The sequence below is a fragment of the Rana temporaria genome, chromosome 7 (assembly GCF_905171775.1).
Source record: "Rana temporaria chromosome 7, aRanTem1.1, whole genome shotgun sequence".
Taxonomy (NCBI): Eukaryota; Metazoa; Chordata; class Amphibia; order Anura; family Ranidae; genus Rana; species Rana temporaria.
In genome coordinates this window covers 19,731,574-19,801,488 of record NC_053495.1, presented here as the reverse complement: position 1 = coordinate 19,801,488, position 69,915 = coordinate 19,731,574, and the positions used below count along the sequence as shown (strand labels likewise).

At 47.4% G+C, this 69,915-nt stretch overlaps 1 protein-coding gene across 1 annotated transcript; it reads left to right on the top strand.

Moving 5' to 3' along the window:
• The first annotated feature begins 9,172 nt into the window (after window positions 1-9,172).
• On the top strand, window positions 9,173-53,264 carry LOC120945138 (tubulin monoglycylase TTLL3-like). Its single transcript, XM_040359022.1, has 16 exons — window positions 9,173-9,350; window positions 14,157-14,273; window positions 19,527-19,602; window positions 21,200-21,307; window positions 23,904-23,995; window positions 24,993-25,170; window positions 29,562-29,623; window positions 31,223-31,351; window positions 32,538-32,652; window positions 34,193-34,321; window positions 36,801-36,987; window positions 40,438-40,586; window positions 43,824-44,067; window positions 45,663-46,098; window positions 50,270-50,870; window positions 52,991-53,264. The coding sequence occupies exons 2-16, from the start codon at window positions 14,262-14,264 to the stop codon at window positions 53,176-53,178; spliced, it is 2,706 nt and encodes a 901-aa protein (XP_040214956.1). The 5' UTR covers window positions 9,173-9,350; window positions 14,157-14,261; the 3' UTR covers window positions 53,179-53,264.
• Window positions 53,265-69,915: the final 16,651 nt, after the last annotated feature.

Sequence of the window (69,915 nt, the reverse complement as noted above, 5' to 3'; positions counted from 1 at the left end):
CTCCCTCAGGGAGGTACACAAGCTCTATATTCCAATTTTCATCCCGACCTTGTCCAATGCATTTATTAGCCCTGCTGGTATCTGAAATCTGCTGCCTCTGAAATTGATCCCAGAGTAACTCCAGACTGGACTATGCAAACGCCCTCTACCTCGGTCTCACAAAGTACCAAATCGCTCGTCTACAAGTCGTTCAAAATACGGCCGCCAGACTAGTGACTGGGAAAAAACCCTGGGAATCAATCTCACCTTCACTGAGAGCCCTTCACTGGTTGCCAGTTAAAGACAGAATCACTTTTAAAGCACTCTGTCTAACGCATAGATGTATCTATGGGAATGCTCCCCATTATCTATGCGAAAAAATAAAAGCTCATAATCCCAATCGCGTTCTGCGATCCACCAACCAAAACCTCCTCCAAATCCCAAAAGCCAATTACAAGTCCAAAGGAGAAAGAAGATTCGCTGTCCAAGGTCCCAGACTATGGAACGCTTTACCAACCAGCATTCGGTTGGAGGAGAATCACTTGGCATTCAGGAGAAAGATCAAAACTCATCTCTTCTGATACCAAAAGAGACAGGAACAACAAGCGCCCAGAGGCGATTTAGTTTACATGTGCCGCGCTATAAAAGTTCTTCATTCATTCAATCATTCATTGTAATCCCGGCTATGAATTTTTGTAAATATTTTTAGCAATACAGAACACACTGTTGCTAAAGAGGTCGCCCATTTAAAAAAATGTAAGTCCTGCATGTGAGTGGAGGAGCCTCCTCTGTGAGACTTCCTAGCAATGGTTTCACTTACTTACTAAGAGCTTGGCTTTGGGGCTCAGTCCAGATGGCAGAGATGTTTTTTATTAGGGTTGTCCCGATACCACTTTTTTAGGACCGAGTACAAGTACCGATACTTTTTTTCAAGTAGTTGCCGATACCGATACTTTTTTTTAATGTCATGTGACCGTTTTCAAACCACAATACAGACCAAAGATATTTTCTTTAGAATTATGAAGAACTGGTACATCATGGTGTGGGGCTGTTTTTTAGCATACGGTACTGGAAAACTACATATCATTGAAGGAGTGATCACTGTCAGTGCAGCTCATCGGTGCCAGTGCCCAAAAGTGCAGCTAGCCAGTGCAGATCAGTGCCCATTAGTGCAGGGAGGCAGCTTATTAGTGCATCTCATCAGTGCCACCCAATCAATGCCAGTGCCACCTATCAGTGCCATCCATTTATGAGTGCCATTCAATCAATGCCAGTGCCACCTATCAGTGCCATCCAATGGTGCCATCCAATTTGTGTTCGATGTCACAAAAAAAAAAAAAAAGTATTCTATTTTGGTATCGGGAGTATTTGCGCGAGTACGAGTACTAGCGCAAATACTCGGTATCGGTCCCGATACCGATACTGGTATCGGTATCTGGACAACCCTATTTTTTATCACAGAAAAGACCTTGCATGGCTCTTCTCTGATAATGGCACCACCTGCTCACAGTCTGTTCTGCTTTAAAGCGGTGGTTCACCCTCCTTAACATCATTCTAGCATTACATTCGGCATCGTAGCGCGATCTACAGTATGCCGGTCTTACATTTTTTATCCCCGTACTCACTGTGCTATTGCACATTGAAGATTCCGACTCCCGCGGGGAATGGGCGTGCCTATGGAGAGGGAGGATGATTGACGGCCGGCTCTGGCACGTCACGCTCCCCGAAGACAGCCGGAGTAGGTCTCGGCTCTTCACGGCGCCTGCGCACAGGCTATGCGCAGGCGCCGTGAAGAGCCAAGCCTATTTCGGCTATTTCCGGAGAAGCGTGACGTGCCAGGGCCGGCCGTCAATCACCTTCTCTCACCATAGGAACGCCCATTCCCCGGAATCTTCAATGTGGAATAGCACAGTGAGTACGGGGATAAAAAATGTAAGACCGGCATACTGTAGCTCGCGCTACGATGCCGAATGTAATGCTAGAATAATTTTTTTTTTTTTTTTTTTTTTTTTTTTTAATATGGTGAACCCCTGCTTTAAAGTATAACTCATTGCAAAATGTTTTTTTTACATTTTGAGTAGATAGAGTGGAGAGGGATTAAATCCTTTTGTCAACTTTTATTGCTGTCTGTGTTCCTGTGTACAGTGTCGCACGACCGCACAATTGTCAGTTAAAGCGACGCAGTGCCGAATCGCAAAAAATGGCCTGGTAATTGGGCAGCCAAATCTTCTGGGGCTGAAGTGGTTAAAATGTCTGACAGCTAATTGAGGTTATTGATTATCATTTAGATAGAATGAGATTTTCCTATTTGATTAAATGTATCCCACATGCAGCTGAAGTGTCAACTTTCCTTGTAATTGTTTACCAGCACCTTTCATATATGGGCATCCACGCATACAAAGGCTTTCTATTGGACAATAATAGGTAGGAACGCATCCGTTTGACCATGCTCAACTTTTTTTTTTACAAGAAAAGTGAAGATTTGCATATCATTTTAGCTGCCCAGATTTCTGGATCCACTTACCCTGTTGACCTACTAATTTCATAGACAGTAACCACTGCCTATGCAGTTTTATTTTTGATCATGCTAGACTTGGGAAAGACTTATCTTAAAGGGGTTGTAAAGGTACAATTTTTTTTTTTTCTCCCTAAATAGCTTCCTTTACCTTAGTGCAGTCCTCCTTCACTTACCTCATCCTTCCATTTTGCTTTTAAATGTCCTTATTTCTTCTGAGAAATCCTCACTTCCTGTTCTTCTGTCTAACTCCACACAGTAATGTGAGGCTTTCTCCCTGGTGTGGAGTGTTGTGCTCGCCCCCTCCCTTGGACTACAGGAGAGTCGGGACACCCACTAACACAGCTCCTTTCTCTATCTGCAACGTAGAGAGCGTCCTGACTTTCCTGTAGTCCATGGGAGGGGACGAGCACGACACTCCATAAATGTCCGCTTGCTGCGATCGTATGCTTTTAGCTACTTCGTCGAATCTTCATGTCTCGCTATGTCGAATCTTTTCTCTCTATGTCGAATCTTTTCTCTCTATGTCGAATCTTTTCTCTCTATGTCGAATCTTTTCTCTCTATGTCGAATCTTTTCTCTCTATGTCGAATCTTTTCTCTCTATGTCGAATCTTTTCTCTCTATGTCGAATCTTTTCTCTCTATGTCGAATCTTTTCTCTCTATGTCGAATCTTTTCTCTCTATGTCGAATCTTTTCTCTCTATGTCGAATCTTTTCTCTCTATGTCGAATCTTTTCTCTCTATGTCGAATCTTTTCTCTCTATGTCGAATCTTTTCTCTCTATGTCGAATCTTTTCTCTCTATGTCGAATCTTTTCTCTCTATGTCGAATCTTTTCTCTCTATGTCGAATCTTTTCTCTCTATGTCGAATCTTTTCTCTCTATGTCGACTCTTTTCTCTCTATGTCGACTCTTTTCTCTCTATGTCGACTCTTTTCTCTCTATGTCGACTCTTTTCTCTCTATGTCGACTCTTTTCTCTCTATGTCGACTCTTTTCTATGTCGACTCTTTTCTATGTCGACTCTTTTCTATGTCGACTCTTTTCTATGTCGCCTCTTTTCTATGTCGACTCTTTTCTATGTCTACTCTTTTCTATGTCGACTCTTTTCTATGTCGACTCTTTTCTATGTCGACTCTTTTCTATGTCGACTCTTTTCTATGTCGACTCTTTTCTATGTCGACTCTTTTCTATGTCGACTCTTTTCTATGTCGACTCTTTTCTATGTCGACTCTTTTCTATGTCGACTCTTTTCTATGTCGACTCTTTTCTATGTCGACTCTTTTCTATGTCGACTCTTTTCTATGTCGACTCTTTTCTATGTCGACTCTTTTCTATGTCGACTCTTTTCTATGTCGACTCTTTTCTATGTCGACTCTTTTCTATGTCGACTCTTTTCTATGTCGACTCTTTTCTATGTCGACTCTTTTCTATGTCGACTCTTTTCTATGTCGACTCTTTTCTATGTCGACTCTTTTCTATGTCGACTCTTTTCTATGTCGACTCTTTTCTATGTCGACTCTTTTCTATGTCGACTCTTTTCTATGTCGACTCTTTTCTATGTCGACTCTTTTCTATGTCGACTCTTTTCTATGTCGACTCTTTTCTATGTCGACTCTTTTCTATGTCGACTCTTTTCTATGTCGACTCTTTTCTATGTCGACTCTTTTCTATGTCGACTCTTTTCTATGTCGACTCTTTTCTATGTCGACTCTTTTCTATGTCGACTCTTTTCTATGTCGACTCTTTTCTATGTCGACTCTTTTCTATGTCGACTCTTTTCTATGTCGACTCTTTTCTATGTCGACTCTTTTCTATGTCGACTCTTTTCTATGTCGACTCTTTTCTATGTCGACTCTTTTCTATGTCGACTCTTTTCTATGTCGACTCTTTTCTATGTCGACTCTTTTCTATGTCGACTCTTTTCTATGTCGACTCTTTTCTATGTCGACTCTTTTCTATGTCGACTCTTTTCTATGTCGACTCTTTTCTATGTCGACTCTTTTCTATGTCGACTCTTTTCTATGTCGACTCTTTTCTATGTCGACTCTTTTCTATGTCGACTCTTTTCTATGTCGACTCTTTTCTATGTCGACTCTTTTCTATGTCGACTCTTTTCTATGTCGACTCTTTTCTATGTCGACTCTTTTCTATGTCGACTCTTTTCTCTGGTCGACTCTTTTCTCTGGTCGACTCTTGTCTCTGGTCGACTCTTGTCTCTGGTCGACTCTTGTCTCTGGTCGACTCTTGTCTCTGGTCGACTCTTGTCTCTGGTCGACTCTTGTCTCTGGTCGACTCTTGTCTCTGGTCGACTCTTGTCTCTGGTCGACTCTTGTCTCTGGTCGACTCTTGTCTCTGGTCGACTCTTGTCTCTGGTCGACTCTTGTCTCTGGTCGACTCTTGTCTCTGGTCGACTCTTGTCTCTGGTCGACTCTTGTCTCTGGTCGACTCTTGTCTCTGGTCGACTCTTGTCTCTGGTCGACTCTTGTCTCTGGTCGACTCTTGTCTCTGGTCGACTCTTGTCTCTGGTCGACTCTTGTCTCTGGTCGACTCTTGTCTCTGGTCGACTCTTGTCTCTGGTCGACTCTTGTCTCTGGTCGACTCTTGTCTCTGGTCGACTCTTGTCTCTGGTCGACTCTTGTCTCTGGTCGACTCTTGTCTCTGGTCGACTCTTGTCTCTGGTCGACTCTTGTCTCTGGTCGACTCTTGTCTCTGGTCGACTCTTGTCTCTGGTCGACTCTTGTCTCTGGTCGACTCTTGTCTCTGGTCGACTCTTGTCTCTGGTCGACTCTTGTCTCTGGTCGACTCTTGTCTCTGGTCGACTCTTGTCTCTGGTCGACTCTTGTCTCTGGTCGACTCTTGTCTCTGGTCGACTCTTGTCTCTGGTCGACTCTTGTCTCTGGTCGACTCTTGTCTCTGGTCGACTCTTGTCTCTGGTCGACTCTTGTCTCTGGTCGACTCTTGTCTCTGGTCGACTCTTGTCTCTGGTCGACTCTTGTCTCTGGTCGACTCTTGTCTCTGGTCGACTCTTGTCTCTGGTCGACTCTTGTCTCTGGTCGACTCTTGTCTCTGGTCGACTCTTGTCTCTGGTCGACTCTTGTCTCTGGTCGACTCTTGTCTCTGGTCGACTCTTGTCTCTGGTCGACTCTTGTCTCTGGTCGACTCTTGTCTCTCTATGGTCGACTCTTGTCTCTCTATGGTCGACTCTTGTCTCTCTATGGTCGACTCTTGTCTCTCTATGGTCGACTCTTGTCTCTCTATGGTCGACTCTTGTCTCTCTATGGTCGACTCTTGTCTCTCTATGGTCGACTCTTGTCTCTCTATGGTCGACTCTTGTCTCTCTATGGTCGACTCTTGTCTCTCTATGGTCGACTCTTGTCTCTCTATGGTCGACTCTTGTCTCTCTATGGTCGACTCTTGTCTCTCTATGGTCGACTCTTGTCTCTCTATGGTCGACTCTTGTCTCTCTATGGTCGACTCTTGTCTCTCTATGGTCGACTCTCTTTTCTTGTCTTCCGCAACGAAAATAAAGCATTTGTTTATGTCCGATCTTTCGGTTTTCATTTTCTGTGCTTTCGTTATCGTTTGTTAAAACGAAAATACCTGTAATTCGGACAAAAACTAATGCACATGTCTAATGTACAGGTACGTCGTTTTGCGCAGACAGGCCACCTTGCTGCATTAAATGTGCGGAAGGGGGTCCGGAAGTGGTTAAAGGGATACAATAATTCTCCTTTACCACAAAAAAGTGCACAAAGCAAGGTCATAAAGACATGGATGAGCGAGTTTGGGGTTGAGAAACTTGATTGGCCTGTACAGGGTCCTGACCTCAACCCGACAGAACACCTTTGGGATGAAATAGAGCGGAAACTGCGTGCCAGGCCTTCTCGTCCAACATCAGTGCCTGACCTCACTTATGCGCTTTTGGGAGAATGGTCAGACACACTCCTAAACCTTGTGGACGGCCTTCACAGAAGAGTTTTAGTGATTATAGCTGCAAAGGAAGGGCCAACTCAATATTGAACCAAATGGCCCGTGCACACAGTCCGAATATCATATGAAAACTATAGTCCGAGGAAGAATTGTATGATAATCGGATTGTTAGTACAGAGCTTTCGAGAGCCAATCACAATTCATCCAATATTTTTTGATCTGACAAGCACAAACATTTTGCTCGTATGATAGCAGATCATACGATTTTCGCTCAGTATAGTTGTCGTCTCAAAATGCAATGCAAATACATTACAACACATGACATCACTTCCGTTTTAATTTTTTCTGTCGTACGAGAATTTTCGTAACTTTAGTAACCTATTCAATTTCTACTTGTGACTATTAAGCAAAAAAAGTTGGACGGTCTGTCGTCCGATTTTCGGATCGTGTGTACGGGCCATAAGACTGGGATGCCATTAACCACTACAGATTCGCGCTATCGTCAAAAGACGACCTGAAGTGTCGGGAGGACGTCCTATTGTTTACATTACCCGCGCGCGCCACTGGGGGGCGCGCAGCGGGTAAACACTGTGCCGTCGCATCGCTGGGAGGTTGATGCGTGTGCCTGGCGGCCGCGATGTCCGCCGGGTAAACACAGAGCTCCACGTGCTATTTGGGAGAGAGGAGACCGATGCTGTGTCTCTTGTACATAGGGACACAGCATCGGTCACCTCCCCCAGTCACCCCCCTCCCCCCACACAGAACACACCCAGGGAATACATTTAACCCCTTCCTCACCCCCTAGTGTTAACCCCTTCCCTGCCAGTCACATTTATACAGTAATTGGTGAATTTTTAAAGCACTGATCGCTGTATAAATGTGAATGGTCCCAAAATTGTGTTAAAAGTGTCCGATATGTCCGCCGCAATATCGCAGGCCCGGCAAAAAAAAAAACGCAGATCTCCGCCATTACTAGTAAAAAATAAATCATAAATCTATCCCCTATTTTGTAGGCGCTATAACTTTTGCGCAAACCAATCAATAAACGCTTATTGCAATTTTTTTTAACAAAAATATGTAGAAGAATATGTATCAGCTTAAACTGAGGGAAAAATATTGTTTTTTAAATAAAAAATTGGGATATTATAACAAAAAGCAAAAAATATTGTGTTTTTTTTCCCAAATTTTCTGTCTTTTTCTGTTTATAGCGCAAAAAAATAAAAATCGCAGAGATGATCAAATACCACCAAAAGAAAGCTCTATTTGTGGGGAAAAAATGATAAAAATATAATTTGGGTACAGTGTTATATGACCGCGCAATTGTCATTCAAAATGCTTCAGCGCTGAAAATTAGATATGTGCATTCCCGTTCGTACGAATGTGATTTTCGTACGAAAATGTTCATTTTTGTACCCGCAGAATAATGTGTACATACGAAAAAATTAAAGCACCAAAATACGAAAACGACGGGATTACGAATGAGCCGCATAACGAACAACCGCAAATACGAACGAACGATCCAACGAAAATACGACAAAACGAAAACAGCAAAAGAACGAAAATGATATTTTGTTTGAATCCTTGTTCTGTTCGTATTTCGATTTTCAGTCGTATGTTCATATGACATCTAACAAAAGATTTTCATTCTGTATTTTGTTTGAATCCTTTTTCTGTTTGTATGTTCATATGACATCTTATAACAAAAGATTTGTATTCTGTATTCTGAATTCCTTTTTTCTGTTCGTAATTTGGTTTCAAAATACAGAATGCAAATCTTTTGTTATAAGATGTAATTTTCGTTTTTTTTAATGGACAGTGAGTGTAGTTAGTTAGTGAAGCAGCTTCTCTTTTGTGCTGAGTACAGTAAAGCCAAATAAACTTTTCTGTGGATTTTCGTCTGAAGGGAGATCAGTTGGCCAGACTTTTGAACCTGGAACCCAAAAATGGTTTTCTGATGGAGTTTAAAAACGTTTGGTAAAACGATCGTTTTTATGTTTGTTGTTAAAAAAGTCTGACCAAGTGTATGGGGCTTAACAATAGTTAATATGGATGAGCCGCGTGTTGAAAGTGCCGCCAATCCCCCGATATATTTACGAAAGTACAAAACGACGAAAATTCACGAAAATTATTGTCTAACAAGTAACGAACATGAATTAAACAGAATAACAAACCATCCCGCATGTACGAAAAAAAAAAACGGTAACCAAAATACGAAATGGTCGGAATACGAAAAAATCGCGTCGTACGAAAAACAAACGGGAACGAACAGAAAAACGGGCGTCTTATGAAAAACGAACGGAAACGAACCTACGGAACGATACAAAACAGAAAAAAAACGAAAAAAAAATTCTGTGCACATGTCTACTGAAAATTGGTCTGGGCACGAAAGGGGGTTTAAGTGCCCAGTAATGAAGTGGTTAAAATTCATGTGCGAGTAAAGGCAGGTGTCCCAATACTTTTGGTAGTACCACTAGTACTTGATCCCGTGTTTCCGTACATGGCGTAGATGGCATTTCGCTTCGGTCCTTTTGACTTTTTATTCATCAATAATACAGGGCTTCTCTCTAATCACATTTAAACGCTTGTTGCGGTGGCGCGGTGCTGTACACCGGGGGGGGGTTATAATGAGTTTACAGGTCGTTATGACACACAAGCTGTCAGTCAGGCCTGTACAGATGGATTAGAGGGGAAGCCATCATGTGCTGCAGGAATAGGATTGTGTTGCCCTGTTGCCCTGGAGACGGCTGCCTGGTGACGGCAAACAGAAGGGGCGGGTCTTCCCTGGGAGCCTGGCTGTGATGGACAGGGAGTCTGAGACGTGGGCAGTGCAGGGGCTCATACACCTGTGTACCTGGGACAAGCCGCCATCAGAGGGACAGTCCACCGAGCACGGTCCCTGTCCATCCCTGATGGCCCATGCTGGGTAAGAACTCATAATACACTATGACTTTCCTGTACACGCTGGGGGTTATTTCCGAAAGGCAAATCCACTTTGCACTACAACTGCAAACTACGTGCAAAGTGCACTTGGGAGTGCAGTCGCTGTAAATCTGAGGGGACGATCTGAAACGAGGGGAAGCTCTGCTGATTTTATTATCCAGTCATGTGCAAGCTAAAATGCTGTTTTTTATTTTCCTTCCCCCTCGGATCTACAGCGACTGCACTTCCATGTGCACTTGTAGTGCAAAGTGGATTTGCCGTTAGTAAATAACCCCCATTGTCACCTAGAGCACATAGAGGATTCAGTGACATGTGTTGCAAATAATGGGGCAGATCCACAAAGATATTACGCCGGCGTATCTATTGATACGCCGGCGTAATTTGAAATTTCCCGCGTCGTATCTTTATTTTGAATCCTCAAAACAAGATACGACGGCATCTGGATAGATCCGACAGGCGTACGTCTTAGTACGCCGTCGGATCTAAGCTGCAATTTTTCGGTCGGCCGCTAGGTGGCGTTTCCGTCGAATTCCGCGCTGATTATGCAAATTAGCTATTTACGGCGATCCACGAACGTACGTCCGGCCGGCGCATTTTTTTTGCGTTCGGCTTTTTCCGGCGTATAGTTAAAGCTGCTATTCTGTGGCGTACTCAATGTTAAGTATGGCCGTCGTTCCCGCGTATAATTTTGAAATGTTTACGTCAGTCGTTCGCGAATAGGAATTTGCGTAGAATGACGTCACCGTCGTAAGCATTGGCTTGTTCCGGTTAAATTTCGAGCATGCGCACTGGGATACCCCCAGGGACGGCGCATGCGCAGTTAAAAAAAAAACGTTGTTTACGTCGGGTCAGGACGTATTTACATAAAACACGCCCCCATTACATCCATTCGCAAGAGATACACTACGCCGCCGTAACTTACGGCGCAAATTCTTTGTGGATTCCAAAAAAATAAAAGATAAGTTACGGCGGCGTAGCGTATCTTAGATACGCTGCACCCGGCGCAAAGCTACGTGGATCTGCCCCGATATATATATTCATAAGGGTTGCCAACCTCCCACAGCGTTTGTTACTGACAAAATATGGAGAATTTACTGGCAGAGCACATTTTTTTACTGACAAAAGATGGAAAATGTACTGGCAGAGCACATTCTTTTACTGACAAAAAATGGAAAATTTACTGGCAGAGCACTTTCTTTTACTGACAACCAGAAAAAATGACAGAACTCCTATTGAAAACCAACACAGTGAATATTTGAACAGTATAAACATGATATGGAAACGCTGACAATTGCCATAAGAAAGTCATTTGCCTTATTACACTTAAAAAGTCAACAGAGCATGAAATGATCAGCCCCTGATATTTACTGACAGTTGTATAAAATAACCGATTTTTAACAAACTGTCAGTAAATTTACTGGCGGTTGACAACCCTGATATACATGTATCATGTGCGATTATCTCAATTATACCTGTAAATATGTACTGATCTCAGGAAATATCCTTGCCAACGCTGGGAGCCTCCAATATACAATTCTTACCTTAACCACTTCAGCCCCGGACTATTTGGCTGCCCAATGACCGGGCCATTTTTTCTGATTCGGCACTGAGTCGATTTAACGGACAATTGCACGGTCGTGCGACGTTGTACCCAAACAAAATTAATGTCCTTATTCCCCACAAATAGAGCTTTATTTTGGTGGTATTTGATCACCTCTGCGGTTTTTATTTTTTGCGCTATAAACGAAAAAAGAGCGACAATTTAAAAATAAAAAAATTACGGCGGGCGGAATACCCAATTGTTCTGACAGGACGTCATATGACGTCCTGCCATTTAAAGCCGCTAGGGGGCGCGCGCGCACACGCGTCACGTTACTGGGAACACAATGCGCGTTCGTGGCGGCCGCGATGGCCGCCGGGCACCCGCGATTGCCCAGTAACTGAGCAGGACGGTGGATCTCTGTGTGTAAACACAGAGATCCACGTTCTGTCAGGGAGAGAGGAGACCGATCTGTGTCCCTTGTACATAGGGACACAGATCGGTCACCTCCCCCAGTCACCCCCCTCCCCCTACAGTTAGAACACTCACTAGGCTACACATTTAACCCCTTCCCTGCCAGTCACATTTATACAGTAATCAATGCATATTTATAGCACTGTTCACTGTATAAATGTGAATGGTCCCAAAAATGTGTCAAAAGTGTCCGATGTGTCCGCTATAATGTCGCAGTCCAGAAAAAAAACGCAGATCGCCGCCATTCCTAGTAGAAAAAAATAATAATAATTATGTCCCCTATTTTGTAGGCAATATAACTTTTGCGCAAACCAGTCACTATACGCTTATTGCGATTTTTTTTTATTTGTTTACCAAAAATACGTAGAAGAATACGTATCGGCCTAAACTGAGATAAAAAAAAATTAAAAAATAAAAATGGGATATTTATTATAGCAAAAAGTAAAAAATATTGTATTTTTTTTTTCAAAATTGACGCTCTTTTTTTGTTTATAGCCCAAAAAATAAAAACCGCACAGGCGATCAAATACCACCAAAAGAAAGCTCTATTTGTGGGAAAAAAAGGACGTCAATTTTGTTTGGGAGCCACGTCGCACGACCGCGTAATTGTCAGTTAAAGCGACGCAGTGCCGGTGTATTGTCACAGTTTGCTGCCTATCCTAGAATGCTCCGGAAGTCACGTGGCAGCCAACTGCGCATGCGCGATGCGTTCCAAACGCAAATGCGATGCGTTCCAATGGATTCACGGCAGTGCACACCAGTGAAACCTCGGTCGGCATCCAGGCTCTTTCCTTAACATCCCCGTGCATTGGAGGATGTTAAAAAAAGAGCCAGGAGGCCGAGCGAACGGAGCGATGACATTATTAAAGATGCTCCGACTGTCCACTTTCCTCTAAATCCACGTCGCCCTGAATGCCGGGTTCGCTGGTGTGTACTGTCGAAAATCCATTGGAACGCATCGCACTTGCGTTTGGAACGCATCGCGCATGCGCAGTTTCCCGCCACGTGACTTCCGCAGCATTCTAGGATAGGCAGCAAACTGTGACACTACACTGGAAGCTAAAATTTCGTCTGGGCAGGAAGGGGGTGTATGTGCCCAGTAGGCAAGTTGTTAAATGGACTGTAGTGTGTTTCTGCAAAACTGAAAATGCACAAAAAAATGCATAGGTGTGAACCAGACCTTGCAACTTACCTGCAAGGTGTGAACAAAGAGCGAAATTAATATTTTTTTGCTGTTTAATTATTATTGTGCTAAAGCCAAACTTTTGGGATAAGGAATCAGGTCTTTCAATATCATCAATATTATATAATTATCAATATAATATTATATAACACTTCCCTCTTTTGTATTATTATTATATTATTATTATTATATTCTTCTTTCATAATTGTTTCAGTAATATTAAATTATTATTATTTGCATTTATTCATTTTTGCAACTTAAAGTGTAACTAAAGGCAAAACTTCTTTCTTTTTTTTTTTGTTTTGGATAGAGTGGAGAGGTATTAGAACGTTTGTTTGTTTTTATTGCTGTCTGTGCCCCCGTTAGCCCACGTTCACAATGGGCTGATTTGAAATGTCAAATTGCATGTCAAATCAGAGCCTATTGCTGACAATGGCACCTTCCCACTTTGCGGTGTCACACTGATTCCCAAAAGTGTTTTTTGCACTACTTTTGGCGACTTGGGGGGCGATGTCAATAGACATCTGTGCATGAACCCGCACAGATGTCTGTCAAATCGGCCCCCAAAGTCGGACTGAATTGCCGGTGATTTGTCGGTATGGTTCCCCTATCCAGATGGTACCTGTAAGGACTGCGCAGGCGCAATCCTTGCCGACAGAAATCTCTGAACCTCGGCCGGCATTCAGGCTCATTCCTTAACATCCCAGTGGATTGGAGGATGTTAAAAAAAGAGCCAGGAGGCCGAGCGAGCAAAGCGAGCCGTCCGAGCGAAGCGAGGACGTGAGGCCGACTGGCCACTTTCCTCAAATTCCACATCGCACTGAATGCCGGCCGAGGTTCGGAGATTTCCGTCAGCAAGGATTGCGCCTGCGCAGTCCTTACAGGAACCATCTGGATAGCTGGAACCATATTGGCAGATCACCGGTTTGAAATAACTGAACTCGCACGATTTGTTAATATTTAGGAGTATTATAGATTAATTTAGTGGGCTACTGTGGAATTATTTGTCTCTCTCTCTTCTTTACATAAAATAATAATAACCTATAGCATCACTTTAAAGCGGAGGTCCACACAAAAATGGAACCTCCGCTTTTCTGAACACATTTGCCACCTTTCAGGAGGGAGGGGGGTGCAGATACCTGTCTACAACAGGTATTTGCACCCACTTCTGGTCAAGCGCCCCTATCCCGCCCCCCCCCCCCTACGCTGTCTTCTGGGAAACACACAGGTCTCAGAAGACAGCCAGGACCAGTTAGGACGCACAGTAGGGAACCGGGAAGTGAAGCCGCAACACTTCACTTCTTCCTGGTTCCCTCACCCAGGATGGCGGCGGCAGCATCTGAGGACCGTGGAACGGGCCGGCCTTGGCTGCCAACATCGCGGGCACCCTGGACAGGTAAGTGTCCATTAATTAAAAGTCAGCAGCCGGCCTTCTGATAGCTCTAAAAAAAGAAAAGCAGAAGCAGTGTGAAAAACCTGCTGAACCTGGCTGTGATATAATGCAAAAAGCTCAGATTATAGCAAGCCAGGGGGATTACTCCCTTTCGTAGTTGCAGTGTGTTTCCTGAAGTTGCTTTGTCCTCATTACACAGATGGTTTCTGTATCAATCGTCTTCCCCGCAGCGAGCGACAACGATGGACCTGTCACTCTGAAGACACCACACAATCGACAATAACTCGAGCAGCCAACCCTCACTATGGTAACCCAGGTGAATGCTCTTTTATGTTCATGTTTGATGTGGGAACAATGGGGCTCCGCTCTGCACTCATTACTGAGCCTTAAGGTATCCCTCCAGCTACAAGCCCAGCATGCCCTGCCGGCTGCGACGCTACATTGTTGTACAGGCCGCTATGTCAGTAAATCACTGGGGTTCCTGTTGCTTTATTGGAATGATTTTTGCTTTTAGGGCTCACACCTGAGCGTAGCGTGCATTTTTTTTTTTGTGCGTTTTGGAGTTTTTCTGCTCTTCACGCATAGAGCAATCTATTTACTTAAATTGGCCGCCCAACTCTTTATAAATGCCCAAAAAAAGCCTCCTGGCATGGTGGCCATCTGTAAGCCCGGGGGCCCCATAGTCTTCTATTGCCCGGGGCCCCATGAGTTGTCAGTCTGCCCCTGACCAGTACTTTGCCCATACTAGTCTTTTATTATATACCTGGTAGAGGTAGAACTGATGCCCTCCTGTCCTGTTTTTCCCCAGAAAGTGATAACAGTGTTAGACAGGACATGGACTGGCACGGGTTCATGGAGTGGCCTGGGTGGTGCCTGTAGAAAGTTCTGGCCAACTGAAGAGTTGGATCTTGCAGTGAGGCAGAAGCTGAGGAGCAGGAAACCCTTGCCAGATGTCCTCACAGGACTTACGAGAGCAAGCAACAGGAACGTGGATAGGGGAGCAGGGTACAGCAACAGTCAGGCACTGAAGGGACAGATTCAGGAGACAAAGAGCAAAAACAGAAGCCAGGTCAAGGTCAGTCTCAAATGAGAAGGAACAAGCCAGAACAGTAAACGGGATGCAGAATCAAGTAACAAGCCAAGGGTCAGGAACTGGCAGGGCCGTTTTTAATGTTGATTGGACCCTGGGCAATGCAATTTTACTCTCACATTATACAGGACCTCCTCCCCCATACTACCCCCATCATTATACAGGACCCCCTCCCCCATACTACCCCCATCATTATACAGGACCCCCTCCCCCATACTACCCCCATCATTATACAGGACCCCCTACCCCATACTACCCCCATCATTACACAGGACCCCCACCCCCATACTACCCCCATCATTACACATGACCCCCTCCCCCATACTACCCCCATCATTATACAGGACCCCCTACCCCATACTACCCCCATCATTACACAGGACCCCCTCCTCCATAAACCCCCATTATTACACAGGACCCCCACCCCCATACTATCCCCATCATTACACAGGACCCTTCACCCATACTACCCCCATCATTACACAGGACCCCCCCCCCCCATACTATCCCCATCATTACACAGGACCCTTCACCCATACTACCCCCATTATTACACAGGACCCCCACCCCCATATTATCCCCATCATTACACAGGACCCTTCACCCATACTACCCCCATCATTACACAGGCCCCCCCCCCATACTATCCCCATCATTACACAGGACCCTTCACCCATACTACCCCCATTATTACACAGGACCCCCACCCCCATACTATCCCAATCATTACACAGGACCCTTCACCCATACTACCCCCATAATTACACAGGACCCCCTCCCCATACTACCCCCATGATTACACAGGACCCCCTCCCCCATACTACCCCCATCATTACATAGGACCCCCTCTCCATCATTACATAGGACCCTTTCCCAATAATACCCCCAACATTACACAGGACCCCCTCCCCACACTTACCCCATCATTACACAGGACCCCCTCCCCATACTACCCCCATCATTACACAGGACCCCCTCCCCCATACTACCCCCATCATTACACAGGACCCCCTCTCCATCATTACATATGACCCTTCCCCAATAATACCCCCATTACATAGGATCCCCTCCCCATACTACACCCTCATGATTACACAGGACCCCCTCCCCCATACTACCCCCATCATTACACAGGACAACCTCCCCATACTACCCCCATGATTACACAGGACCCCCTCCCCCATACTACCCCCATCATTACACAGGACCCCCTCTCACAGGACCCTTCACCCATACTACCCCCATAATTACACAGGACCCCCTCCCCATACTACCCCCATGATTACACAGGACCCCCTCCCCCATACTACCCCCATCATTACATAGGACCCCCCTCTCCATCATTACATAGGACCCTTCCCCAATAATACCCCCAACATTACACAGGATCCCCTTCCCATACTACCCCCATCATTACACAGGACCCCCTCCCCATACTACCCCCATCATTACACAGGACCCCCTCCCCCTTACTACCCCTATCATTACACAGGAGCCCCTCTCCATCATTACATAGGACCCTTCCCCAATAATACCCCCAACATTACACAGGATCCCCTCCCCATACTACACCCTCATGATTACACAGGACCCCCTCCCCATACCACCCCATCATTACACAGGACCCCCTCCCCATACTACCCCCATCATTACACAGGACCCCCTCCCCATACTACCCCCATCATTACACAAGACCCCCTCTTCATACTACCCCCATGATTACACAGGCCCCCTCCCCCATACTACCCCCATCATTACACAGGACTCCTTCTCAATCATTACATAGGACCCTTCCCCAATAATACCCCCAACATTACATAGGATCCCCTCCCCATACTACACCCTCATGATTACACAGGATCCCCTACCCCATACTACCCCTGTAATTTCACAGGACCCCCTCCCCCATACTACCCCCATCATTACACAGGACCCTCTCCCTCCACTGACCCCTGTATTGTCCCCCCCCCCCCAATGATCTCACCAGTCCAGAGGATATCAGGCGAACACCAGGCACACTTTTTCCACATTTTGTTATGTTACAGACTTATTACAAAATGAATTAAATTCATTATTTTCCTCAAAATTCTATAAACAATACCCCTTAATGACGTGGAAGAAGTTTGAAATCTTTGCTAATTTATTAAAAAGAAAAAATCCCATGTACATCCCAAATCCCAAATCCCATGTTCATAGGTATTCACAGCCTTTGCCACTCAAAATTTAGCTCAGGTGCATCCTGTTTCCACTGATCATCATTGAGATGTTTCTACAACTTGATTGGAGTCCACCTGTGGTAAATTCAGTTGATTGGACATGATTTGGAAAGGCACACACACCTGTCTATAGAAGGTCCCACAGTTAACAGTGCATGTCAGAGCACAAACCAAGCCATGAAGTCCAAGGAATTATTTGTAGACCTCCGAGACAGGATTGTATGGAGGCACAGATCTGGGGAAGGGTACAAAAGAAGTCTCAATAAGCACAGTCAGTGACCTCCATCACCCATTAATGGAAGAAGTTTGGAACCACCAGGATTCTTCCTAGAGTGGGCCACCTGGACAAGACCATCCCTACAGTGAAGCATGGTGGTGGCAGCATCATGCTGTGGGGATGTTTTTCAACAGCAGGAACTGGGAGACTAGTCAGGATCGAGAGAAAAATGAATGTAGCAATGTACAGAGAGGGACCTTAGTCAGGGAGGTGACCAAGAACTGATGATCACTCTGACAGAGCTCCAGCATTTTTCTGTGGAGAGAGGAGAACCTTCCAGAAGAACAACCATCTCTGCAGCACTCCACCAATGAGGCCTGTATGGTAGCGTGGCAGACGGAAGCCACTCCTCAGTAAAAGGCACATGACAGCCGCCTGGAGTTTGCCAAAAGGCACCTGAAGGACTCTCAGAACCTTAAAGAAACAAAATTCTCTGATCTGATGAAACACAAATGTAACACTTTGGCCTGAAGTGCCAGCATCCTGTCTGGAGGAAACCAGGCACTGCTCATCACCTGGCCAATACCATCCCTACAGTGAAGCATGGTGGTGGCAGCATCATGCTGTGGGGATGTTTTTCAGCAGCAGGAACTGGGAGACTAGTCAGGATCGAGGAAAAAATGAATGTAGCAATGTACAGAGACATCCTTGATGAAAACCTGCCCCAGAGCGCTCTGGACCTCAGACTGGGTCGAACCCTAAGCACATAGCTGAGATAACAAAGGAGTGGCTACGGGACAACTCTGTGAATGTCTTCGTGTGGCCCAGCCAGAGCCCAGACATGAACCCGATTGAACATCTCTGGAGAGATCTGGAAATGGCTGTGCACCGACCCTCCCCATCCAACCTGATGGAGATTGAGAGGTCCTGCAAAGAAGAATGGGAGAAACTGCCCAAAAATAGGTGTGCAGAGCCTGTGGCGTCATACTCAAAAAGACTTGAGGCTGTAATTGGTGCCAAAGGAGCTTCACCAAAGTACTGAGCAAAGGATGTCTTACTTACTGGCCCGGATTCAGTAAGATTTGCGCATAAATTACGGAGGCACAGGGCAACGATTTTGCCCCGCGCCCCCGCAAATTTGCGCCGCTGCCCTCGATTCACGGAGCAGTAGCTCCGTAAATTGCGAGGGCGCGCCGGAAAAATTGCCCGGCGTAAGCGCGCGTAATTTAAATGATCCCGCAGGGGGCGGGAATCATTTAAATTAGGCGCGTTCCCGCGCCGATCGTAAAGCGCATGCGCCGCCGGGAAACTTTCCCGACGTGCATTGCGGCAAATGATGTCGCAAGGACGTCATTTGCTTCAAAGTGAACGTGAATGGCGTCCAGCGCCATTCACGAATCACTTACGCAAACGACGTGAAATTCAAATTTCACGACGCGGGAACGGCGGGTATACTTTAGCATTGGCTGCCCCTACTATTAGAAGGGGCAGCCTTACGCTAAAGACGCCGTACGGAAACTCCGTAACTTGCGTACGCAGGGCCCGCGCAACATTGTGAATCGGTGTTAGTATGCAAATTGCATACTAACACCGATTCACAATGGGAGCGCCCCCTAGCGGTCATCGCAAGAATGCAGCCTAAAATCTGCGTGGCATAAGAGCCTTATGCCACGCAGATTTTAGGCTGCAGTCGGCGTTACGATGTTCCTGAATCAGGAGCATTCGTAACGCCGGAGCAAGTCAGCAATTGCGCTGCGTAACTATGGTTACGCAGGCGCAATTGCTCTCTGAATCCGGGCCACTGTGATTTTTTTTTTTCATTTTTTATTTTTAATAAATTGGCAAAGATTTCAAACAAACTTCTTTCACGTTGTCATTATGGGGAATTGTTTGTAGAATTTTGAGGAAAATAATATATTTTCTTCATTTTGGAATAAGGCTGTAACATAACAAAATGTGGAAAAAGTGAAGTGCTGTGAATACACAGATGCACTGTAGATTTTCTTTAACTTGCCTTTAACACATTGTTTCCGGTGTAACCCACAGCTTGTCTCTCAATGTCCTGCTGACACACAGAAGCTGGATGGAGGACAGGGGACAACTGGAAGTGTCGATGAGTCAGGTATGGAGAGTCATGACATTGTGTCTTACCTTATGATATGTTGTACAGGAGGCTTCACTAACAACAAGGTACAGAAATCCAACAATCTTCCAATGTGAAAACCTGAGTGCTTTCACACTAATGCCACATACACACGATCGGTCAAACCAATGAGAATGGTCTGATATTTTTTACAATTTAATTATTTTTTTTTTACAATTTTTTATTATAATTTTTTTTTTAATACGTTTTTTCAATTTTTTTTTAAGAGCCCCATTAAGGGGCTTTGGTGAAATATCACGGGTCAAAACAGGGGGCCATCTATTTTTTTATTTTATTTTTGTATTTTTTCCAATTTAATTTATTTTTTTATTATTATTTACAATTTTATTTTCTTAATTCGTTATTCCAAAAAAATTAGGGAGCCCCATTAGGGGGCTTTGGTGAAATATCACGAGACTAAACAGGGGGGAATGATCTGCAGCATTATAAACAAGGAAATATTACCGCGCTAAAAATATACAACAATATATGTGAGCTGCAACAAAAATTGTGATATACACACAAAAGTACATAGGGAAAAAGAAATAAGTTGCGCTAGTAAAAGTGAAAATAAAATTGTGTTGATCAAAATCTATAAACCAAGCACTGAGAGTCCAGAAATTCAAAAAAGTCCTCAAATAACTTGAATTAGTGGTAATGAAACAAAAAGATGCAGTGAACTCAAAATTAATGTGAAACCACCACCGATAAGAAAAAACACCATATGAGATGCGCGCTTACCAGAAGGCAAGCAAATTAAGCTTGCGGCTGAACCCCAGCCATGGTCTTTAAACTGGAGTAATCACCGTCATTACAGGATGAGAGTCCTCCCGATATCAGATACCAAACAATTGAAGCTTGTGGCTGAACCCCAGCCAGGGCCTTTAAACTGGAACGGTCTCCAACACCAGAGGGTTCTCCCGGTTTCCAGAATGATAATGAACCACCGGGAAAAAATGATAGGCTCACAATAGTGAAGTACCGTAAAAAGTAGCAGTTTAATAAAAAAAATTTAAACACTTACAGAGATAACTTTTTAAAATCACAAAGAAAGAGAGCCGGCCGGCTTCCACGAACGCCCGTCCTCATGGACCGTAACGCCACACGTCAGAACGTCTCCTTGCCCGACGTACGTTTCGTCAAATAATGACGTCGTCTGGAGAATTTTTTTTTCACAAGAAATCGTCTGGAGAATTTGCTTGCCTTCTGGTAAGCGCGCATCTCATATGGTGTTTTTTTTTTTTTCGGTGGTGGTTTCACATTAATTTTGAGTTCAAGTTATTTGAGGACTTTTTTGAATTTCTGGACTCTCAGTGCTTGGTTTATAGATTTTGATCAACACAATTTTATTATGATCTGCAGCATACAAGGTGATTAGGGTGTGCCCATGCACACCTGGCACACCCTGTGCGCACGCCTATGGGTTCCACCCACTCTAGAAGTTGTAGAGATGACTTTCTGAATGTCACTGCTGGTTGTATGACTACTTGGCCATAATATTTTGGGCTTGTAAATAAAAATGAACATTGAATAGGCAGCCAGGGCACATAAAAAAAAAATATGATATATTTTACAGGCACCTTTTTGAAGCTTCAAAATCATCATGAAGGCCATCGAGCTACATCACCTACTGGGAACCTCAAAAAGAAGCCGCGGTCTGCTGTGGAAAAGCACAAGCAGGATGGTAGGAAAACAATCAAAGAATCACCATTGATGGGGCTTTGTGGATGGGGGGCCTAATGCATAATAGTTTAAGCAGGAAAAATAATTTATGTTAGCAGCCAGTCAGGATCTCTCTTCTTATGTTTCCAGCAAAGGGGAGTTGGCACCGCTATTCCAATCCATGTGTGTTTGTCTGTGCCTCTGTACTGAGTGGGTCTAATGGGTGTGGTTTCATAATTAACTGTCAGGTGTGCAGCTGCAGGGCACTAATGAGGGAATCTGCTGGGCCTGCGTCCCTTTAGACGGGCTCCCATTGAAAGTATCTCTCCAAAAATGAAATTTTTGTTGCAGGGGATGCCTGAAATCTGACCTTTATCTTAGATCCTGATTTGGGACTGTAAAGTCGTTCCCCATGATTTCCAATGACAACCATTTATATTAGCACGACTTCAAGTCGTGCCGACTTCAAAGTAGTTCCTGCACTACTTTGGTTCAACTTTGATCCTACTTCAGCCCATTGAATATCACTGAAGTCGGATAAAAGTCGGATCGCCTATTAACGGATCCGACTTTGGCATGCGACTTGTGCCCTGATGATCTTGAAGGAAAACTCCACGCCAAGTAAAAAAAAAAACGGCATAGGTTCTGTGATACATTTGCCTATATGTCTCAGTTTACTACTCCCTGCTAGCCAGGTTATTGATGTGCTAATGTCCCCTCACTATTTCTAAAGGTTAATTGATCTATTGTGTTGTGTGAAGGAGAGCTGGGTTTAAGTGGCTTGTGTTAATTATTCTGATTGCTTCATTGTGGTAATTATCTCTCTATATGCGGGGTCGAGCGGTCTGGTTGATGTATTCAGTACAGCTAGTGCTCAGCGTCATTGATGTCATTGTCTAAAGAAAATGTGTTTCAGCATCGGCCCCGTCGTGTCTACCTAGTCATCTGTATGGAAGCCCAGTGTGAGGGGGGCGGAGATTTGTCATTGTAACAGTTTTGGAAATGACATATAAGCTGTGTGTTATAACATTAAAGTCTGTGTTGTTCAAGCAGTAAGCTGGTCTCATGTGTGGCTTTCTGGGCGATTCCAGGGATATCCCTCCTCGTGGAATATTGGGGTGATTTTCGTTATGGGAAGAAGGGAACGTTGACGGGGATATCATACCGATACCGTCACAGGTTCCCCCCCAAAATCCATACCAGACCCTAATCTGAGCATGCAGCCTGGCCGTTCAGGAAAGGGGATGGGGACAAGCGAGCGCCCCCCTCCTGAACTGTACCAGGCTGCATGCCCTTAACATGGCGGGGTGGGTGCTCTGGGGCAGGGGGGCCCTGTGCCCCCCACCCCAAAGCACCTTGTCCCCATGTTGATGAGGACAAGGGCCTCTTCCCGACAACCCTGGCCATTGGTTGTCGGGGTCTGCAGGCGGGGGCTTATCGGAATATGGGAGCCCCCTTTAATTAGAGGGCCCCTAGATCCCAGCCCCCCACCCTATATGAATGAGTATAAGGTACATTGTACCCCTACCCATTCACCTGAAAAAAAGGGTCAAAAATAAAACACAGTACATTAATTATAGTAATTTATTTGGCAGCTCCGGGGGTCTTTTCCGATTTCTTTTCCCTCTGTGGCTCTTGTGCCTCCTCCGCTGATGTCTTCTCCCCTCTTCGGGTTCTTCTCCCTCTGTTGGCTGTCTTCTGCCGGGTCTCCTCCGCTATCTTCTGCTCTTTTGTCCGCACTTTTGCACACTCGTGCCCAGTCTTCTCCATTGTCTTCTTCTCTCTGCTCTTCTTCCGATGTTGACTCTACGCTTTCTCCCCCTCTAATGCTGTGTGCACGGTGTGCAATGACTTATATTGGCATGGGTCACCGGGTTACCTTGCCCCTATGACGTCACCGCCCATCATGCACCCGGTGGTGACATCATAAGGGGTGGGGTCACCCCTAACAATGTTATCCACTTTCCAAACTATCTTCTGTAATCTATAGCACCCGCCTCCATATGTAAGAAAGATGAATAGAGTGGGCAGTGCTGGGACAGGATCATCCAGTGCCCAGGGCAAAAGATGCCAAATTGCACCCCCCCCCTTCATTATTTGTGAGCTTAAGAGGATGAGTGGAAGACAGAGCACAGCCCGTACCTCCTCCCGGCTCTCTCCTCTTCTTGCTGCTTCCAGCACTGGGCTGACAGAAGTAGTGATGCTGCTGTTACTACTCCGGTTTTAGCCTTATAGTAAAATAAACTTGCAGCACCCCCATCCCTACAATATACGCTGCACCAAGGGCAGTCGTCCCTTTTGCCCATCCCTTGTCCCTCCCTAAAAGGGGGAGATGTTTGTAGTCCAAATCAGAGGAGCAGCCTAGGGTGACAACACCTCCTCCATAGATACAGTACAGTAAGTGAGCGTTGTCACTCGAGGACAGGCAGTGTGTGATTGGCAGGATTGCCAGGTGAAGAATAGAAAATGAATGCAGCCACAACCAAGGTCTGGTATTCTGCAATGGATAAAAAAATAATATTCTTGGGCTTAGATACAATATTATCATGCAGACAGGGCAGGTGTGATCGAATATATTAACATCTTAATCTAATCATTATGTACACATTCTATGGCAGCTGAAGGGCGGATGAGAAAAATTATGAATGCTACCATGATCAACCCAGAGAGACTGAAGCTAGCCAAGCTTCTAGTGGAGAAAGCAATTAAGGTCAGTAAAACTAGTTCAGCATACAAGTGTAGCAACATAATTATTAATCCCCTGTTCTAATTATTTAATTATGAAAAAGGGTTTATTATGTATGAGACCTGAGACAAGGGGCCAAGCTGAAAGCCCAAATGACAGCTAAAAAAGAAAAGGCTATGGGGTGTATTTATATATAAAAAAAAGAATGCAGACCTATTTGTCCTGTGAGCATGTAAAGTACATTCCTTCTGTTTGAATTGGTGTAAAAATGATTGTGATTGGGCTATTTTTTCTCCAGGTTAAGTGTTATTCTTCATACAGAATAGAGTGACTAAGGAATATACTGCATTAAGGCCACTAGATGGAGCTGAGTGTTTACTTCCTATGATCATCAACCCCATCTAGTGGCCAGAATGCAGTATTTTCCTGACTCACATTTTTCTGTATAAAGAATAACATTCGACTTAAAGCGGAGGTTCACCCAAATAAAATTTTTCTCAGAACAACTTCTTTAGACTTCTAACATGTACAGTTTTTTTTTCTTACGCTGTACATACCTTATAATCTATCTTTTCATTCCGGCTCCCGGGTACTTCTCCCCGCGGGAGTAGGCATTTCCAAGCTGAGGAGGCATGTCATCTGGGAGGTCGCCCAGATGATTGATGTCTTTTCAACAAAAGCTCCCCCCGGCGGATAAGGCCCCGCCCCCCGTATTGCGTAGGCGCGTCCGTGTCACAGCGTTTCCGAAAGAAGCTGAACATGCAGATCTGCTAGTCGGCTCTATACGGCGCCTGCGTCGGCGCCCTGATCACTGGGGGAGAAAAGACTGAGAAAATACTTATTTCTGCCTGCAGCAGACTGATGACATCATCTCAGCCTTGGCAATGTCACTGAATGGAGGATGGATTTTTGATGGAAGGTGGAGCTTTTCTGAAAAGTGATCCTGACTATGTGGATAGGTCAAAAATTGTATTCATAACTACTTATTAATGCCGTTTTCTCCCCCACCTCCGACACCCAGCAAAAAAAGATATTCAGCATCCACGGTCCATACCCTGTCATACGCAGCTGTCTGCGCAACCGCGGATGGGTGGAGAAGAAACTGCCCGAGGTGACCAAAGCAGCGAGGAAAAAAGAGAAATCTGCAGATGAGGAGACAGAGGAGGATGACGGCGATGGGAGCGGCCATGATGATGACGGTAATAAAAATGGCAGAACATGGGCTCCATATAGACATGAATGGGACGTTTCCATGCCAGGGTTGTGTGCTTTCCTGTTCCTTGTTGAAAATGCAACTAAAACTATTTCTTGGAAATATAATGAAAAGGTAAAAAATATATCCCAGCATGTCACAAAAGTATGCTATTATTAAAAGCGGACTCATTACAATAACAACTTCTTTATGATTCCAAGTGAAAAAACATCCAACCGCCACGCAGCAGCTCAGTCCTCGTCTTTAGTAGTATGCCACTTCAGCTTGGCTTCATCCAGGCCATGCTTCCAAACGCGTTTCGTCCTACCCACAGGAGCTCCATTACTAAGCCCTGTGGGAAGGGTGAAACACATTGGGGGTGTGGCCTGGATGGAGTCGGGTTGAAGCCATTTTCTACTAAAGACATGGGCTGAGCTGGTGTGTGGCAGTTGGAAGTTTTTTCACTTGGAGTTCTATAAAGGCAGGACGAGCCCTCTCTTCTGCCTTCACCCACAGTAGGAGTCATTAAGACTATTGGATGCATGTCTGAAGTGGCACCCTACGTTTTACATAGTCGCAACTTCTTTATGATGCTTAACTAGTCCTTATAAAGAGGGTCAGGGGCGTTGCTAGGTCTACAAAAGATCTGGGGTCTGAGCCCATAGCAGCGGTCCCCAACCTTTTTTGCACTTGGCACCAGCCACCAGATATAGATTGTCACTTGCCACGTCGCCTGCCACCATTTACGTATTGTCACTTGCCACGTCGCCTGCCACTAGATGCAGATTTTCACTTGCCACGTCACCTGCCACCAGATGCAGATGATCACTTGCCACGTCGCCTGCCACCAGATGAAGATGATCACTTGCCACGTCACCTGCCACCAGATACGTATTGTCACTTGCTACTTCACCGGCCACCATTTGCAGATTCACTTGTCACGTTGCCTGCCTCCAGATGCGGATTGTCACTTGCCACGTCGCCTGCCACCAGATACGTTTTGTCACTTGCTAAGTCGCCTGCCACCATTTGTAGATTCACTTGCCTGCCACCAGATGCGGATTTTCACTTGCCACGTCACCTGCCACCAGATGCGGATTGTCACTTGCCCTGTCGTCTGCCACCAGATGCAGATTGTCACTTGCCACGTCGCCTGCCACCAGATGCAGATGATCACTTGCCACGTCACCTGCCACCAGATACGTATTGTCACTTGCTACTTCACCTGCCACCATTTGCAGATTCACTTGTCACGTTGCCTGCCTCCAGATGCGGATTGCCACTTGCTACGTCGCCTGCCACCAGATACGTTTTGTCACTTGCTACGTCGCCTGCCACCATTTGTAGATTCACTTGCCATATTGCCTGCCACCAGATGCAGATTTTCACTTGCCACGTCACCTGCCACCAGATGCAGATTGTCACTTTCCCTGTCATCTGCCACCAGATGTGGATTGTCACTTGCCACGTCGCCTGCCGCCAGATGCGGACGATTGCTTGCCACGTCGCCTGCCACTATTTCTGGATTGGCACTTGCCATGCCAGCCAGTGCCACCAAATGTGCATTGTCGCTGCATTGGTGGCAGCACTGGTCCATTTAGCACAGAGGCAGGTGCAGTGGTCGGTTCTGAGTGAAGGCAGGAGAGTGGTGATGCGGGGTGGGCAGTGAGAGATGATTTCATCTTGCTGCTCCCCGTCGCACCTCCAACATTGAAGAGGCCCTGCTGTGAGGGCGGAAGAGAAGTGATGCAGGGCGGGTGGCAGGGGTGCATTTAGGTTTTGTGCCGCCCTAGGCCTGGTAAAACTCGTGCACCCCCTACTTTATATATGATGCACCCCTTCCTTTTTAAGACCCGCCCTGTCATTTTCATGGGAGGACAGAGGGACAGGATGGGATGAGGACAGGGTGGGATGAGGACAGGGGGACAGGATGGGATGAGGACAAGGGGGACAGGATGGGATGAGGACAGGGGGACAGGATGGGATGAGGACAGGGGGGACAGGATGGGACGAGGACAGGGGGGACAGGATGGGATGAGGACAGGGGGGACAGGATGGAATGAGGACAGGGGGGACAGGATGGGATGAGGACAGGGGGGACAGGATGGGATGAGCACAGGGGGGACAGGATGGGATGAGCACAGGGGGACAGGATGGGATGAGCACAGGGGGACAGGATGGGAAGAGGACAGAGTGGGATGAGGACAGAGGGACAGGGTGGGATGAGCACAGAGGGACAGGATGGGATGGGGACAGAAGGACGGGGACAGGATGGGATGAGGACAGGGGGACAGAATGGGATGAGGACAGGGGGACAGGATGGGATGAACACAGGGGGACAGGATGGGATGAGCACAGGGGGACAGGATGGGATGAGCACAGGGGGACAGGATGGGATTTTGCCGCCCCCCGCAAAGTGCCGCCCTAGGCCTGGGCCTTGTCGGCCTAGGCCATAATACATCACTGGCGGGTGGAGAGAAATTATGTCTCCGCTCGCTTCTTCCATCCGCCTGCCCGGCTCTTTCATGCAGCCCGCCCACCCGCCGCACCCGCGGCCTGGCTGCAGAGATGCCACAGCCCAGGACTAGTCCGCGGCCCGGTGGTTAGAGACCCCTGCGGTAAGAGACTCGGGGCTATGGGCCCCAGATTCGGGGCTGTAACCCCAGAAGCCACCCCCTAGCGACGCCACTGCAGCGGGTATAGAAAAGAATATTGCAAAGTCTAGATGTGCAACATTAGTAGAGACGTATCCCAACAGACTAAAGGCTGTAATTAAAGCAAAAACTGGTTCAACAAAAGACTGACATGGGGGAGATTCCATGTCCAATTCAGTGATTTTTTTTTTTTTTTAATGTTGGTTATATCTTTCACTTGGATGTTATAATTTGCACTAGTAAATACAGCTGGATAAGACAAAAACTGTGTCTGCTTTCATGTCAGGCTGCAAAGCAACAAAATGTGATTGATTTAAGGGGGGGGGGGGGGCTCTTTTATCCCTTTATTTTCATCTGATAATCCTACGAATAACACACTTCCTGCCCCTTCATGGCTACACTCACCTCTTCAGTGCATCTATGCAGGGGGCCCCAGGCTGGACTTTAGGGGCCAGATTCACAAAAGAGATACAACGGCATATCTCCTGATACGCCGTTGTATCTCTGAGATACGATTGTCGTATCTATGCGACTGATTCATAGAATCAGGTTACGCATAGATAGCCCTAAGATCCGACAGGTGTAAGTGACTTACACCGTCGGATCTTAGGCTGCAATTCTAGGCCGGCCGCTAGGTGGCGATTCCATTGCGGTCGGCGTAGAATATGCAAATGACTAGTTACGCCGATTCACGAACGTCCGCTTTGCCCGTCGATCTAAATTTACGTAGTTTCCGTAGAGATGCGTCACGTAAAACTAAGCATGCCCTCTAGGTGGTCTAAGCAATGTTAAGTATGGCCGTCGTTCCCGCGTCAAAATTTTAAATTTCACGTTGTTTGAGTAAGTCGTCCGTGAATGGCGCTGGATGCCATTTACGTTAACGTCGAAACCAATGACGTCCTTGCGACGTCATTTAGCGCAATGCACGTCGGGTAATTTGACGGACGGATCATGCGCAGTACGCTCGGCGCGGGAACGCGCCTAATTTAAATGGTGCCCGCCCCATTTGAATTAGGCGGGCTTGCGCCGAGCGGATTTACGTTACACCGCCGCAAGTTTACAGGTAAGTGCTTTGTGAATCAGGCACTTACGCTGTAAACCTGCAGCGGTGTAACGTAAATGGGATACGTTACGCCGCCGCTGCGCAACGTATTTGTCTGTGAATCTGGCCCTAGGTCTGCGCTTGTGCATCTCCGCTACATGGGATCAGTAGTTTACATAACATCTGTAAACATTTGCCATCTGTTCAGCTCTCAGGAAGTGACAAGGACACTGCATTTCTGGCAGGATCAACAGGTGTTTTCTGTACTTGCTGAAAATGTTCTTAGCCTTAAAAAAAGAAAACAAAAAAAAAAGATAAAAAAAGATATTACATTTTTGTTTCTGGGTTTATTAACCCTTTAAGTTAGCAATAGTCGCACATTTTTTTGCATTACACCTGTAAGGGGGCCAATGGTCCCCAGGGCCCCTTACAGGCCCAGCCGGCCCCCCTCCCAAATTGCATTACACGTGTAATGTCCCCAGAGCCCCTCGTCCCCCCCCCCCGTTTATTATCTTGCGTCAGGAGAGAAGAGATTACACTTGGTTCTCTGCTCCAGGGGGGCCTGCCTAAGGCTGTGTAAGGGGCCCCAAAATTTGTGATGGCTGCCCTGGTTACTTCTACACCCTGACCAAGAATCTCAACTAGCATTTGATTGGATTCTGGTAAATGTAAAGAAGAAATTATGTTTTATTTCTTAATCAGATGACGATGGTGAAGAGGAGGATGAAAAAGATGATGATCCTGATGGCACCTATGACCTGATGGTAACTATTTTTTTTTGTTTGTAACAGCAAAATGTGAAAGATTTTAAGGGATATGAATACTTTTTCAAGGAACTGTATATTTACTAAAATAATTGCATTTCCATGTTCTGTGTACTTTAGGATACCAGACATAGTGGGGTAGATTCAGAAAGCAATTGCGTCTGCGTAACCATAGTTACGCAGCGCAATTGCTTAGTTGCGCCGGCGTATCGAGTGCTCCTGATTCAGAAAGCTCGATACGCCGACTGCAGCCTAAGATATGACTGGCATAAGGCTCTTATGCCATCGTATCTTAGGCTGCATTCTTACGCTGGCCGCTAGGTGGCGTTCCCGTAGTGTTCAGCGTATAGTATGCAAATTGCATACAAACGCCTATTCACAACCCTACGCGAGCCCTGCGTAAGCAGTTTACGTCGTTTCCGTTCGTCGGGTTCCGCGTAAGGCTGCTCCTGCTATTAGCAGGGGCAGCCAATGGTACGTATACCCGTCGTTCCGGCGTTGCGAATTTAAAATTTAACGTCGTTTGCGTAAGTGAATAGTGAATGGCGCTGGACGCCATTTACGTTCACTTTGAAGCAAATGACGTCCTTGCGACGTCATTTGCCGCAATGCACGTCGGGAAAGTTTCCCGACAAGGCATGCGCACTACGTTCGGCGCGGGAACGAGCCTAATTTAAATGATCCACGCCCCCTACGGGATCATTTAAATTACGCCCCCTTACGCCAGGCTGTTTTAAGGAGTGCCCGCGCAAATTACGTAGCTACTGCTTCATGAATGAAGTGGTAGCGCAGATAATTTGCGTAGGCGCAGGGTAAAAACGGTACGCTGCGCCTCCGTAAGAAGTGCGCAGCGGTACCTGAATCTACCCCCGTGTGTGCAGGGTCCTGGGTTTAGTAACACTCAGTGGCGGCCCGTAAAGCAGGGGTGCCACCCCCCTATCCATGTGTCCGGCCCCCATAATCTACATGCGGGGTGCCGGACGCATGAATTCCAATGGTTTTTTATTTTTTATTTGAAGCACGTGATTAGAATCAGAGGCTCTAATAGGCTTTAAAAAAAGGTGGGCTCAGAGCACTGTGCCCTGAGCCCATCCAGTTGTGTGACAATAGCGAATTAATATTCGCTATTGTCACACTGATTCTTCTCCTGGCCAATCCGGAAGTGGGTTCTGAGAACCGTTTCCTGATTGGCCGAAGGGAGAATCCATCCTATTGGCTGAGAAGGGAGGAGACGCATAGTCACCGTAATGCCGAGTAGACGCAGGGGAAGCCTGACCGACCAACCCACCAGCCTCCACTGGAAGACAGAGGGAGGACACGGAGGCCAGGACACGTAGAAAACGGTGGCGGGAAGCCGCCCCCGGTGGGCACCCTTCAACATGTCAGTCCGGGGGCAGCACAGGGCAATTGAGCAGGCGATGGGGGGGAATGGTGTTCAGGTCTGTCTGCCCCCCCCCCCCCCCCGACCGATGGAGCACCAGCCGCCACTGGTAACACTTTAATTTGAAGACTTCCCACATGCTCTGTTTCATTTTAAGTTTATTTTAAATTCTTCTTAAAAAATATTAACTTCCAGTATCCATTGTATGTCCTGCTCAGTCAAGGCTTGTTCGCAACGAGACCCCCAATTTTATCTGGACAACTAGACGTGATGCCGTGGACTGCCGCTTCCTGAAAAAGGACCAAATGATGAATCACTACGCCAAAGCTGGTTCCTTCACCACCAAGGTGGGTCCCTCCGCTTTGTGTCTTAATGAATATATTATCCTGATAAAGACCGGCCTTATGTTACAAAATTTTTTCAAAGGGGGGCGCTTCGGCAGCGGCGATATACAGTCGCATTTTACCCTTTCTTCGACCGCTAGCGGGGGTTAAAAGCGCCCCCCCCCCCCACGTTAAAATGTAAAAACACCCCACTGTGTCCCCTGCATCTTTCAATATATCTTTGTCACTACTGTGTACCCCCTCTCCACAACTGCACCTCTGGACCCCTTTACATTACACAGCACCTCACAGCTCTGGACCCCTTTACATTACACAGCACCCCACAGCTGTGGACCCCTTTACATTACACAGCACCTCACAGCTCTGGACCCCTTTACATTACACAGCACCTCACAGCTCTGGACCCCTTTACATTACACAGCACCCCACAGCTCTGGACCCCTTTACATTACACAGCACCCCACAGCTCTGGACCCCTTTACATTACACAGCACCCCACAGCTCTGGACCCCTTTACAATACACAGCACCCCACAGCTCTGGACCCCTTTACATTACACAGCACCCCACAGCTCTGGACCCCTTTACATTACACAGCACCCCACAACTCTGGACCCCTTTACATTACACAGCACCCCACAGCTCTGGACCCATTTACATTACACAGCACCTCACAGCTTTGGACCCCTTTACATTACACAGCACCCTGCATCACTGGCCCCCTTTACATTACACAGCACCCTGCATCACTGGCCCCCTTTACATTACACAGCACCCTGCATCTCTGGACCCCTTTACATTACACAGCACCCTGCATCTCTAGACCCCTTTACATTACACAGCACCCTGCCAGATGCCCATGGAGGTAGAAAAGAAGGACACCTTTATAATGTTGGCAAGGTCCGGCGGCTGCCGGCCCTTTAGCCGAGGATCCCCGCTGCGCATGCGCCGCTACAATCAGCGGCGCATTGTGAGGGGAATATCTCCTAAACCGTACAGGTTTAGGAGATATTCTTTATACCTACAGGTTAGCCTTATTATAGGCTTACCTGTAGGTAAAAGTGGTAGTAAAGACTTTACTACCACTTTAAGCGGTTAACAAGCTCAGGCAGCCAGCCATAATACTGTGCAGGGCAGGCATCTGAATGTATCATTGACTTATTAACTAAGACCAAATGTTTCATTTGCAGGTGGGGTTGTGTGTTAATCTTAGGAACCTGCACTGGTTTGATGAAGCCGACCCTGATTCTTTTTTCCCTCGTTGCTACAGACTGGGGGCCGAAGATGAGAAGAGGTCTTTCATTGGTAAGGCTTTTTAGCACCTCTAAAACTTTGTTTACACCGGCAATACAAGGGGGTACCCAAAGTCCATACTCTGTGGCCCAGATTCTCAACCGAGATACAACGGCGTATCTCTGCGTTGAGCCGTCGTATCTATGCGACTGATTCTTAGAATCAGTTACGCATAGAGATCCATTAGATCCGACAGGCGTAAGTCTCTTACGCCGTCGGATCTTAAGTGCATTTTTTTTTTGGCCCGCTAGGTGGCCCTTCCGTCGAAATCCGCATCGAGTATGCAAATTAGCTAGATACGCGAATTCCCGAACGTACGCGTGGCCGATGCAGTAAAGTTACAACGTTTACGTTAGGCTTTTCCCGGCGTAAAGTTACCCCTGGGTCTATGAGGCGCAGCCAATGTTAAGTATGGCCAATGTTAAGTTACGTTGTTTGCGTAGGTCGTCCGTGAATGGGGCTGGACGTCATTTACGTTCAGGTCGAAACCAATGACGTACTTGCGACGTCATTTGGAGCAATGCACACTGGGATATTTTACGGATGGCGCATGCGCAATTCGTTCGGCGCGGGGACGCGCTTCATTTAAATGATACACGCCCCCTACCCGCCAAATTTGAATTCCGCCGGGTGGTTTACACTACGCCGCCGCAACTTAACAGGCAAGTGCTTTGTGAATAAAGCACTTGCCTGAAAAACTTGCGGAGGCGTAACGTAAATGAGATACGTTACGCCCGAGGGCCCTATGCCACTAGGGGGCCCCATCAGGGTTGCCAGCCTCAGTAAAACCAGGGACAGTATGTAAAAATCGGTGTTTTTAAAAAAATCCCAAGATTATAGCTGCCCCGCCTCTCCAGTACCTTTTCAGTGAGTGTATGTGTATTCTGTGTATATGTATACTGTGTGTATATATTGTGTGTATACTGTGTATGTATACTGTATGTGTGTGTGTATACTGTGTGTATATTGTGTGTGTATATATTGTGTGTCTGTGTGTGTATACAGTGTATGTATACTGTATGTGTGTGTGTGTATACTGTGTGGCCCCATAATCTATTGCCTGGGGGCCCCATAATCTCCTATTGCCCGGGGGTCCGATAATGTCCTATTTCCCGGGGGCCCCATAATCTCCTATTGCCCGGGGGCCCCATGAGTTGTCAGTCCGCCCCTGTGTATGTGCATGTGTATATATACTGACCGTGTCAGCAGAGCAATGGACGGTGTCAGTAGGGCAGTAGGCGGTGTCAGTAGTTTACATTTTTTATATTTTTTATTATTATTTCTTACAATTTTACCATTTTCTTTCTACAATTTCATTAAGAGCCCTGCTTAGGGCTTTAGTGAAATATCAGGGGTCTAAACAGGGGGAATCTGTGCCACACTGGGTGATAAGGGTGTGCCCAGGCACATCTGGCATACCCTGTGTGCACGCCCATATTTATTAACTACCAGATTAAAAAAGAAAAATCATCAGATTACAACACATTCTTCCTAAACTTTCACTTTGCACAATATATTTATTGCCTATTTCTGTGGGAATTTTAACCTTTAGAAGATTTTTGGCTGACGGCTGCTCGGGGTATTCTAAAGAGAGTGTCGGGAAGAAGCAGCATTCCGGCTACAGATCCAGAGATTATCACGTTGGTCCCAGAGAATGCAACTAATCCAAAGAATGAACAAGGTAAAGACAGATCCTGTCAAGTGGGCATTGGACTGATTTAAAGGGTACACAGTCAGCTGGACTTGTTCTGTAATGTTGAACATGTTTTGCATCTATTACAAGCCACTTCTTCAGTTCTAACAGGTGTGAGAAAGATAACCCAGCATCCACATCCACAGACTTGAGCCCCGTACACACGATCGGACCTTTGTCCGACCAAAATCACATCGGAATTCCGAGGGAATTCCATCGGAGTAAAAGAGAACATGTTCTCTATCTAAACTCCGACGGAATTCCTCAGAATTTCCGATGGAAATAATTCGATGGGGCCATACACACGGTCGGAATTTCCGATGGAAAAAGTCTGTCTGACCTTTTCCATTGGAAATTCCGATTGTGTGTACAGGGCATTACGCACTAATCCAGCTACCATGAAATGTGTAGATGTTGATTGTCTAAGAACAGGATAGGAGGTGAAAAGATGGGATACGTAACTAGAACTTGGTGGTTCCACAACTTTGACATCTCTGATCCTGTTCTTGGAACTCAATATCTACACATATGTAGGTATAAATGTTGGGGTATCTCCCTGATAACAATTGGAACTGAAGAAGTGCCTTGTAGAAGCTACAAAATGTCTTCAACATTCCAAAACAAGTTCCGTTGAATATGACTTACTACGTACTACTAGCTGTAGTTCCCTGGCTGTGCCTGGTTCTGATACCTTTGAGTCACTGACCTACTGTAAAGTAATGTCTGTATGCCTTATCTCTACACATGGAGGTCAGCTATTCAGAAAGCATTAAAACTAGAGGTGCACCGAATGGGTTTTTTGGTGCTGAAACTGAAAATTAAAAATACACTAGGCCGAAAACCGAAACCGATGTCGGTTTTAAAAAAATATTTGTATACAGGAGAAGGTCAGAGACTGTGGACGTGGTAAGGAGATGGTCAGAGACTGGGGACGTGGTACAGGAGATGGTCAGAGACTGGGGACGTGGTAAGGAGATGGTCAGAGACTGGGGACGTGGTACAGGAGATGGTCAGAGACTGGGGACGTGGTACAGGAGATGGTCAGAGACTGGGGATGTGGTACAGGAGATGGTCAGAAACTGCGGACGTGGTACAGGAGATGGTCAGAGACTGGGGGACATGGTACAGGAGATAGTCAGAGACTGGGGACGTGGTACAGGAGATTGTCAGAGACTGGGGACGTGGTACAGGAGATGGTCAGAGACTGGGGACGTGGTACAGGAGATGGTCAGAGACTGTGGACGTGGTACAGGAGATGGTCAGAGACTGGGGACGTGGTAAGGAGATGGTCAGAGACTGGGGACATGGTACAGGAGATGGTCAGAGACTGCGGACGTGGTACAGGAGATGGTCAGAGACTGGGGACGTGGTAAGGAGATGGTCAGAGACTGGGGACGTGGTAAGGAGATGGTCAGAGACTGGGGACGTGGTACAGGAGATGGTCAGAGACTGCGGACGTGGTACAGGAGATGGTCAGAGACTGGGGGACATGGTACAGGAGATAGTCAGAGACTGCGGACATGGTACAGGAGATGGTCAGAGACTGGGGACGTGGTAAGGAGATGGTCAGAGACTGGGGACGTGGTAAGGAGATGGTCAGAGACTGGGGACGTGGTACAGGAGATGGTCAGAGACTGGGGACGTGGTACAGGAGATGGTCAGAGACTGCAGACATGATACAAGAGATCAATGCAGCCTCACCAGTGCCCGTCAGATGCAGCCAGCCTGTGTCCCCAGTGCAGCCAGCCTGTGTCCCCAGTGCAGCCTATCTGTGTCCCCAGTGCAGTCTGCCTGTGTCCCCAGTGCAACCAGCCTGTGCTGGGGCAGAGAGGGAAGAGAGAGAAGAGCCGCCGCCTGGTTGATTAGAGCGCCGGTAACATAACAGCTTCCATTTCAATAGCTTTGTGTTCCCCGCCACACGCCGTCACATAAAGCCCCTCCCTCTTGTCTGAGGAACTTTGATAGACAGATCACCCGTCCCAGGATTGGACGGGTGATCTGTCTATCAAAGTGCCCGGAAAAAGAGGAGGGGCTGTATGCAGCGGGGAACACACAGCTATTGAAATTAAAGCGGTTATGTTCCCGGCGCTCCAATCAACCAGGCGGCGGCTCTCCTCTCTCTTCTGTGCGATACAATGACATCCCTGTAATGGGTGGCACCAGCCCACCCAGGCCCCCGCCCAATTTTCGGCTCCATTATCGGCCTTTTTTCTCTTTCGGTAAAGTGCTTGAAAGAGATCTTTCCCATGTTCCTGCTGCTACACAGAGTGATAATACTAATGCGCATGGGGTTATTAGGGTGTGCCTGGGCACACTTGGCACACCCTGTGCGCACGCCTATGGCAGCCAATGAGGTTTCATCTCTTGTAGTGTGGATAAGAAAATGAAAGGAGGACCTTGATTGGTTACTATAGTTCACACCACTGCCCAACCCCTACTTGTATTCTTGTTTTCTTCCTGTCTGCAGATGCCAAAAGAACAAATAAACACGGAGGGCATGTGCCAGCCCAGGTGATCACTACCGCCATCCAGGCCTGTGAGACCTACCTGAACAGCCTGAAACATGATGACATTGACATGGAAACATACTCAGCTTCCGTCATGAAAGACGCAGCGTGGGAAGCATTTCTGCGTCATTATTATCAGGTCATCCAGTAAGTGAACACACAAAGAATCATTTGTGATGCCATTTTTATATTATCGGACATTTGAGGTGAACTTAAAGCTCCAAGCAGGTATAAAAAACATTGTTTAATTCTGCTAGGAATTCATTAATACAGTAGATTATTAATTATTTCTCTTTAGATGCAACTAGTGTAACAACTTAAATATGACCTGGTATCAGTGCCAGGTCATCTAGAGCCAAGGGCTAACATGCCAAATTGCGCCCCCTCCAAAAAAAAATAATAATCGAGCACTTATTTGCAGGGGTGCATTTAGGTTTTGTGCCGCCCTAGGCCTGGTAAAACTTGCGCACCCCCTACTTTATATATGATGCACCCCTTCCTTTTTAAGACCCGCCCTGTCATTTTCATGGGAGGACAGAGGGACAGGATGGGATGAGGACAGGATGGGATGAGGACAGGGGGACAGGATGGGATGAGCACAGGGGGACAGGATGGGATGAGCACAGGGGGACAGGATGGGATGAGGACAAGGGGGATAGGATGGGATGAGGACAGGGGGGACAGGATGGGATGAGGACAGGATGGGATGAGGACAGGGGGGACAGGATGGGATGAGCACAGGGGGACAGGATGGGATGAGGACAAGGGGGATAGGATGGGATGAGGACAGGGGGGACAGGATGGGATGAGGACAGGATGGGATGAGGACAGGGGGGACAGGATGGGATGAGGACAGGGGGGACATGATGGGATGAGGACAGGGGGGACACGATGGGATGAGGACAGGGGGGACAGGATGGGATAAGGACAGGGGTGACAGGATGGGATGAGCACAGGGGGGACAGGATGGGATGAGCACAGGGGGGACAGGATGGGATGAGGACAGGGGGACAGTATGGGATGAGGACAGAGTGGGATGAGGACAGAGGGGCAGGATGGGATGAGGACAGAGGGACGGGATGAGGACAGAGGGACAGGAGTACAGGATGGGATGAGGACAGGATGGGCTGAGGACAGGGGGACAGGATGGGATGAGGACAGGGGGACAGGATGGGATGAGGACAGGGGGACAGGATGGGATGAACACAGGGGGACAGGATGGGATGAGCACAGGGGGACAGGATGGGATGAGCACAGGGGGACGGGATGGGATTTTGCCGCCCCCCGCAAAGTGCCGCCCTAGGCCTGGGCCTTGTCGGCCTAGGCCAAAATACATCACTGCCTTATTTGCATGCTTACCCCTTAAGCATAAACCCCCCCTTCCTCCCAATACAAATATGCCTCCTGCTGAAATCCCCTTTCTAACACAAATCTTTAATCCCCCCCCCCCCCCCAGCTCAAATCTTCTCATTCCCTCACTCCCCATATGCCCCTAGCACAAATCCATCCCACCCCTCCTAAAATCCCCCCAAATTTCCCCTTCTAGCACAAATACCCCCCCCAAATTCCCCCTCCTGGCACAAATATTCCCCCCCCCCCATTCCCCCTCCCAACAAAAATTACCACTCCTAGCACACCTTCCCAAATTACCCCTCCCAACACAAACCCCTTCCCCCCAACCTCCTAGTGGTGCCCCCCCCACATGATACCACTAACCCCAGGGCAACCGTCCCTCCTGCCCCCCCCCCCCTTGTCCCAGCCCTGCCTGGTATCAGCCTCTTGCAGTCCCTGTATAGCAAAGTTCACACTTAAAGAGGTAGGGGTAGCTCTAGGGACCATTCAGGTGTACTACACGGAAATTTACTTTTAAAGAACAAGATGAGAAGAGAGATCAGTCTGTTGCTATACTTATCAGTGGCGGCTGGTGGTAATTTCTTTTGTGGGGGCGGAAAACAGTGCATCCATATACACCCCCCAGTCCGGTTGGTTGGGTTGGAGCACTTACCTCATCTATGGCAGGCAGCGCTTTACCCAGGCGGCAGGCATCGCGGGCGGCGGGCATTACGGGCAGCTTCCTCTTCCACACCTTGGTGGGCTCGTAGCGCAGTGCTCTGCGCCCCGAGCCCATCCTAATTTGAAGCCTATTAGAGCCTCTGGCTCTAATCAGGTGCTTAAAAAAAAACACCCCCCCCCCATTAAAATCTAAGCTTCCAACATCCTGCATGGGGGCCGGAAACATTTATAGGGGGGTGGTGCCTGTGCTCCCTTAATAGATGGGCCGCCCCTGATACTTATACTATCCAATCAGTGGTCTAGGGGTAGAAAGAGGACACTACTGTATTTCTGAACTGTAAGTAGTGTTATCCACCTGGCTGTGAGGTATGATGGGGCTGTGTAAATCTTAGGACTAGATGGAAAGATATAATAAAAAGCATCAGAGAGGAAGAACAGGTTGAGGTGTTTCTTGATTGAATAAAGTTATTTAGAAGACAACGTTTTTCAGTATGTTGTCTTGCCTCATAGAGCAGGGGTGTCCAAACTTTTATCAAAGAGGGCCGGATTTGATGAAGTGAACATGCGTGAGGGCCGACCATTTTGCCTGACATTCTTTGAACCATTAAAAATTTGGTCTAAGTGTGTTTGTCAGAGCACTGCTCAACAAGAATTCTATCGCTTTTGTGGCCCCGACGAATCCCCTAGCACTGCTCAGGACTAAGGATGAGCTTGAGAGTGTTATTTGGATATACCGTATTTATTGGTGTATAACACACACCTTCACTTTAAGAGGGAAGTTTCAGGAAAAAAATTAAATTTTAAATAAAGAACTGTGAAGCAAAATAATCTGCAGCCTCCCCATTGCCATGAATGCAGCTCCCCACTGCCATGAATGCAGCCTCCCCATTGCCATGAATGCAGCCTCCCCATTGCCATGAATGCAGCCTCCCCATTGCCATCAGTGCAGCCTGATCCATGCTCATCTGCAGCCTCCCCATTGCCATGAATGCAGCCTCCCCATTGCCATGAATGCAGCCTGATCCATGCCCATCTGCAGCCTCGGAGGGGACAGGGAGGGGGCGGGACGAGCGCCAACAGATTACATACAGGAGAATCTCCTGTTTAATCAGCGGCCTCTTTAATACAAAGCCCCGCCTCCTATGATAGACAGAACTTCGTCCAATGGCAGCCCAGGAGACAGGACTTCCTAGTACAGATGCCGCTGAGTAAACAGAAGATTCTCCTGTATGTAATCTGACGGCGCTCGTTATGCCACCTCCCTGTCCCCTCTGAGGTGGCGCAGATAAATACAGTATATATCTTTAGTGGCCCGGGGGGCCGCAAAAGATATATATATCCAAATTATCAGGGGGGCCACGATGAACCGGAACAAGGGCCGCAATCGGCCCGCGGGCCGGACTTTGGACATGCCTGTCATAGAGTATGCTGGCATTATGCGGTAACAAGACTCAATGTTGGGTCGCAGCTGGAATGTGTGGCCTGGCGGGATGGTGGAGCGGAGTCATGGAACCAGAAATATCCACTGAAACATTAGAGTTGTATGTACTGGCTTTTAAATAATCGGTTCCTATCTTATTGCAGTGACGGGGCTGTGATAGATCAATCTTCCTCCTATGTGGACCAGTGTGATCATGTATTAAGACGATTGGCAGAAGTGAACCCACAGCTGGACATTGAAGGAGACAGAAACATCTGGATTGTTAAACCAGGTGCCAAATCCAGAGGAAGAGGTGAGAGAACAAGATTCACATGACGTCAAGTCCTTCCATACCTTGCCATACTGACCTACCCAATCCATTATGTCTGGAGCTTTGGTTTCCTCTGCCCCAATGCATTACAACAAAACAGTCAGCCCTCCTAAAACTAATACAGTGAAACCTTGGTTTGAGAGCGTTTTGAAAGACAAGCAACATTTTTTAATACATTTTGACTTGATATACAAGCGATGTCTTGATATAAGAGTAGCGTCATGTCACAACTGAGTATAAAAGAGAAGAGAGGCGCCTCTAAGTGTAGCAATATGGTTACATTTAATGAAGGTACAACATTTAGAAACTCACATGGTTGATGAATAAAACAGGTACATCCAAGTATGCAGGGATCCGGGGTAAAGCTGTCCACATAGACCGCCCTCCGCACCACCATTGATGTCGTCCCGTCCACGAGTGGTTCAAGCTTCGCTTTCAGATCGCTCTACTGCAGGGTAGTCTTTCCGGTCATGATTGCAGACTGACAGCGGTGAGGAAGACGGTCTATGTGGATCGCTTTACCCCAGATCCCTGCATAGATGTGCTTCTTTTAATCATCAACCATGTAAATTGCTAAATATATTTAGCCGGATTCAGGTTGAGCGGCGCTTCTTTGTTCCGGCGTAGCGCAGGTCATTTACGCTACGCCGCCGCAAGTTAGAGAGGCAAGTGCTGTATTCACAAAGCACTTGCGTCCTAAGTTACGGTGGCGTATCGTAAATGTGCCGGTGTAAGCTCGCCTAATTCAAATTGGGAAGAGCTGGGCGTGTTTTATGTTAATAAGGCATGACCCCGTGTAATTGACGTTTTGATCGTACGGCGCATGCGTCGTCTGTGGACGTATCCCAGTGCGTCGGATAGAATGCCTAAGATACGTCGAACACTGCCTACGACGTGAACGTAACCTACGCACAGCCCTATTCGCGTACGACTTACGCAAACTACGTAAAAAAGATACGTTTGTTCCGACGTCCATACTTTGCATGGGCTGTGCCACCTAGAGACCAGCTTTATCTTTACGCCGGCGTATGTCTTACGTAAACGGCGTAACTAAATGCGACGGGCGGACGTACGTTTGTGAATCGGCGTATCTTGCTCATTTGCATATCCGACGCGGAAAACAACGGAAGTGCCACCTAGCGGCCAGCGTAAATATGCACCCTAACATAGGAGACTTACGCCGCTCGTATCTTAGCCTAATTTAAGCGTATCTGGTTTCCAGAATACGCTTAAATATACGACGGCGCAGATTCGGAGTTACGACGGCGTATCTACTGATACGCCGGCGTAACTCTACGTGAATCTGGCTATTTACCTTCATTAAATGTAACCATAATGCTACACTTAGAGGCTCCTCTCTGTAGCTCCTGCTGGATTTTGCTTCTAATCCCCTTGTGGAGGCTTCTATTTGTGGATGGACATTTTATGGTCACACAACCTATCACATTGCTACAGTCTTTTTATATGGACTATAAACTGAAGGACTTATGAATAAATGGTTGTGGAACAAATCATTTGAGTTTCCATTATTTCTTATGGGAAAATTTGCTTTGATATACAAGTGCTTTGGATTACAAGCATGCTTCCAGAACGAATTATGCTCGCAATCCAAGGTTTTACTATATTTCAATTATGAACGGAAACTGGAGTCTCTGCCCCTCACCTCCTATTATATGGTGTCAACATTTTATGTCAACATGAATCAAACATTTATGAACCTACTTTGTAGATATAAAGGACACAGGAGCACCTGAAAGAAAACTGTGCCAACACAAGGAGCACATAAAGACTATTAGGTAGATTCACGTACGTCGGCTTAACTTTGTACGGGCGTAACGTATGTTATTTACGTTACGCCGCCGCAAGTTAGAGAGGCAAGTGCAGTATTCACAAAGCACTTGCTCCGTAAGTTGCGGCGGCGTAGCGTAAATTGGCCGGCGTAAGCCCGCCAAATTCAAATGTGGAAGAGGTGGGCGTGTTTTATGGAAATTATTCGTGATCTCACATAAATGACGCTTCGAACAAACGGCGCATGCCCTGTCCGTGGACGTATCCCAGTGCGCATGCTCCAAATCACGTCGCAAAAAGTCAATGCTTTCGACGTGAACGTAACTTACGCACAGCCCCATTCACGGACGAGTTACGACGTAAAACGTGAAAAATTTGACGGCTGTCCGACGTTCATACTTAACATTGGCTGCGCCATCTTTTTGGTGGTTTATCTTTACGCCTGAAAACGCCTTACGTAAACGGCCTATCTTTACTGCGACGGGCGAGCGTACGTGAATAGGCGTATCTTGCTGATTTACATATTCTAGGCGTAAATCAGCGTACACGTCTCTGGCGGCCAGCGTAAATAGACAGCTAAGATACGACGGCGTAGGAGACTTACGCCGGTCGTATCTTAGCAACATTTAAAGCGGGAGTTCACCCATTTAAAAAAAAAAAAAAAATCTCCCCTTAGCTTCCTGCTCGTTCGGTCTAGGGGAATCGGCTATTTATATTAAAATAGGTGCAGTACTTACCCGTTTTCGAGCTGTATCTTCTTCCGTCGCTTCCGGGTATGGGTCTTCGGGAGCGGGCGTTCCTTCTTGATTGACATTCTTCCGAGAGGCTTCCGACGGTCGCATCCATCGCGTCACTCGTAGCCGAAAGAAGCCGAACGTCGGTGCGGCTCTATACTGCGCCTGCGCACCGACGTTCGGCTTCTTTCGGAAAATCGTGACGCGATGGATGCGACCGTCGGAAGCCTCTCGGAAACCTGTCAATCAAGAAGGACCGCCCATTCCCGAAGCCCATACCCGGAAGCGACGGAGAGGATGCGTCTCGTAAACGGGTAAGTACTGCACATATTTTAAAATAAATTGCCGATTCCCCTAGTAATAACGAGCAGGAAGCGAAGGGGGAAAAGTGCCCTCTAAGGGTGAACCCCCGCTTTAAGTGTATCTCAGTTTAACATACGCTTAAATATACGACGGCGCGGATTCGGAGTTACGACGGCGTATCTACTGATACGCCGTCGTAACTGTACCTGAATCTGGCTATTCATGTAGATGTGGACCTGATGCCCCATCATTGCAAGGCAAAATATACATTTTGTACATCTGCACATACTGTACAACAAAATAGTTGTAGACATTCCATATGTGTTGAGCTCATCCAAGGCAGATGGATGTGGTTGGTGGAATCTAAACATGGTTGAACTTCCTTTTTCCCCAGGAATAATCTGTATGGATCGCCTGGAGGAAATCCTGAAGTTGGTGGATTGTGATCCCATGATCGTAAAGGATGGTAAATGGGTGGTGCAGAAATACATCGAGAGGCCGCTGCTCATCTTTGGCACAAAGTTTGACGTCCGCCAGTGGTTCCTGGTGACAGACTGGAATCCGCTGACCATATGGTTTTACCGAGAGTGTTATGTCCGCTTTTCAACCCAGCCATACTCCCTGGAGAATCTAGACGTGTAGGTTGAGTTGGGACTATATAGAAACTAGGGGTTTAATAAACACCTTTATTTTTAGATGTTAAACATGCAGGCCAGGCTACAAGGTTTGGTTTTCACAGATCCTATCCGCTAGGGCGCAGGGATATGCAATTAGGGCCATATACACGCTGTCATGTCACCTGATCCAACGCTGTGGAAAGGTGTTGTCAAGGTAACTCCATAAAAAGAAAAATGGCGAGGGGCCCCATTATCATGTATATTGTATATGATCAATGTATAATGTAGAGGTAATGAATACCTATTTTCAGCCTCACCAGCGCCAATCAATTCAGCCTCACCAGCACCCATCAATTCAGCCTCAGCAGGGTCCATCAATTCAGCCTCACCAGTGCCCATCAATTCAGCCTCACCAGCGCCCATCAATTCAGCCTCACCAGCGCCCATCAATTTAGCCTCACCAGCGCCCATCAATGAATGTTTGCTTGCTTCCATTCATTAGGGAGTTTGGACACAGACACAGCCCTCCACCGCCAGTGCGCCTCTGACACTATGTATAAATGGGACGACGGCTGCCTGCTGATGCTGAGACTTAGTTGTTTTTTGCAGAGAGAAGAGGGTAGGAACACCAGTGGCTGGGTGCTCCTAGGCAACAGTGCGCCCTAGTTTGCCTAGTGGTTGCACCGGCCCTGTAGGAGCTTGAAATGCCTAACAAAGTGCAAGTGGGAAGTCTGCTAAACCAGACTGCACTGGATGCTTTAAGTCTTTCTGACATTCATGTACACACTGTTAGCTGGATTCAGAGAGAGCGCCGCATCTTTAAGGCGGCGTAGCGTATCGTATTTACGCTGCGCCGCGTAAATACGATAGGCAAGTACTGTATTCACAAAGCACTTGCCTCCTAACTTACGGCGGCGTAGCGTAAATGTGGCCGGCGTAAGCGCGCCTAATTCAAATGAGGATGGGGGGGCGTGTTTTATGTAAATGATTGGTGACCTGTGACGTTTTTTTTACGAACGGCGCATGCGACGTTCGTGTACATTTCCCAGTGTGCATTGCTCCAAAGTACGCCGCAAGGACGTATTGGTTTAGACGTGAACGTAAATGACGTCCAGCCCCATTCACGGACGACTTACGCAAACTACGTCAATTTTTCACATTTCGACGGCCATACTTAACATTGACTAGTCCAGCTATTTGTTCGACTAACTTTACGCCGGAAAACGCCTTACGTAAACGGCGTATCTTTATTGCGACGGGCGCACGTACGTTCGTGAATCGGTGTATCTAGGCATTTACATATTATACACCGAACTCAACGGAAGCGCCACCTAGCGGCCAGAGGAAAAATTGCGCCCTAAGATACAACGGCGCAGGCCGTCGTATCTTAGATAGGTTTAAGTGTATCTCAGTTTGAGAATACACTTAAACTTACGACGGCGCAGATTCCGAGTTACGTCGGCGTATCTACTGATACGCCGGCGTAACTCTCTCCAGCTATGTATTTGATTTGACAACCCTACCTGGCCATCGAGAATTTCAGAAAAACGAAGTGCATACATTTTATTGAGGTGTAATAATGTATAGTACATAACAGTCTAATCTTCTTCCCCTAGCTCCATTCATTTATGCAACAACTCCATCCAGAAGAATTTTGAGAATTCCCGGCATCGTCACCCTCAGGTGCCTTTGGACAATATGTGGTCCAGTGACCAATTCCAGGCCCATCTTCAGAAGCTAGGAGAAAGACGTGCCTGGACCGACATCATTGTCCCAGGGATGAAAGCCATTATCATACACGCCATGCAGAGCGCTCAGGATGCTGTGGAGTTCAGGAAAAGCAGCTTTGAATTATACGGGGCAGACTTCATGTTTGGAGAGGACTTCAAGCCCTGGCTGATTGAGATCAATGCCAGTCCAACCATGGCACCTTCAACGACAGTGACCACCAGAATGTGTGCCAGCGTTCAAGAGGACACCATACGCATCATCATAGATAGGAAGAACGATCGCAACTGTGATGTTGGCGGCTTTGAGCTCATCTATAAACAGGTACAGATAATCCATGAACATAAGAAACCCTAAAAATGAAGGGCCAGATCCACGTAGCGCGGCGCATATATCCGCCGGGCGTAACGTATCTAAGATACACTACGCCGCCGTAACTTATTATTTTTTTTTTGAATCCTCAAAGAATTTGCGCTGTAAGTTACGGCGGCGTAGTGTATCTTTGGCGGCGTAAGGGCGGGGAATTCAAATGGATGTAATGGGGGCGTGTTTTATGTAAATACGTCATGACCCGACGTAAACAACGTTTTTTTTTTAACGGCGCATGCGCCGTCCGTGGAGGTATCCCAGTGCGCATGCTCGAAATGAAACCGTAACAAGCCAATGTTTAAGACGGTGACGTCATTCTACGCAAATCCCTATTCGCGAACTACTTAAGCAAACAACGTAAATAATTCAAAATGCGAGGCGGGAACGACAGCCATACTTAACATTGAGTACGCCTCATAATAGCAGGGGTAACTATACGGCGGAAAAACCTGAACGCAAACGACGTAAAAAAATGTGCCAGGACGTACGTTCATGGATTGCCGTAACAAGCAAATTTGCATATTCAACGCGGAATTCGACGGAAACGCCACCTAGCGGCCGCCGAAAAATTGCACCTAAGATCCGACGGCGTACTAAGACAAAACAAAGATACCACGCTCAAAATGTTAAATTACGTGGCGTATCAAGAGATACGCCGGCGTAATTCTTCTGTGGATCTGGCCCTAAATGTTGAAATTCCAACATTCAGAGGACCAAAGTTCTGTAACAAAATATATGGAGACATCCAATGTTGGTGTTCAGACCACTATTGTAATTACAGTTGAACCCCGGCTTACGAGCATAATCCGTTCCAGGAGAATGCTCGTAATCCAAAGAACTCGCATATCAAAGCGAGTTTCCCCATTGAAGTCAATGGAAATGAAAATAATTAGTTCTGCATTGACTTTAATGGGATGCAATACCGCATGCAGCCAGAGGTGGGGGCGCCAGAGAGCCTTAAAAATGTCGGCTGACCTCTCCAAATGTCGGAAAGGCTCGGAAACTGAGTATTTCAGTGTATTTCCAAGTCTTTCCGAGCATTGCCAGCTACGGCGCCCCCGCACCTCAGGCCAAATGCGGTACTGCAGGCCCTATTAGGTTGAATTTTGCTCGTCTTGCGAGACAACACCTGCAAACTCAGTCAGATTTTGGGGGGAGTGGGAGGGGAAGTTTGTGGGGAAGAACAGGGAGAAAGAAACCAACGTCCACGTGATATAAGCAGGAGTTGAGTAGGTATAGAACTCACCAAGTTATGAATGAAGTTGAGTCAATACCAGGGGCGGTAATGGGCAGAGCTTAACGGGGGAGAAACTCAGGATGGAACATAGCCCAGCCAAAACAGGAAATATGCCACACACTGAAGCAACAGCACTATCAAAAAGCACTATCAAGTGCAGAAGGAGATAACAGTGGGCTGCAAGCAGGTGCACCTGGACCTTACCTGTGACTCCACACTGCCCGACACACCGCCCCTGGACCAGGACCGTACCGCACATTCAGCACATGTCCAAAGAGACCGGCCGAGCTGGTTCCGGCTAACGTGAAAGTTCCTGCGCAGGCGCAATCTGATCTGCCCATATGGTTCCGGCTAACGAGAAAGTTCCTTTAAGCACTGCGCAGGCGCAAACTTGCCGACGGAAATCTCCGAACCTCGTCCGGCATCCAGGGCGACATGGATTTCGAGGAAAGTGGACAGTTGGCCTCACGTCCTCGCTTCACTCGGACGGCTCGCTCCGCCTCCTGGCTCTTTTTTAGACATCCTCCAATCCACGGGGATGTTAAAGAATGAGCCTGCATGTTGGGCGAGGTTCGGAGATTTCCGTCGGCAAGTTTGCGCCTGCGCAGTCCTTGAAGGAACTTTCACGTTAGGGGAACCTTAAGGACAAGTCACCGACCGGTGGCGTCCGACGTCACCGGGTCAGTTTCCCCGCACTGCGCAGGTGCGTCAGCCCGCATTACTGCGCAAGCATGCCGCAATCCAGTCTACGGGCAGAAGCGCCCAGATCAGGGGAAACACGCGTCCGCAGTGGTGGGGGGGAACAAAGCAGCCTGTAATTGGGTCAATCATCTGGGGCAGTAGATCTGTACAAGAAGGCAAAAATAACATAAACACAGTTATCGGTTTACAATGGAAAACAGAGATATAAGGATGATATAGAAGTTATAATGACAGGAGAAATACTTTCTAAAACATGTGTTTTTTTAGATATAAGTAATGAGATGTCACAAAACTCATTCTGTTGATTTTGTTGGATTCCAAGGTGTTTTCAGGCCATCTGGGAGATATAATCACATCATTGAGTTTTTGCTCCTCCTTTAGGATTGTCTTTTCTGGTAGAATTGACTAGTAGTTATCTGGTAAAGTTCCCAGAGAGACCTTCCATCTCTATAACAAGTAGACCACTTCAGTGATAAATCCAGAGCAGATAATATTCCTGAAAACAGTCTGTAACATCAGATACAGTAAAACCTTGGATTGCGAGCATAATTCATTCCGGAAGCATGCTTGTAATTCAAAGCACTTGTATATCAAAGCCACTTTTCCCATAAGAAATAATAGAAACTCCAATGATTCGTTCCACAACCATTTATTCATAAGACCTTCAGTCTATAGTCCATAGAAAACAGTAGAACTACACATCCCATGAGGCATTGTAACACACTGACATTCACAGGCATGATGGGAATTGTAGTTCCTGAACAACTGGAGGGCCGTAGTTTGAAGACCCTTGATATAAAAAGACCTTTAGTCTATAGTCCATATAAAAAGATTATAGCAATGTGATAAGTTGTGTAACCATAAAATGTCCATTCACAAATGGAAGCCTCCCGCGAATCCGCCACGGAGACCACCGTTATCGTTTACAGGACCGCAGCTGCTGCTGTTACCGAGATATCCATCTTTAACCAGTTAGCAACCGGCCTATAGACGAAATACGTCTACAAGGCGGTTGCTTAACCCCGGGAGGGAGTCAATGTACGTCCTCCCAGAATCGCGCTCCCGCGCGCCCACGGGAGTCTCCGTGACGGCCGGGTCCTCAGGACCCGGCTGATCACGGTAAATCGCCGCTGATAGCGGCGGTTTACCACGTGATCGCTCCATCCAATGACAGAGCGATTACTAGTAAACAAACCGGCGTCATGTGATGACGCCGGTTCCTCCCTCTCCTCTCTGTACCGAACGGTACAGTGTGAGAGAGGAGAGGGGAGAGAGCGGAAGCAGCAGCAGCTGCTGCGGGCTGGATCTGTGACAAATGCAGTCACAGATCCAGCCAGCCATCCATCCCTCCCTGTGCAATACTCTGCAATGCCCCCATACTCCGCAATGCCCCACAATACTCTGCAATGCCCCACAATACTCTGCAATGCCCCACAATACTCCGCAATGCCCCACAATACTCCGCAATGCCCCACAATACCCTGCAACGTCGTCTATGGGGATTTTTAAGTAGCGAAGCTTGGCGCCATTCCACAAGCGTGTGCAATTTTGAAGGGTGACATGTTGGGTATCTATTTACTCGGCGTAACTTCATCTTTCACATTTATGCAAAAGAATGAAGAAAAAATACTAAATTTGCCAAATTTTATAACAGAAACAAAGAAAAATTATTTTTTTTTTACAGAATTTTCAGTCTTTTTTCTCTTATAGCGCAAAAAATAAAAAACCCAACGGTGATTAAATACCACCAAAAGAAAGCTCTATTTGTGTGAAAAAAAGGACGGAAATTTCATTTGGGTACAGTGTTGTATGACTGAGTAATTGTCATTCAAATTGTGAGAGCACGAAAGCTGAAAATTGGTCTGGTTATTAAGGGGGTTTACGTGCCCAGTGGTCAAGTGGTTAAAAACAGGACGTATATAGTCGTGAGCAGGTCCTTAAGTGGTTAAATGTAACCATATTGCTACACTTAGAGGCGCCTCTCTTCTTTTTTATACTCAGTTGTGACATGACGATACTCTTATATCAAGACATCGCTTGTATATCAAGTCAAAATTTATTAACAAATGTTGCTTGTCTTGCAAAACGCTCTCAAACCAAGTTACTCTCAAACCAAGGTTTCACTGTACCTTGCATAACACAAGACCAGTGCTAGAGATCTGTGATAACATCTTTATTGTATTACAGGCTACAGTGGACATCCCTCAATACGTTGGGATAAATTTGTTAGTGGAAGGAGCCATGGTGAAAAAGCCACGTGTCCCTCCTCTAAGACATCCCAACATCCTTGTCAACCAAGGCATGACTCATCTGATCAACCACCAAAGATCCCTCTCCATGGTGCAAGCCAAGGTGTCCACAGCAACAAGTTTTGGTGGGACTCATGATACCACCAAACACCCACCCGCCATCCCGTATTCAACACTCAAAGCAACTCATCGTAGTAAAACTCCGCACACCTTGAGCAGGGCAAGGACCACATTCGTCGATAAAGAAAACAAAGCAATGACAGAAGCTCGGTGTGGATCCGAGAGCATAGAGTTGGTCAGGCTTTCCGATAGGCTCAGCGTTGACTACAAGGACACAAAATCGCTTGTGCATGGAGTAAGCGCGGCAAGAGTCATACAGTTTCACCAACGCTTGCTCGCTGCTCCTAAGCTGTGTCTTTCAGAAAAGCCTCCTTTAACGAAACACCTGATTGGACAGAAAGATGCGTCACGCCTGGATCTCAAGATTACAAGCCTTGACTCGGGAGAAATGCAGTTTCTTAAGAAGGCGTCAAGGGCAGGTAAAGAGATCTGTCATTTATAAAGCAGACACTCCAAGAAAGAGACCGTTTACCGTATATACTCGAGTATAAGCCAAGTTTTTCAGTGCATTTTTTGGTGCTGAAAATGCCCCCCTCGGCTTATGCTTGAGTCACCTTTTTGCACCTGATCCCCTAGACCAGGGATCCTCAAACTACGGCCCTCCAGCTGTTGTAGAACTACACATCCCATGAGGCATTGTAACACACTGACATTCACAGACATGACTAGGCATGATGGGAATTGTAGTTCCTGAACAACTGGAGGGCCATAGTTTGACTACCCATGCCCTAGACCCTAATCTTGGCACACATATAGCCCCACTCTTCCTCTACAAGTGTGCAAAGTTTGTTGTCCGGGGGGGGCCTACGGCCGGGGAGCACTGATTTTTCAAAGTCGGGCACCCCTTCTATAGATTCCCTTGTTAAATGGTCTTTTTTTACGGTAACTTTGGGGACCCGTTACCAGCCGACCGTAGGTCTCCTGGACCCGAAACTTGGCACACATGTAGCCCCAGTTCTCCTCTACAAGTGTGCAGCGTTTGCTGTCTGGGAGACCTACGGCCGGGGAGCACCGATTTTTTCAAAGCCAGGCACCCCTTCTATATACTCCCATGTTAAACGCAAGTCTAGTCATGGACACAGTGAACCATGGGCACAGTAAGGCATGCACATGGACACAGTGAGGCACAGGCATAGTGAGGCATGGGCACAGTGAGGCATGCACATGGGCACAGTGAGGCACAGGCATAGTGAGGCATGGGCACAGCAAGGCATGCACATGGACACAGTGAGGCACAGGCATAGTGAGGCACGGGCACAGTGAGGCATGGGCACAGTGAGGCATGCACATGGACACAGTGAGGCACAGGCATAGTGAGGCATGGGCACAGTGAGGCATGCACATGGACACAGTGAGTCATGGGCACAGTGAGGCACGGGCACAGCAAGGCATGCACATGGACACAGTGAGGCACAGGCATAGTGAGACACGGGCACAGTGAGGCATGCACATGGACACAGTGAGGCACAGGCATAGTGAGGCATGGGCACAGTGAGGCATGCACATGGACACAGTGAGGCATGAGCACAGTGAGGCAGTGCTGTCTGGGAGACCTACGGCCGGGGAGCACCGATTTTTCAAAGCCAGGCACCCCTTCTATATACTCCCATGTTAAACGCAAGTCTAGTCATGGACACAGTGAGGCATGGGCACAGTAAGGCATGCACATGGACTCAGTGAGGCACAGGCATAGTGAGGCATGGGCATGGTGAGGCATGCACATGGACACAGTGAGGCACAGGCATAGTGAGGCATGGGCACAGTAAGGCATGCACATGGACACAGTGAGGCATGGGCACAGTGAGGCATGCAGATGGACACCCTAGGCTTATACTCGAGTCAATAAAAGTGCCCTGCATGCAGTTTTATATTATATATACTGTTCTTTCTGCCTGGAAACTGGAGATTGCCCATGACAACCAAAAAGTGTCCCTTTATGTCAAAAGTGGTTTTAGAACAGCGATAGTAAATAAGAACACTTGCAGAATTAAGCGATAGTGAATCGTGGGTAAATAAATGTTATTATAATATTATATATTTTTTTATAGTTATTTATAATATTATAATTTAGTGTTTCAAACTTTATCATACCCGGGATATTTACTAGAGACTTTCATGGGTGCTCAAACTGTGGCTCTCCAGCTGTTGCGGAACTACAATTCCCATGAGGCATTGCAAGCCGCTGACAGGTACAAGCACGTCTCCCAAAGGCTGAGGCATTATGGGAATTGTAGTTTTGCAACAGCTGGAGAGCCACAGGTTGAGCACCCATGTTAAACTAGACTCTTGTTTGGACAGATTTAAGTGTGTTATTACTAAGAATTACAGGCCTAAAATATAAAAACGCCCACATTTCTATGCAAAACAATTGAAGCGGTTTGAGTCGCAAAAATCTGACATAATCATACCGCCAGGGTGGTTAAAATTCATGTATGTAAAGGCAGGTGTCCCCATACTTTTGACAATATAGTGTATATGCTGGTATCCCCTTATATGTAAGGCAGACCTTGTTACTAAACACATTTTCTTTATTATACAGGACTTGACCCTCATCGGATGCCCTGCCTGTTCTGTAAGGGGATCTCCTCTCTGAAAGCCACATGCAGCTGTTCCAAGAGCACCAAATTCCCCCCGAAACCCATCCGCATCCAGCTGAACAAGTTCCACGGAGGAGCACAACAGTTCTCGGCACGGGGAACCGCCATCGTCACATCCCTGCTGCTATGAACCTCCACTGTCTACCGTCTCCTCCCTGCAGAAATGTGATGGCGCCGGTTGTCCCAGCTCGGTGCAAATAAAGTTTTAGAACTGCTTACTGTGCGTTTTCTTTGGGCCGTTTCATATTTCCGGTTAGGTTTGTGTCACTGAAGCCTGGTGCACACGATCGGATTTTCCACAAAGCGTAGGACTTTTGTCCGAAGGGCGTTGGCCAGGAACTTGTATTGCATAAAAAAAAAACGTCAAAGAATTGTCAGCCAACAAACACGAAACACTGTGTTTTCTCTTTCGTTCATAGACGGACACAGCATCCTTTGACCTTAGGGTTATGTCCTTCCTACCAGGAGATTTTAGGCAGAATTCTTACAGCACTTAAGGTGTTAAAACTTTCCTTCATGCCGCTCCTCCCAGGGGGCGTGGCTCCCCCAGGCATAACCCACACCCTGCTCCAGCAGCTTCAGTTTGTTTCTGCCTAACCGTCAGGAGAGTCAGGCTCTCTCTGGAGTCCTGGACTCTGGAGTTTTTTCTTGCAAATTTTTTTTTGCATTTTGCGAGTTTTTTCCTCGCTTTTTTATTTTATTTTTATTTTTGAATCCTGCGATTCTTCTATCAACAGCCGACTGGGTGACAGGCTGGGTCCTCGACCCTTGTAGTCCCCCCAGGTTCGGCCTTCGAGCGTGTGCCGGCCCTCAGCTCCGCTTTGGGACGTCCACGACAGGCCCCATTGCTCCAGGGGCGGCCGGGGAACTTCGGTTCTAGGGCACACATATGACCGGTCTCTATGGCTTTGTCACAGTGTGTCTGGCCGACAGCCATGCCGTTCGCGGACGTTGGTTCTGTCTGGGATACCTCCAGCCGGGTAGTCGCAGGACAGGTAAGTAGTGGCCCCTTACTCAGGTAAGTGGTCTGGCTGGAATGTTTTCCCTTGGGAGGTCGACTGAGGGTTTTCCCCTGCTTTCCTCTCTCCCTTATTCCTCTCCCTCCTTCCCCCTTTGGGTGACGGCTGTGCAGGGGTTTTTTTTTCTCTGGGGCTCATTTTTTCACTCGTGGTATGGCTGGGGCTGTTCTGTGTCACTGCAGGGGACTGTGGTGGACATTCTGGGCATTTTTGTGTGTGCTGTGTGCTGTTTTGGTGTACTGTCATTTTTGGGTACACTGTCTTTTTAAAACTGCGCAACGGCGGCCATTTTGCCGGAGCCGCGCTTGTATTATTCGGCGGCCATTTTCTTGTGGCCGGCGCCGTTTTAAGCACTAGTTCGGCCTCTAGTGGCCGTTTCGGCGGGGAAAAAAGACCGCGAATCATCTGAGGGGACAGACGCAGCGCTGCAGCTTCTCCTCAGCACACACTTGCCTTCACAGACCGCGCTGTACCAGGGGGGTGGTGAGTCTCAGGGGGCCCCAGACTGTGCTCTAGCGGCCGGGAGGTGACCTGTGGGGGACTTTTTTCCTGCCATTGGCAGTGGGGGTGACACGGCAGCTGCAATATGGAGCCTGAATCAGGCCCCTCATTCCTTACAATGCCGGAATTAACCCTTAGCGCCCCTTCCCCTGCCACATCTGTTGAATCGGTGTCGGCTGTCCTGGAATCTTTTCTCACCAGGTTTGAAGCTGCCAGTGCTCGGTTGGGGGGTAAAAAGCGCCCCCCCCCCCAGAGGCTGTTTCTGGGGATATCTCTGACGCAGAATCTGATAACGCTGTTGCTGCTTCTGGTTCTGTCATGTCAGAGGATGCGGGCTTAACCCACATGGACAGCGAGGATGACTCTGCTGCGGAGTCTGCTGACAAGGAATTTGTTGGAGCTCTTATTACTGCGGTACGTGAGACTCTTCATTTAGAGGATGTGGCGGAGACACCAGCGGTGTCAGTCCCTTTTGGATTCCGCAAACCACCGCGTACCGCTAAGGTATTCCCTTGTGTTCCTTATTTGGACAATTTGTTGTATAAGGAATGGGATACACCGCAAAAGGCTTTTACTATTCCTAAAAGCTTTGCTACCCGTTACCCCCTGGAGGAGGACTTTTTAAAAAAGTGGGTCACTCCTCCGTCGGTGGACCCTCCGGTGTCCAGACTGAGTAAGGCTACTACGTTGCCTGTGGAAGGGGCTCCTGCTTTCAAGGACCCCGCTGATAGGAGAGTGGAGGCCGTGGCCCGCTCCCTGTTCTCGGTGGTGGGTTCGGCGGTAAGGCCGGCTCTGGCCGGCGCCCTGGTTGCTCAGACGCTAACTGAAAGGGCGAAGCTCCTGCTGCAGGATCTGGAGGTCCAGGGTGCTTCCGAGTCCTCTAGGGACCTGGCTGAGCAGTTGATTCAGGGTCAGAAGTTTCTATGTGAGGCGGCTATGGATTAGATTCCTTTGCTTTCCAGGGCTTCTGTCTACGCAGTGGTTCTGTGCCGCCTTATATGGCTGAAGTGCTGGTCGGCTGACCAGTCCTCGAAAAAGGCCTTGGTGGATTTGCCCTTTAAGGGCGGACGGCTCTTTGGGGCATCCCTGGATGACATCATTAAGGATGCCACTGGAGGCAAGAGCACCTTGCTCCCTCAGTCGGGGAAGGGTAAGGAACCTCGCCGCAAGCAAGGTCCTACTTTTATTACCCCTAAGCGTTTTTTTCGTGCGCCCAGCGCGGCTGGAAAAGGTCCGCAAGGGGCAAAAGCCCCTGCTGCCGGGCGTAAGCGCCCCTGGTTTAACAAACCAAACAAGCCTGCGGACAAGCCTGCTTCCGCATGAAGGTCTGCCCCCGCCCGGGTCTCGGGTGGGGGGACGGCTTCACGACTTCGCGGATCGGTGGAACTCTCTTCTGACCGACCGTTGGGTTTGCGAGGTGGTCGCCTCGGGGTACAAGATAGAGTTCCTCTCTTGTCCCCCAAACAGATTTTTTCCATCCAACCTCCAGCTTCCTCCGGATCGTCGGCTAGCCCTGTCCGGGGCTGTCCAGGATCTTCTGGACAGAGGGGTGGTTGTGCCGGTTCCCTCGCTGGAACGGTTTCGGGGGTTCTACTCCAATCTGTTCGTGGTTCCCAAGAAGGGAGGGGTTCGCCCTGTCCTGGACCTAAAGGCCCTCAACTCCTTTGTCAAGGTGCAGCGATTCAGGATGGAGTCGGTCCATTCTATCATAGCGGCCCTCCACCAGGGGGACTTCATGGCGTCCTTGGACATCATGGACGCATACCTGCATGTCCCCGTTTGCACAAGCCACCAAAGGTATCTGCGTTTTGCGATCGGGGAGGACCACTATCAATTCGTGGCCCTCCCGTTCGGGCTGGCGTCGGCACCACGGGTGTTCACCAAGGTGCTCGCCCCGATCCTGGCCTTGCTAAGGCAGCGAGGGATCGCTATCGTGGGATACCTGGACGACCTTCTCCTGAGAGCTTCTTCAAGCTCAGAGTTAGAGGAGGACGTGTCCATCACGTGTCGGACTCTGCAGGAGTTCGGCTGGCTTCTGAATCTCAAAAAATCAGTGTTGGTTCCGTCCCAGAGGCTGGAACACCTGGGGCTGGTTTTGGATTCGGGGGAGGCAAAAGTGTTCCTCCCATCGGAAAAACTGCGGACCCTGCAATCTGCAGTGAGACAGTTGTCGACCCAGAAGTGGTCGTCTCTTCGCTTCTGCATGCGGGTTCTGGGTCTGATGGTGGCCTCCTTCGAGGCGGTTCCGTATGCCCAATTCCACACCAGGGTACTACAGAAGGAGATTCTGTCACGATGGGACAGGGTCCCATCTTCTCTGGATCGCCAGATTCGGTTGAGCCATCTGGCCAAGTCTTCCCTGGCATGGTGGCTGACGTCTCCGGTGCTTCGGTCCGGGAAGTCTTTTCTTCCGTGCCGCTGGACAGTGGTCACGACGGATGCCAGCCTCTTCGGCTGGGGGGGCGTCTGGGGCACCCAGTCAGCCCAGGGGCGTTGGACTCAGGAGGAGTCCCGCCTGCCGATCAATATCCTGGAGCTCCGAGCGATCAAGCTGTGCCTTGTCAGGTGGTCCCTGGAGCTGCAGGGCCGTCCTGTCAGGATCCAGTCCGACAACGCCACGGCCGTGGCGTACGTCAATCATCAGGGCGGCACAAGGAGCTCGGCCGCGGCGACGGAGGTCGCTCACATACTTCGGTGGGCCGAAAGGTCCGTTCCGGCCCTGTCAGCGGTATACATTCCGGGAGTTCTGAATTGGCAAGCCGACTTCCTAAGTCGCACGACTCTGGATCAAGGGGAGTGGTCTCTCCACCCGGAGGTTTTTCAGATCCTGTGCCAAAAATGGGGCACTCCAGACGTGGACCTTCTGGCGTCCCGTCTCTATCGGAAGGTACCACGGTTTGTGGCCAGGTCAAGGGACCCGTGGGCAGACGCGTTAGTGGCTCCCTGGGGTCAATATCACCTGATTTACGCCTTCCCTCCTCTAAGGCTCCTACCCCGCCTGCTGCGCAGGGTGGAAGCCGAAGGGATTCCAACGATCCTGATCGCCCCAGATTGGCCGCGTCGCTCTTGGTACGCGGACCTGGTACGTCTGGTGGCAGACGCCCCCTGGCGCCTGCCTCTGAGGGAAGATCTCCTGTCTCAGGGCCCGATCTTCCATCCTGCTTTACGGTCACTGGCTTTAACGGCGTGGCTGTTGAGAACCAGGTACTGAAGGACCGGGGCCTGTCGGGCCCGGTAATCTCTACCATGATGCGTGCACGGAAGTCCACTTCTCGAAAAATGTATCATCGTACATGGAAAGCATACATCTCTATGTGTGAGGAGATGAAGTGGTGTCCCGGATCCTGCTGTTCCTACAGCGGGGAGTGGACCAGGCTCTTGCCTTGAGCACGATCAAGAGTCAGATTTCTGCTCTGGCTGTTTATTTTCAGCGTCCCATGGCAGCGCACTCTTTGGTTCGCACGTTTGTGCAGGGGGTCCGGCATGTGGCCCCCCCGGTGCGCCCTCCGCTACCTTCTTGGGACTTGAACTTGGTCCTCTCGGCGCTTCAGCGTGCCCCCTTTGAGGACATTCGGGAGATCCCCTTGCTGACTTTGTCGCAGAAGGTGGTCTTTCTGGTAGCTATTACCTCTATCAGACGAGTGTCTGAACTGGCGGCCTTGTCTTGCAAGGCCCCCTACTTGGTCATCCATCAGGATAAGGCGGTGCTGCGCCCGCGACCTTCTTTTCTTCCGAAGGTCGTTTCGGCCTTTCACATTAACGAGGACATTGTTGTTCCATCATTATGTCCTCAGCCGAAGAACCCGAAGGAAGCCGTTTTACATTCTCTAGATGTGGTTCGGGCCCTTCGAGTTTACTTGTCGGCGACAGCTCCGTTCCGGAAGTCGGACTCGCTGTTCGTGTCTGTGTCCGGTCCCAGTAAGGGCCTGGCAGTCTCGTCGGCCACCATTTCCAGGTGGATCCGACAGGTTGTGCTTCAGGCCTACGCCCTGAAGGGGCGGGCGCCTCCCTTTCGGGTCACGGCGCATTCGACCAGGGCGATTGGAGCCTCCTGGGCTTTCCGACACCAAGCCTCTGTGTTACAGGTGTGTAAGGCTGCGACCTGGTCGTCGGTCCACACTTTTTCGAAGTTTTATAAGGTGGATGTGAGTGCATCTTCTGATGCCTCATTCGGCCGCAGGGTGTTACAGGCGGCAGTTTAAGGTTGGAGTTCCTCCGTTGAGTAACTCCGGTTTTGTTTGGGGTGTAACCTGTTGTTTGCTGTGTTATTTTTCCCACCCCTCGTTTTTTTGACACTGCTTGGGGACGTCCCTAAGGTCAAAGGATGCTGTGTCCGTCTATGAACGAAAGAGAAAAAAGGATTTTTGTACTCACCGTAAAATCCATTTCTCTGAGTTCATAGACGGACACAGCACCCACCCCTCCTTTGTTTGTACTGCTTGTTACGAACTGAAGCTGCTGGAGCAGGGTGTGGGTTATGCCTGGGGGAGCCACGCCCCCTGGGAGGAGCGGCATGAAGGAAAGTTTTAACACCTTAAGTGCTGTAAGAATTCTGCCTAAAATCTCCTGGTAGGAAGGACATAACCCTAAGGTCAAAGGATGCTGTGTCCGTCTATGAACTCAGAGAAATGGATTTTACGGTGAGTACAAAAATCCTTTTTTTTCAGCTCTTTAGCGCCACGCTTTGGGCAACTTCTGCTAATGTTGTGTTATGGTGAGCATTGCTTCTGAGTATGCCTGTTTGTACTTTGGAGTTTTGTCCGACGGATTTGTGTACACACAAACGGATAATCCGACAGCACACATTTGTTGGAAAAGAGTACCGCTCCAAGCCCTGCGACCTATGCTGTGCTCCCACCCTGTAGTACCGACAGGTGCAGACTCTGCGCTGATCCGTGGAAAAAATAAATGTTCCTGGCCTGCCGCACTCTAATAGGCGATTTATTGAAACAAAATAGGGGTGCAACGGAACAAAAAACTCACGGTTCGGATCGTTCCTCGGATCAGGAGTCACGGATCGGATCATTTTTCGGATCGGCAAAAAATAAATAAAAAAAAATTCTTCCCCACTGTAATATACACAACTCCCCCCCACTGTTCACCCCCCCCAGATGCTTAGTCATAGCTTATGCTAGCTACGTTGGTGGTAAAGCACCGCTAGTTTTATCAGCTCTTAACTGTCGTTTCTCACATCAACCCATGCTCTGAGGCCACCATAAGAAAAATTGATGTTTATTGTTACATATTAAAAATACAATTAACCACTTGCTTACTGGGCACATATACCCCCTTCCTGCCCAGGCGAAATTTCAGCGTTCGGCACTGTCACGCTTTGAATGACAATTTGCGCGGTCGTGCGACGTGGCTCCCAAACAAAATTGACGCCCTTTTTTCCCCAAAAATAGAGCTTTCTTTTGGTGGTATTTGATCACCTCTGCGTTTTTTTTTTTGCGCTATAAAAAATAGAGCGACAATTTTGAAAAAAAAAAAAAAAAACAATATTTTTTACTTTTTGCTATAATAAATATCCCATTTAAAAAAAAAAAAAAAAACGATTTTTTTTTTCAGTTAAGTCCGATACGTATTCTTCTACATATTTTTGGTATAAAAAAAAAAAAAAAAAAAAAAAAATCGCAATAAGCGTATAGTAATTGGTTTGTGCAAACGTTATAACACTTACAAAATAGGGGATAGAATTATTACTTTTTTTTCCCACTAGTAATGGCAGTGATCTGCGATTTTTGTCACGACTGCAATATTACGGCAGACACATCGGACGCTTTTGGCACATTTTTGGGACCATTGTAATTTATACAGCGAACAGTGCTATAAATATGCACCGATTACTGTATAAATGTGACTGGCAGGGAAGGGGTCAACACTAGGGGGCGAGGAAGGGGTTAAATGTGTACCCTGGGAGTGATTCTTACTGTGGGGGGAGGGGACTGACTGGGGGAGGTGACCGATCTGTGTCCCCATGTACAAGGGACACACCATCGGTCTCCTCTCCCTCACAGGACGTTGAGCTCTGCGTTTACACACACCGATCCACGTCCCTGGCATTGTGACTGCCGATTGCGGGTGCTTAGCAGACATCACGGCCGCCAGGCACGCGCATCGGCACCTGTGTGACGCGGCGGCCTCCCAGCAGATTAGAGCCACCTTGCGGCCGTAAATAGTCGCCCCGCCGGGTGGCTAGTGGTTAACTAATAAATGATTAATTGCACTAAGTGACACTGTCTTTTTAAAGTGGTTGTAAACCTCAGACATGAAATAAGAACAAAGCGTATCCCTCTATAGCAGTGATGGTGAACCTTGGCACCCCAGATGTTTGGGAACTAAGGGCCAGATTCAGGTAGAATTGCGGCGGCGTAACGCATCATAGATAAGTTACACCGCCGCAAGTTTTCATCGCAAGTGCCTGATTCACAGAGCACCTGCGATGAAAACTATGCCGGCGGCCTCCAGCGTAAGCCCGCGTAATTTAAATGGGCGTGTGCCATTTAAATTAGGCGCGCTCCCGCGCCGGACCTACTGCGCATGCTCCGTTTCGTAACTCCCGCCGTGCTTTGCGCGAAGTGACGTCATTTTTTCGAACGGCGACGCGCGTAGCGTAATTCCGTATTCCCGGACGTGTTACACAAACGACGTAAAATTTTAAATTTCGACGCGGGAACGACGGCCATACTTTAGACCGCAATACGTTTGCTGACTAAAGTTAGGGCACCAAAAACGATGACTAACTTTGCGACGGGAAACTAGACTAGCGGCGACATAGCGAACGCGAAAAAACCGTTGTGGATCGCCGTAACTCCTAATTTGCATACCCGACGCTGGTTTACGACGCAAACTCCCCCCAGCGGCGGCCGCGGTACTGCATCCTAAGATTCGACAGTGTAAAACAATTACACCTGTCGGATCTTAGGGCTATCTATGCGTAACTGATTCTATGAATCCGTCGCATAGATAGAAACAGAGATACGACGGAGTATCTCCTTTGTGAATCTGGGCCTACATTTCCCATGATGCTCATGCACTCTGCAGTGCAGCTAAGCATCATGGGAAATGTAGTTCCAAAACATCTGGGGTGCCAAGGTTCGCCATCACTGCTCTATAGTGTGTACTTGTCTTAATTAAGAGCAAGAAGTGCCACTTTTGTCTGCTGCTTCGTTCCGCTGCTATCCACATAAATCACTTCTGACAAGTTTTCCCGACACAAAGGTTAAAAAAAAAAAAAAAAAAAATGGTGACTGGGGAGAGACTTCCAGCTGATTGACAACATCAGCTCTTTTCCTGTGTGAAGGGGGGGGGTGTCCCTTCCCTCCAATCAGCTCTCAGAGTTTTCCTCCCTAAGCTCTGCAGAGTGCAACTTCAGCTTTCCTTCCTCTTTTTTCTGAACTCTTTAAAATTCAGCACTTTGAACAGATGTAGAAAAGAGGAGACAGCAGATAAACAAATACAACTTATGGATTTGTTTATTGTTTGAGGCCAGTCACTTCACTGGGTATATGTAAGGGCTTACAACCACTTTAAGTTCCATTGTTGTTTAAAAAAAAAAAAAAAGAAAACCTATTTTATGAATCCAGAATGAGGCTACTGATTTTATGTGCATAGAGAACACTCAAACTGTCCCTGTTTTCCTGTAGCTCCCTGCAGAAGAAGAATAAGTCCACAGTGAAATCGTGTCACAAATCCATTAATACAGAAATCCATGCTTGATGCAAGCAGGTTAGTTTTGCACCCTAAGTCCTAAGAGTTCCATTGTCCGCTGGAAGAAGGGCAGGGGTGGAGCCTGGAGATGTGCGGGGTACCTCCCTTGAGGATCTTTCGGCATTATGAGCTGGTGAAAGTGGAGGTGAAGGGGCATCCGAGGCATCTGCTGGCTTGAGAAATGCATCTTACGAAGAATCTTCTCTTCTACCCTCTGGGGAAAACAAAGACAAACATGGGTCAGTTTGTTACCTATTAATATGATTATTAGGACATGAAGTGATAGGAAATCTCTCCAATAGGAACACAAAAGCAGTGAAGATTTACAGCATCCAACAATCAGGGCCGCCATCAGGGGGGTACAGGCAGTACACCCTTAAGGTGCCCGGATGGCACCCCCCCCCATTTTTTATTTTATAAAAAATATTATATATATATATATATATATATATATATATATATATATATATATATATATATATATATATATATATATATATATATATATATATATATATATATATATATTTTATTATTTTTATTAAATGGACAATTTTTTTTTTCTATATATTAAAGGGCCCAGAGGTTTCTTTTTTTTTGTATTATTATTATTAAAGGGCCCAGAGGTCCCGGATGGCAACCCCTCTTTTTATAAAAAATTTTTTTTTTTATATATATATATATATATATATATATATATATATATAATCGTGTTTCCCCGAAAATAAGCCCTACCCCGAAAGTAAGACCTAGTGCAATTATCAGGGTGGGCTGCAATATAAGCCCTACCCCAAAAATAAGCCCTATCAAAGTTCAAAAAAAAACAAACACTGTAATCCATTACTGTATACTGGTGCAGTGTCTCAGTTTATTACGGTTTAATTATATGTTTTACAGCCACTGGAGGTCCTCTTTTATTGTCCTGTCTGATGTCTGCCGCCCCTTTCTATTCAGTGTACGAGCGGGCTGACGTCAGCGGGATCTCGGCTTTCATCCTCTCCTCCCCGCTAACATTGCCTGGATCTCGGCTCTTCTCTCTTATCCTCTCCCCCGCACTGATGTCTGCAGCCCCTTCATCTTCAGTGTATGGAGCGGGCTGACATCAGCACATGCACTGTGCTATCCATCATGCTTCAAAAAGGAACTGTTTTTTTTTTTTTTTAGGGTTACAACCACTTTAATGCCGTTATTAAATAAGCCCTACCCCGAAAATAAGCCCTAGTGTGTTTTTTTGTAGCAAAAATTAATATAAGACCCGGGCTTATTTTCAGGGGGAAACACGGTATATATATATTTTATTTCATTTCTTCTTCTTTTGTAAAGGCCCCCCCCCCCGCTTTTCAATTTCAGGCGGCAGCACCCCCCCCCCCCCCTCCATCGTTCTCTGCTGTGTAAGGGGGGCCCCATAATTCCTGATGGCGGCCCTGCCAACAATGTTTTATTACTTCCTGTCCCGTGAACAATGCTTGCCCCATTTTTTTTGGCGGACAGGAATTGAGGGGAAATCTCCCAAACGGGGTCACAGGCAGAAATAAAATCCTGACGGAGACGTAACCCTTTCCTACACCATCTAAAAACTAGAAAAACATTTTGGTTGGATTCAGACTTCACTACTACTTACAGTAAACATACTGCAAGCGGGTGGCAGGTGCAGGCTAGGCAACATGCATGTACTTTGCCGGCTTTCCTCCGGGTTTGGGGCGTGCTGCCTTGTGTTGCAATTGGACACAGCAAGGGTGCTCGCCCCCTCCCTTGGACTACAGGAGACTCTCTACGTTGCAGATAAAGAAAGGAGCTGTCTGTTAGTGGGCGTCCTGACTCTCCTGTAGTCCAAGGGAGGGGGCGAGCACGACACTCCACACCAGGGAGAAAGCCTCGCATTACTGTGTGGAGTTACAGACAGAAGAACAGGAAGTGAGGATTTCTCAGAAGAAATAAGGACATTTAAAAGCAAAATGGAAGGATGAGGTAAGTGAAGGAGGACTGCACTAAGGTAAAGGAAGCTATTTAGGATTTTTTTTTTACCTTTACAACCCCTTTAATGCCCACCCGCTGCATATACTGTATGTGTTAATGGGTGGCAGAGCTTTCTGTGCTGAGAGCGCGCTCACTGCATACACCTAGCACAGTGACCTGCTGTCACAGATAGGACTGGCTCCTGATCACGTGACCTCTGATAGCCTCTTACAGTGGTCATGTGATCGGCGGGTCCCTCCCACTCCCCAGGCATAAAGATCCTGTTAAAGAGAAGCTGGAGAAGGGCGGAAAGGGTTACAAAATGCATGGAATGATAATTATAGACAGAGCTGCTTTCATTTGTACCTTTTAGATGCTCTATAACATTAAAGGGGAGTTCCAGCCTTTTTTATGTTTATTAAAAGTCAGCAGCTACAAGAAGTGTACCTGCTGGCTTTTAATAAACATACACTCACCTGCTCCACGGTCCAACAACGCGACGCCTGAAGCATTGTTACCCCCCCCCCCCCCCTTCGCCTCCATTCTAACTGTGGGCAACCGGCCGTGACAGCTTTCGGCTTCACGGCCGGGCACTCACTGCGCATGCTCAAACTGCGCAACGCTCCCTGAGTGGACAGGTAATCAGCTGGGCAGGGGCTGACTGACAACTCATGGGGCCCCCGGGCAATAGAAGATTATGGGGCCCCTGGGCTTACAGATGGCCACCACGCCAGGAGGCAGGGCAGCTAAAATCTCGGGATTTTCACATCAAAAGCATGTCGGTTTCGGACATATCAGGGACAGATGTAAAAAATTTTTAAAAATAAATAGATTTTTACATACTGTCCCTGGTTTTACTGAGCCTGGCAACCCTTATGGGGCCCCCTAGTGGCATGGGGCCCTCGGGCAGTGCCCGAGTGACTCAATGGTCAGTCCGCCCCTGCACCTGGGACCTGTCACGTGTCCCAGGTGATCGCCTACAGGGAGTTGCCGCCAAAAGCGATATGACGTATCACCTAAGCGGTCCCTGGGCGAAAGGAGGAAGTGGGACAGGAAGTCCCACCCCTACTGAAGCCCCCACTCCCCCCAAACAAAATGACATGCCAAATGGAGTGGTTTAAGCGGAAGTTCCACTTTTGGGTGGAACTTCGCTTTCATCAATCAATCATACTGGAAATGTGACAGGTACTCCTAAGAAAAGCAGCCAAGCAATTACCTGGGTTTGTGGAAGCGCCAAATCAAACGGAACGTAGGTGTCCTTTCCCAAAATCTTCCCTACTCGTGCGCTATACGTGTGGTCACCAAGTATCGGACAAAACTTCAGGGTGCATTGAACCATCAGCTGCTCTCTGAAGACTGAAAAAAAAAAAAATATTAAATAAAGTAACAATAATGATAAATGCAAATTTACCTCCCTAAAAAAGAAGAGCAATGCCATTTTTACATGGTGAGCCTGAAAGATAATATTCAACACACCGGAGGGGGGAGGGGGTCAAATCACCAACACCGAATGCAAGATTTGCAATTTTTTTTAAATAAAACATTGCATGCGATATTCAAAAAGTGGCCACTACCTGCACCTGTACTGGAAGTTCCGCTTTTAAGAATATTAGACATTGAAAAGGTCATTTTTAATACCATTCAATTACAATATGACTCGTGTCGCAGTTGTACACGCTATATTATTTTTTTTTCTTTATTTGACAACGAAAGTGGAGGTAATACGTTAAAAATTTTTAGCGACTTGCCTGTTCCTGACAACACAGGAGCACAACCGACAGACAAAGACAGAGCGTTGTCACCCTTTAACAGGAAGTGCCTGCACGGGGACATTCATGCCAGGGGATTATTTGAATGATGGAAATCCTGAAAAGGAACTTATAAATGACATTAACATGTTTAAGCTTCTATGAGATTTGAGCGATTGAATTTGCCCCGGACCATTATGCAGCTAAATGACCAGGACCCTTTTTGCGATTCGGCACTGCGTCACTTTAACTGACAATTGCGCGGTCGTGCAACGTGGCTCCCAAACAAAATTGGCGTTCTTTTTTTCCCCACAAATAGAGCTTTCTTTTGGTGGTATTTGATCACCTCTGCGATTTTTATTTTTTGCAAAATAAACAAAAATAGAGCGACAATTTTGAAAATAATTCAATATTTTTTACTATAATAAATATCCCCCAAAAAAGATATAAAAAAAAAAACATTTTTTTCCCTCAGTTTAGGCCGATACGTATACGTATATGTATATATATATATATATATATATATATATATATATATATATATATATATATATATATATATATATATATATATATATATATATATACACACGTATTTTACCAAAAAATCGCAATAAGCGTTTATTGATTGGTTTGCACAAAATGTATAGTGTCTACAAAATAGGGGATAGTTTTATTGCATTTTTATTAATAACTTTTTTTTTCTAGTAATGGCGGCGATCAGCGATTTTTATCGTGACTGCGACATTATGGCGGACACATCGACACTATTTTGGGACCAATGTAATTTTTACAGCAAACAGTGTTATAAAAATGCACGGATTACTGTAAAAATTACACTGGCAGTGAAGGGGTTAACCAGGAGGGGGCGCTGTAGGGGTTAAGTGTGCCCTAAGGGAGAGTTATTACTGTGTGGGGGCGTGGCTGTGCATGCGACGTCACTGATCGTCTGTTCCCTATGACAGGGAACAGACGATCAGTGACAGCCACACTAGGAAGCACGGGGAGATGTTTGTTTACACTCACCTCTCCCCGTTCTTCCTCTCTGTGACCCGATCGCGGGACACCGGCAGCGATCGGGTCCGCTGTTCCCGCGGGTACAGTCACGGAGAAGAGTACCGGGTTGACCCACGGTTGGAATCTTAAAGGGGACGTACATGTACGCCCTTGTGCCCAGCCATACCATTTGACGATGTATATCGTCGTGTGGCGGTCCTCAAGCGGTTAAAGCACTATATACTCATTCTCAAAAATATGGTGCAGCTCTGCATAGAAACCAATCAGCTTCCAGGTTTTATTGTCAAAGCTTAATTGAACAAGCTGAAGTTAAAAGCTGATTGGCTCCCATGCACAGCTGCACCTGATTTTGCATTCTCCAGTTTCAGTAAATCTCCCCCACGTGTGCCGCCTTTGCCTGCTGGCCACATTACCAAGTGCAGTACGGGGGGGGGGGGGGTTCCCGGACAGGCAGACGTCTCTCCACCATCTATCATTGAGTCTACAGAGCGGTTGTAATGTACCTGTCATGGGCTGCAGCTGAAGTAAAGAACAACCATCTGCAGAGTGCAGAACCATATAGAGCGTCCGCGTCTCCTTCACCTCTCTCCTCTCCAGGCTCCCTCTGGATGGATACGTCACTGGAATCACCTGTACAAGAAGTATAAACTGTACATAAACCACATAGAATAATCATCACACAAGGAAGAAAAACTGCGCTAGTCAAATTATAACATTCAGAAAGAATACTCAACAAGTTAACAAACAGATCGAGTATAGAGGGAGGCGTGTAATACACAAAACAATATAGACAACAAGGGGTAAAGCCACGCCACTGCATGTAAAAAGCCTGTAAGGAGCCCTTCCTTCTCAGCGTGGTGACGTCACTGCACGTGCAGTGACGTCACCACGCTGAGGAGGAAGGGCTCCGTTCGCTTGCCGGCCGGCATTTTTTTTACATGAATGATTTTATCTGTGTCTTTGCAAGTACAACTTTTTTTTAATAAAATGTGTTATGCGGAGTTATGCTATGTCGCATCCTCTTTTTACACATGACCAATTGGTGGAGCTTATGTTTGTGAAAGAAGTCTGACTGGATGTGTGGGTGTTCCTAGGCGGGGTTTATGTGTATATATAGACTAGAGGGCGACCGATATCGTTTTTTTCAGGGCCGATACCAATACCAATTTTTTGGCTGCCTTTCGGGCCGATATCAGGTGCCAATATTCTGTACAGCCACGTCACTTGCCACCGTCACCTGCCACCAGATACTTGCCACCGTCACCTGCCACCAGATACATGTCACTTGCCACTGTCACCAGATGCAGCGTGTCACCTGCCACTGCCACCAGATGCAGCATGTCACTTGCCACTGTCACCAGATGCAGCGTGTCACCTGCCACTGCCACCAGATGCAGCATGTCACTTGCCACTGCCACCAGATGCAGCGTGTCACCTGCCACTGCCACCAGATGCAGCATGTCACCTGCTACTGTCACCTGCCACCAGATGCAGCATGTCACCTGCCACCAGATGCAGCATGCCCCCTGCCACCAGATGCAGCATGTCACTTGCTACTGTCACCTGCCACCAGATGCAGCATGTCACTTGCTACTGTCACCTGCCACCAGATGCAGCATGTCACTTGCTACTGTCACCTGCCACCAGATGCAGCATGCCCCCTGCCACCAGATGCAGCATGTCACTTGCTACTGTCACCTGCCACCAGATGCAGCATGTCACTTGCTACTGTCACCTGCCACCAGATGCAGCGTGCCACCAGATGCAGCATGTCACCTGCCACGGTCACCAGATGCAGCATGTCACTTGCCACTGTCACCCAGATACAGCGTGTCACTTGCCACCCAGATACAGCATGTCACCAGATGAAGCATGTCACTTGCTACTGTCACCTGCCACCAGATGCAGCGTGTCACCAGATGCAGCATGTCACTTGCCACTGTCACCAGATGCAGCATGTCACTTGCCACTGTCACCTGCCACCCAGATACAGCGTGTCACCTGCCACCGTCACCTGCCACCAGATGCAGCATGTCACCAGATGAAGCATGTCACTTGCCACTGTCGCCCATATGCAGCGGGTTACTACTTACGCTACTTCTGGCAGCCTCTCTCCAGCAGCGTCTGAGCGGGTAAATGGCCACATGGCAGGCGGTGAGAGATGACGTTTCTATCTCTCTGTGAAGAGCAGCCTCCCCATCGGGGCAGAACAGCGGTGATGCGAGGCGGGCAGTGAGAGATGATGTAATTTCTCTGCTGCCCGTCACACCTCTGACAGAGACTGGCAGAGACTGCAGCGAGCGCCGTGTGGGGATAGGGGGGAGGAGGTCTGACCAATATCGCCACGTTTCTGACCGATACCAATAACTTGAAAACTGTAAATATCGCCCCCCCCCGATAAATCGGTCGACTCCTAATGTAGACCCCCCCACCCTAGATAACTCACAACATGTGATGCTGAGCCTCCACGATTGAAAAAAAAAAAAATAAATGAAATCCAATGAATGAAAGGGGGGCCCCCGGGACAGTCACGCTGGGGAGGAAGGGGGGTTGAAGACACTGCGGGGTCAATTTACTGAACCTGGAGAGCGCGAAATCTGGTGCAGCTCTGCATAGAAACCAATCAGCTTCCAGGTTTTATTGTCAAAGCTTAAATTGAAGAAGCTGAAGTCAGAATCTGATTGGCTACCGTGCAGAGCGGCACCACATCTTACACTCTCCAGTTTTAATAAATCAACCCCACAGCGTCTTCAACCCCCTTCCTCCCCAGCCTGACTCTCATTGGCCCGCCTCTTTCATTCATTAGATCTCAATGTCCTTCAGCCAGAAAATGAGACGGGAACTATCCAACTTGATTCTAATGAACATTGTGAGAAGCTCACAGTGTGCAGTGAAATCAGAGTAAGCAATTATAGT

What these genes read in the sequence shown, in the direction of transcription:
- LOC120945138 (XM_040359022.1), top strand. An exon ending in GAGCGGCCATGATGATGACG is followed by an intron (nt 25,171 to 29,561) that starts GTAATAAAAATG and finishes TTTCTTAATCAG; the next exon opens with ATGACGATGGTGAAGAGGAG. An exon ending in ATGGCACCTATGACCTGATG is followed by an intron (nt 29,624 to 31,222) that starts GTAACTATTTTT and finishes TGTCCTGCTCAG; the next exon opens with TCAAGGCTTGTTCGCAACGA.